Raw genomic sequence first — 72,089 nt, forward strand, 5'->3', positions numbered from 1 at the left:
TAACAACATTATTTCACGACAACATTAGACATTGTTTTGGAACGCTTTCCCTTTTATACTACCACATGTTTCCTCTACGAAACCTCTCCAACCTCACATGTCAGCAATGAAACAACATTTTTTTGCATATCTAATAAGCAAGATCAATGTAACTTCAAAAAGAAGCGGGCTAAAAAGAAACACCTTGCCAATAAAATATAAAATATACTATTGTTGTCAACTGAGAAGTAAGAAAATATGAAACATTAACATGGAGTAAAGTTTTCACTCCTATTAGTGAAGGAGTCCTGGGTATTAGAAGACTAGAAGTGATCAACAAAGCATATTGATGAGAATGATGTGGAGAATGATAACTTCAGAATATGATTGCTCAAAATTGTTTGCTGCAAAAGTTTAAGGATAAAACTGGTCAGTGGATTACAAAGTGGAAGTTGTCTTCAGTTTGGCATTGATTGAAGTGGGCTTGGCAAGCACTCAAAATCTGATGTAAGATGGTGCATTGGTGATGGAGAACATATATCAATGCGGTTTGATATTTGGATAGGTGATGGTCCATTTATAGATGTAGTAGGGTACTCATATTATGTTAAGAGTCACCTCAACCTGAAAGTGAAGGAATTATTACTTCATAATAACTGGCTATTCCCACTGAATTACATAGTAGTTTGCCTTTCTACTTGCCAGTTGTGTCTGGTAGTAAAGATAAAATGATATGGAGTGGAGATTTGAAAGGGAATATTTTTCAACAACAACAGCAGCTAATAAAATTTGAAACAGAGAACCTATTTTACATTGGCCTTCAAAAATTTAGAAACCATCTTATATCCTGGGATTGCAAGCATTGTATGAAAGATACAACAAGGAGTTTATGTTGATGATGAAAAGATGCTGAGTAAAGGTCTCAATATGGTTTCAAGATGTTGCATCTACAAACAACATCAAGACAGTATGTCCCACCTATTATGGTTCTGCAGTTTCAACACAAGAATCTGGCAATGGTATAATGTTTTCAATTTCTTAAGTCCATTTTCCTTTGGTGATGTTTTATGATCTTCAAAGCAGAGAGCCCCATCATTAAAGAAATTTGATTAAAAACAACTTGTTTTACAATCACAGAGTTATGATTTCAGAAAAATAGGATGTTGTTTGAGAAAATACAACCTAATCAAAACTGCTTTAAGAGTAGAATCACGAGTTTAGTCCATTATGGTAGTTATATATAGAATGAAAGACACTAGGTGCAATCAAGATTATATATGACTCAAACATTTTAAACTTCTTTAATATTGTTCAGAGAAGCACTAAGAACAATTCAATCAAGGACTGTTATTGTCTTATAAAATATGTGTTATTTTGTTGTGATGGTATTCTAGTTAGGACTTCAGGAAATGCAGGTTTTGTTTTGTTGCAAGAAGCCATGACCGTCAGGTTCTTAGTACAATCTCTGGAGGTCTTGTAATTGTTATTAATTACATAGCAGAAGTCACGACTGTAGTGTGGGATATAGAACTGATGTATGATTACCAAAATTTATACTTGGTCTTGGTCGGTGGCTAAAACTGATGTATGATTACCGAAAATCTACCTTGACCATGGTCGGCTCTGAAGCACTCTTGTTAAAATTAGCCGCCGATACTTTTGTCAGGAGCTAGGGTTTCTCTTTGTCTTCGAACTCCATGGAGAAACCAGAGTTGGCATCTTCAAATCAAAGAAGTAAACGCAAATCTCCCCCATCACCAAATCCAGCACCTTGGCTAGTAATCCCATATGGAAAAGGTGAGAAATTTCAAGCTTTTTATAATATTTCTGAACCAAATGACACAAGTTGTAGAAAATTCATACCAGAATTGGCAGAAGAATTCTCATCAAGGTTGGTCAATTATTCTTTGTGATGATGATGAATTTGATTACACACCATGGACTTATGGGGATTGCTTTTTATGGAACCCATTGTCTATGAAGACTATCAATTTACCTTCTTTTCTCTATTAGTATACATTAGATGGGTATTCTTTTAAAGATTCTGTATTGTCTTCACCTCCTAGTTCAGTTATGTCACACAAAGTTCGGTTACGTCACAAAAACTTCAGTTCGTCACAAAAAAAGTTCGGGTTCGTCACAAAAAAAGTTCGATTATGTCGCAAAAAAGTTCGGTTTCATCACAAAAAAGTTCGGTTACGTCGCAATTTTTTTCTCCTAACCGAACTTTTCTCTGAAAGAAAAACTCCATTAAAGCTGAGTTCGACTATCTATGTTTTCTGAAACACTAGCCGAAGTACACCTACAGATGAGTTCGACTACCTGTTCTTCAGATGTCGTAGTCGAACTTTTTTAACCAAACCGAAATCAATTTGTAAATTGTTCATTTTTAGGAATGTTTTGGCCAATTCAAGCATCGTTAACTAAATTTGAAGTATCCGTGAATATCCAAAACATCATACTCTTGTTGTGGCTCTTAAACAAAAGATCTAACTTTTTTTATTCCCAAACCCTCATCTTCATCTCAATAATTCTTCTTTTGAAAAAAATCAACTTATTAATTTAATCTCACTAATCATTATACTAACTTAATTAGAAAGGGTAAAGGGGTAATTTTGATACTAAAATAAATATATGGGTAAGGAGTGTTTCACTTTACTTCCAAATATCCACCCAAAAAAAAAAATAGTAGTCCGAACAAAACGGGGTAGTGCCTAAAAAATCGTTCTTCAACTTCCCATGTAAGTGGGCTTGATAAGAAACGAAAACCCAAATTTATACTTCGTCTTGGTCGGTGGCTAAAACTGATGTATGATTACCGAAAATCTACCTTGACCGTGGTCGGCTCTGAAACACTCTTGTTAAGATTAGCCGCCGATACTTCTGTCAGGAGCTAGGGTTTCTCTTTGTCTTCAACCTCCATGGAGAAACCAGAGTTAGCATCTTCAAATCAAAGAAGTAAACGCAAATCTCCCCCATCTCCAAATCCAGCACCTTGGCTAGTAATCCCATATGGAAAAGGTGAGAAATTTCAAGCTTTTTACAATATTTCTGAACCAAACGACACAAGCTGTAGAAAATTCATACCAGAATTGAAAGGGAAATCTTCTTGGCAGAAGAATTCTCATCAAGGTTGGTCAATTATACTTTGTGATGATGATGAATTTGATTACACACCATGGAAGTATGGGGATTGCTTTTTGTGGAATCCATTGTCAATGGAGACTATCAATTTACCTTCTTTTCTGTATTGGTATACATTAGATGGATATTCTTTTAATGATTGTGTGTTGTCTTCACCTCTTAAGACTGATGATGATGCTGGGAATGGAAATTCCATGGTTTTTATGCTCTTTGGTGGAGAAAAAGTTGGGAAGGATATACTTGTGTATTGTAATTCAGGTGACAAAGAATGGAGAACGTATATGATCGGCGGCGTATACGAGCTTCTATCGATGTGTTACTTTAAAGGTAAATTGTATATAATGTGCAATGGGGATGATCATTTAGAGATAGATATAGAACATGGGTCTCAGCCTAGAATTCTCTGTGTGAATAAATTCGCTGTTAGTTTCGATTTCAGACATGCAGCAATAGGGGCAATCTGTGGTTCTCAACATATTACATATTATGTGGAGTCTTGGGACGGAATTTTCAAGATTGATCAAGTTTTTATTAGTAGAGGTGTTTATGAATATTGTGTTACCAATATGGTGATATCAAAGTTGGATTTCGATTCAATGGCTTGGGTGGAAGTTAAGAGTTTGGATGATCATGTCTTTTTTCTAAACCGAACTACTAGACTGTCTTGCTCGGCCAAGGAGTTGGGTTTTACACGGGGTTATGTGTATTTTACACAACCTGATGAGATGAGCTTCTATAAGTATGACTTGGAAGATAAAAGTATTATGCTTTCACTGCCATGTCCAGATCTACCAAATCCATGGTTCTCGCCCAACTGGCTCATGATTCCTACAACACTCAGGTAAGTTAAAGAACTTTATTTGCATTTGTATCTATTCTCATTTGTATGGAGAACATATGGACTTTGCTAACCGATGCATATTGGAGATCCGTAACTCTTGCTTTCTTCGATTTGTAGGGTCGGTGGTAGAAGAAGAGTAACAAAAGATATGTTATGTAACAAGGATGATGGAAGTCATGTCTTGAGGGCAGTGGAAAACAGAATAGATTTAAAGTACGGTGATAAGAAACTGGATTATCAAGATGCAAGACATTGGGTTTTACAGAATGATCACATGGTGCAGTTGATATCTGATTATCTAACTCCGTTAGATTACATACATTTCCGTGCAGTTTGTAGAAACTACCGATCGATAATTCCATTGGTGAATCGCGGTAGATCCTGTTCTACTAAGTGTTTAGATGCCACCAGTCTGTCCCCGTGGATGGTTTTCTCCAAGGATAATGAAGCGGTCTACAGTTTCATAAACCCAATGCATAATAATGAGAATTACCTCGTGAGCATCCCTGAACTGTTACAAGGTTCAACAATTCGCTATTCGAAAGGAAGTTGGTTACTGATGTCAAAAGGTCTCACTGGTGTGTTATTCTACAATCCCTTCACGAAATACACCATTAAACTTCCAGACTTACCAGATGTTGATACTGGTTATTTGTTCCAAGGTATCTGTTTCTCGTCCTTGCCGACATCTTCAGATTGCACTGTTTTTGCCATTAGTAGTAACACGATGGATACAGTTTATGTTAGTTGTATTAAACGAGGAGACGAAATGTGGACATATTCTATCGTTGCTAGTGTTTATTCACCTCCCAATAGAATAAACGTGAAATTCGAGCCGGCTCTTAACAGTCCAATTTTCTACAATGGAAATTTTTATTGCTTGGATATGAATGGAACTTTAGGAGTATTCACATTAGAGAATGGCACAGAATGGGAAGTTTTGTCAATGATACCTCGGCCTAACCTTGATTTGATATATACGAGTTACTTGGTGGAGTTCGAAGGACAACTTTTATCTGTTCTTCTAGGGCATTACGGAAAATGGGTTCGGCTACTTAAATTGGATTTGGATGAAATGGTTTGGATTGAAGTTGAACATTTGGGACGGCATATGCTGTTTATTAGCAGCACATCTTGTATCGCAACAATTGCTCCGACTAGTGAAATGGAGAACAAAATCTACTTTCCTAGGTTGCAGAACGAAGGAATTCTATATTACTCTCTCGATTCCGGTAAATATCATTCTCTTGGGAGTGAACATTATAGTAAAGATTATTGCAACTCGACTGAGAACTTAAGGTGCAGCTGGATAGAACCTAATTGGTCTGTGATTACGCAGCCAAATTTTGACTGGTCCTAGCATTTAGAAATACATTGGGTAGATTATTTGCTTACTTCTGAGAGACAGTTTGAATTCTTTATTGTGTTTGTCTTTTCACTGGAGAGGGATTTACTTTCAGTAATTTTTTCATGCCATTTTATTAGTTTGGCCTGTTTAATCCACTTTTCTGCACTTCCACTGTCACTATCTGAGCTAGCAGCCATGTCTGACACCTCCAATAATATTGTATTCCATAATAATATACTGCACAGCCAAGCAGCCATATGTAACAAATATACAGTTAATTATGTCTGTGTTTGATGCTAGTAAAGAATGTGTGACGCGATGATCTGACAACCCCAGTGTTCTATCCGGTTTAAAGAAATTGTCTGTGTCTGTGGTAACCCCCAGGACTGGGTTACCACAGAGAAGAAGCATAAACATGATTTATGTCAAAGCGAGTCATAACTGAGCATTAAGCAGAGTCGGCAAATCAGTTGTCAGGCCATTGCATAGAAGTAAGAACTCCTTTTTGCGATTATTTGGGAGGATGGAGCCTGAGTACATGCTACCTTGAAGAAATAGGGGTGTTGGCTGATTCATCCCTCACTCATTATGTGGTTGCGCTACATTTCTCCATAATGCATCCCTCTCCACTTAGCTTTCAAAGCTCTGCTTGTACATCTCAGGTTTTTAACACCCAATCCTCCCATCTTCTCCGGTTTACAGATCTTGCTCCAAGCTACCAAACACGTCTTTTTCTTGTTCTCATTCATTTGAGTCCTAAAAAAAATTTCTCATCAACCTAGTAAGTTTCAATTCAACGCTAGCAGCCATATGATTGAGAGCAAGGTAATAAGTTGGCCAACTAGACCGACAACTTTTAATAAGTACCAACCTCCCTGTCTTGGATAAAAATCTCGTTTTCCATGTTGCTAACTTCACCTCCATTCTCTGAATTATCTCATCCCACACATGTACACTTCTTAAATTGGCTCCCAAAGGAAGACCAAGATATTAATAATCCACTTTACATCCCAGCTCCAAATTTGAGAGGTTCTCGTGGAGAAAAGGAGTACCACCAAAGGTGAGTTTTGAGGTTTGGGTATATTTTGCGAAGGCTTTCAAGGTGATATTTTAAGTTTTTTCATGCCCGGAAGGGGAATAATCTAAGAGGACGGTCTAGAGAAATATGGTGGAAGAGGAGTAAAAGATCCTTTGGTGGCCAAGGAAAGGAAGTGGACGAGCTTTGCTTACTAGTTAAATAAACCATTTTAATCTGGCTTTATGAGTCATAAATATATTTTTAACAAAAAAAATAACAACAAAATAAACCGACAGAAACAAAACGGCTGGGCCCCTGCTAAACTCCTGAGAGGCAGGACCCATTGGTGACCACAAATCCCAAAAATACGTGAAGGGTGTTTTTTTTTGCGGCTCGTGTAGAATCACTGTATTTTTAAAGGTTATGACGTAAGCTTACTAGTTAAATAAACCATTTTAATCCGACTTTATGACCAAGATATTTTTAAAGGTTATTATGCAAGTCAAAATTTGTTCTATTGGGAAAAGCATTCTAATGTGTCTGGTTTTCTTGTGTTTTCTTTTAAGTTATGAAGATTTATCTGCTTAAATATACTAGCTCGATTCTTATTAATTATCCAGCATTTAATTTGGTGAATGTATTACCCCATCCATTTTATTGATTATTATTCAAAATTCATTTCTGATTTTACTATTCTACTTAGACTGTGTTTTAATTCTTAGAAATTTGTGTTCTTAATTAAAAGTTGATCTCATTTATTCTTACCTAATTTTAGAATTTAGAAATGAAGATAATAGCTTGGAATGTGCAGGGTTGTGGTAACCTTTTCACTCAGAATCATCTAAGAAAGATTATTAACATAGATAAACCAGAAACCTTATTCCTGTCTGAAACCAAATCACACTTCTGAGTGAATACCCTAAGATACATATTGTAGACCCTATATGATTAGCAGGGGGTCTAGCCTTAGCCTGGGTGGATGGTTTCTATTTTGAAATTGTCCAATGGAACATTAATATGATAAAATATCCTAGTACAAACAAACTCATAATCAAAAAATGGTTATTAACTTGTTTTTATGGTAACCCCTATCCTTCCTCTAGAAACATAGCTTGGGACTTCATCACATAAATTTCAGAACATGTAGATAAAAATTCACTTCCTTAGATTATTCTAGGAGATACGAATATGATTTTTGATCAAAATGAAAAACTAGGAGGTCTACCTTTTAAGAAATCAGATTGTGCTTATTATCAAAACATTTTATATAGTGCATGCAATTATGATATGGGCTTCATAGGTTATGAATTCACATGCAACAATCATAGGAAAGATGGGGCTAATACACAGGAAAGATTAGATAGGGCAGTTGCCAATGCTGATTGGAACCTACAATTTCCCAATGCAGAAGTTAAATATTTAGTGGCAGTAGGCACTGATCATAGCCCCATTGTCTTAACTATGGAGAACAGTTATGTAAAATTTGAAGTAACCTGGCAGAAAGAAGCATCCTGTGTTCAAACTATAAAGAACACATGGAATCATGTTATTACTGATAATTCTGTTGCTTCCTTAGTGTCTAACTTATATACTTTAAGTACAAATTTAGACTTTTAGAAGAAAAAAAATATATTTGGGCTTCCCTCTAAATAGATAAAAAAGATTCTAACACAAATAAATAAAATTAATATTTCCAATTTTGTCTATAAGAAGGAAGAGAAGATTCATGAAAAACTAGTTCAATTAGAAAAGCTTTTATGATGCTCAAGAAGTGATAGCAAAACAACAATCAAAAGATAACTTGGTACAATTAGGGGAGAACAATACAAAATATTTTCATACGAAAACTTTACAAGGAAGAAAATGAAATACCATATAATGTTTGAAGAAAAATAATAATGAATTAACCTTTAAAAAAACGGAGATGAAAACAGTTTTATCTGATTATTACATTAATCTTTTTTCTAAAGAACTTGATCCTCAACGTCTTGACCCAATACTTTTTCAGCATATTCAATCATGTACCTTCATCAGAAGAAATCTTAAATGTGTTAAAAGAACCTAAAACCAAATAAATCCTCTGGATCTGATGGTTTTCCTGCTACCTTCTTTAAATAAAATTGGGGTATTGTAAGGGAACATGTAATTTTTACTATCCAATATTTTTTTTAGAACAAGTGAATTACATCCTAATTTAAATAAAACTTTCTCTTTATGATTCCTAAATGTAGGCACTAGAGACCCTAAGGACCCTAAGTTACGCGGGTCATGCGAAATCAATGTTGGAAATTTATATCAGGGTACATACACCCATGGTTAAAAAAATCTTGCGTCAGCTTCTGCTGGTAACATTCTCTCAGTCGCTAAACAGTGTACACACGTCTATTCCGATATTTCTTTTAGCTCGAGAAGGGATAGGTATTTGCCTAGCCATTTGCGATGTACATCGACGCCAGCGCTGGCTCTAGGCAATCCCGGGTGTCATGTGGTGTATTCTCTCCCTCTCTCTCCCTCTCGCTTTCTTCTTGAAACCATCGACCGCAAAATAGAAAACCTCTTTCTCTTTCCCAATCAAGAATTTCTGCATCTCTTTGAATCCTGTAGAAACTTCATCATTCATTATACCTCTTCTTTAGGGTTTTCATTTTAGGAATATGTTTAAGGTTTCATTTTCTATTTGTTTTTTGCTCTTTAAGAAAACAAATCACTCACACTCTCTGCAAGTAACAGCCATGGGACCTCGAATCAGAGGTAAAAAACACATTTCTTACTCTTCTTTCTTCATGTTGATTATCTATTTACTGTCTAGTAGTTCTAATCCAGTGTATTTTTGGGATTCTTTTTTATTGGTTTTGACCTAATTTCAATATTTGGGTCACCGATAATAGGTTGGACTGGTCGATTATGATTCTCAAGTTCCAATTGGTGCTACTCCAGCTCCAGACTGGTTACTAAATGGTAATTATTTTCAAGTTGCAATTAGCCCATGGCAATGTTGCAACATTGTTCAGCTGTAGCTTGTAGGATGCTTATGATTTTCTACATTTTGTTCATATGCAGCTGCAAAGGGCAACCTTTTTTTCTTACCAGTTATGGCCCTTGCTTCTCAATAAAATGAAAAGGGTGGTAGATATGCCCTAAGTACAGCACATTGTTCATGGGTGCTTTCTTAGTTTATTGCGATTTTTAATATTAAACTGATTCACCATTGAGTAACACTAAACATAATTAGCGTGGTTAAGCATACTTTTCTAATTTGGACTTCAAATGTGCTTGATATTCCTTTAGTTAATAATAACGTGTTTATTCAAATTCCCAATGTTTAGTTCTCTAAAAAAAATAGTCTCACGTCTCCTAGAACTTTTCACATCATGTACATCACTTGCTGTTCTACCACCAATTTGCTGTCTACATGTGGTGCCATATCTCTTTTTTATTTCTTTTTGTACAGTGTTATGCGCTTGTCACTCATTATTCCAGTAAAATACCTGTCTTTCGGAATATTTTAGCTAGATACAGTTTTATTAAATGGTTTACATTCACTATGAATGAAATGAACTAGCACCAAATTGTTTTTTGTTTTTTAATTTACTTTTAGGGTTTTTGTTCCCTTACCTATTTAGGTTTCCATTGTCACATGAAACATGCTAATACACTAAATCTAATCTTTAATGATAAAGATTAGTGATAAAATTGAATTTACCAATGGGCAATTATTGATGTTTTTCCAGTCTGTCTTACCATTTGTCAAAAATTCACATGTCGACTAGTCGAAAACTAGTTCCGATTGTCTACTCTGCTACTTACTAATTGGCTGATTTTGTCTACCCTGCTACTTACTAATGGGCTGTTTGTGACACGATAGATGGACAATACCATAAGTTGAGAGTAGATGACTGCATAGTAATTGGATTCTGTACAACGTGAAAACATTTTTAATCTAGTTACAGTTTATGAGGTGTGCATATACAATTATCGCATGCATTTTTTATAGAGCCACCCTTTACTTTGTGTGCTGTATGCATCAGAATCCACATGCCTGTCTTTGGTTTTATTTATTCCCTCTTCAGATGCATGTCTCCTCCAAATTTACTTGTAATGTTTTTCTTACTATTTTTTTTTTCTTTTTCTTAAGGAATTGTTTATGCAAATGGGATAAAGGAATCTAGACTCAAGTCATGTACCGCAAATTTGCAACGGATGGGAGGGACTAAACTATTGTCTACGTGGGAAGGAGGTTAGTTTGGTTTTCCTTATCATTACATACCAAAATTTATTTATTGAGGTATCTAATTATTGAATATTGAGTTACCAGAATAGGATTATTGAGTTAAACAAGTTTAATAATTATAGAACATTGCGAATCTATGTTTACTTTGTTTAGACATTCAAAATGGCTTTCACAAATACACATTTGCCATACTACGTTGCAGGATCCCACTTTATGTGTTTTAGTGATGGAATATAAAAAAATCTTTCTATTCAGTGGGAGTAGTATTATTTTTCAGATTAGTAGGTTCTTATCCTGTAAATAATATTGTATATCACATATAACTTCATTGCATACGTCATTTCTCATGTTAATGTTGGGACATAATATGGTACATGTTCACAAGGAGGAGGAGTAAGTTTGATCTCATGGATGCTTTGTCCAAATTATTCCAATGTCACTCTACAACAAAGGGTTGCAGTTAACAAATGTCCATTTTGGTGATATTCTTTTTAAAGATCTGCTCAAAATTGAAATCATTGACCCATCTTGGAACCTTGTAATTGTTAATTTAGCTCCCTAAGGTTGGGGATGAACACCATCTATCAGGTGTTACTGGATGCACCTTTCAGTGAGAATAAGTGACCTTGGCTTTTGCATTGCCACCTTTCTCTCGTGGAGCTGTTCCTGTTATATGCTTGTCATTATATAGGAGCTTACTGAGTCTGGTTAGTTAAAGCACAAAAAGTATGGAAGATATACAAAATTTTTTGTTCTTGCAGAAGGTAGATTCTTCCTTTCTGTTAGCGCAAGAAGTTGCTGTAACATCCAGGTTATGATCCAATTGGCCGTTTTTGAAAGTGGTGATTGCTCTCCGTTTTAGAGTCATATAAGCTCAAACATGGATATCAATTTCCTATCTTTCAATAAATGTGCTGATGACAGCAGAACTCAAAAATTAAGTTTTCCCGGTTGATGAACCCTTCTTCTATCATGTCATCTTGATTGGCATCCCTGTTCCCCTCCTAATTTGCTCGTTCCTATATACATTTCAATCATTTGTGTTATCTGAATCACCCTTTCCTTACAGTGTATGAACCTGATAAATTGTTAATTCATGGTTCTGTTGCAGCAACTGATTCTTGCAGCTATCAGAATGGTTGATGCTAGTTCCAAACCTGGCGGATACATAGTTTACTCAACTTGCTCTATAACGATTCCGAAGGTTTTTGCAATTCCCTAGTTAAAGTCGTAACCAATATGTTAATTCTTTTTTACGCAACAGTCTAAACTTACTGCTTGCAGAATGAAGCGATTATAGATTGTGCTCTCAAGAAGAGGGATGAACAATTCGTGCCATGTGGGCAAGATTTTGGACGCCCTGCCCCTGGGTAAGTTTCAATAGTTCACTGTTCGCATGAATCCCTGATGAATATAATATATTATCCCACTTCTTTAACCTTCTTGGTTACTTCCAGATTTACTCGCTTTAGAAAGCACCGGTTTCACTCTTCATTGGACAACACTAGGCGTTTTTACCCTCATGTTCCAAGCGTGGATGGTTTTTTCATGGCCAAGGTATTGTTGCACTTTATCTCGTAATTTACACAATAATGTGCGCAAGCATTCATGCATATTGGTTGGAGTTTGTTTGAAAATAATAGAAAAGATACGTGATTATTAGAAAAACCTAGCCCTTTTCCTAACTTCTTTTTAAACAAAGTTGTATATAGACGCTACGTTGATGTCTAGGAACAAGTCAAATTAGGTATGTGTCAAAGTTAATTACCATTCTTCCTCTGGATGCCTAGTAAAGTTTTGGGAGTGTTATGAAACATACCGCATCTAAGTCACTAACACTAACTGTTTATATTTAAGTGGTGAACATTTTGGGATGGTGTTGTTCTCAGAACTCGTTTTCAGGATATCTGTATCAATTCCCACGCCTGTAGTCAGAAAATTTATGTACATTTTGTGGCAACACTGAAGTATCCGAAAACCACATGCACACTACAAATGTGCTAGTACCAAATAGCATTAGATGGTACTTGGATACACTTTGAAAAGTTGCTTTATGATCAGTCAAAAAGTAACTTTTCAAAGTGTATCCAAACACCCTCTAGTGCTATTTGGTATTAGCGAAAAGCCAGAAGTTAATTATTGGAACACAATTATAGAATGTCCTTTTCAAGCAAATTGTTTTTGCTTCTAACTTCCGGGATCGACTTCTGCTATTGGAGAAGCAGAGCACTTCTGGTATCCAAACACACTCTTAGTGCCTTACCTAAGTGCTCTCATCTCTCTCTCCTATTCTCCTGCTGGGTCACAAAATAGAAAACCTCTATCTTTCCCAATCATGGGTGCTTTCTTAGTTTATTGCGATTTTTAATATTAAACTGATTCACCGTTGAGCAACACTAAACATAATTAGCGTGGTTAAGCATACTTTTCTAATTTGGACTTCAAATGTGCTTGATATTCCTTTAGTTTATAATAATCTGTTTATTCAAATTTCCAATGTTGGTTCTGAGAAAAAGTAGGCTTCCTGAACTGTTCACATTTCCTAGAACTTTTCACATCATGTACATCACATGCTGTTCTACCACCAATTTGCTGTCTAAATGTGATGCCATATCTCTTTTTTATTTCTTTTTGTACAGTGTTATGCGCTTGTCACTCATCATTCCAGTAAAATACCTGTCTTTTGGAATATTTTAGCTAGATATAGTTTTATTAAATGGCTTACTTTCACTATGAATGAAATGAACTAGCAACAAATTGCTTTTTTTTTATTATTCAACATTTACTTTTAGGGTTTTCGTTCCCTCACCTATTTAGGCTTCCATTGTCACATGAAACATGCTAATATACTAAATCTAATCTTTAATGGTAAAGATTAGTGATAGAAATTAAATTTACCAATGGGCAATTAGTGATGTTTTTCCAGTCTGTCTTACCATTTGTATTAAATTCACATGTCGACTAGTCGAAAACTAGTTTTCGATTGTCTACTCTGCTACTTGCTAATTGGCTGATTTTGTCTACTCTGCTACTTATTAATGGGCTGCTCATGACAATACCTTAAGTTTAGAGTGGGTGACTATACAATAATCTACTTATTAATCTAGTTATAGTTTATGTGGTGTGCATATACAATAATGGCATGCGTTTTTTATAGAGCCACCCTTTACTTTGTGTGCTGTATGCATCGAAGTTAATTACCAGTTTTCCTCTGGATGCCTAGTAAAGTTTTGGGAGTGTTATGAAATATACCACATCTAAGTGTTTAACACTAACTGTTTATTTTCAAGTGGTGAACATTTTGGGAGGGTGTTGATCGCAGAACTCGTTTTCAGGATATCTTTATCAATTCCCATGCCTGTAGTCAGAAAAATCATGTACGTTTTGTGGCAACACTGAAGTATCAGAAAACCACATGCACTCGTTTTCAGGAATCTGTATCAATTCCCATGCCTGTAGTCAGAAAAATCATGTACGTTTTGTGGCAATACCAAATAGCATTAAAGGGTGTTTGGATACACTTTGAAAAGTTGCTTTTCGATCAGTCAAAAAGTAACTTTTCAAAGTGTATCCAAACACCCTCTAATGCTATTTGGTATTAGCGAAAAGCCAGAAGTTAGTTTTGGGAACACAATTATAGAATGTCCTTTTCAAGCAAATTGTTTTTGCTTCTAACTTCCGGGATTGACTTCGGCTATTGGAGAAGCAGAGCACTTCTGGTATCTAAACACAGTCTTAGTGCCTTACCTAAGTGCTCTCGTCTCTCGCTCTATTCTGCATCTCATCTTATTCCGTAGAAACTTCATCATCCGCCATATTTCTTGTCTTGATCAGTTATTAGGGTTTTCATTTGAGGAATATGCTAATATTTCATATTTTCTCTGTTTTTCGCTCTCTAAGAAAAACAAATCACACATACTCTACAAGTAGCAGCTATGGGACCTTCAATCAGAGGTGTAACACATTTCTTACTCCTTTGTTCATGTTTATTTACTGTCTATTCTTACTCCTTTGTTCATGTTTATTTACTGTCTATACGTTGTTGGATTTGACCTAATTTGAGTATTGGCCTCACATGATGTAATCATTAACAGGTTGGATTGGTCGTATATGATTCTCAAATTCCAGTTGGTGTTACTCCAAAATACATGGCTGGTGATTTGCAACTAGACATGTCAGTGTTGCAACATTGTTTGGCAGAGGCTTTTGGATGCTTATGATTTTTTACATTTTGTTCATATGCAGCTGCAAGGTGCAAGCAGCAAGCTCCATTTTACCTGCTACGTCCCTTGCTCCTCGAGATAATGAAAGGGTGGTAGATATGGCGTAAGTACCGCGTTCATAGGTACTTTTTTTAGCTTATTTCGATTTTTATTTTCGTACTGATTCACCATTTGAGTAATATGAAACATGATGTAGTGCGGTTGAGCATACTTCTCAAGTTTGGACTTCTAGTGTCTGCTTTGAACTGTTCAAGTCTCCTAGAACTTTTCATATACGAACATTTCATGCTGTTCAACCACCATTTTGCTTTTTGAATTTGATGCCATATCTCCTTCTATTTCTATTCTCTCTTTCAGGGCTGCACCTGGTGGTAAGACAACCTATATTGCAACTCATATGAAGAACTGTGGTATGCTCCTCTCACTCACTATTCCTGTCATTCCAAATATTTTAGCTTGATACATTCTTATTAAAGGGCTTACTCTCACTATGGCTTACTAGTACTAAATTGTGTTTTATTATTCACATTATCTTTCAAGGTTTTCATTTCCTTACCTATTTAGGTTTCCTCTGTCACATCAAACATGCTAATTATAACTTTAAATGGTAAAGATTAGTGATAAAATCGAACATACCTATGGGCAAGGATTGAGGTTTTTCTGGCGTGTCTTACCATTTGTCAAAAATCCACATGTCTACTAGTCGAGAACTAGCTCCCAGATTCTGTCTACATACTGTGCTGCTTACAGGATAGAGGGATGATAAAATAAGTTAAGATAATTACATTTTATAAGGTGTTATATACTGTTTTGGCATGCACCCTTTTTATAGAATTTTTGTGAAGCCACCCTTTACTTTGTAATTTGTATGCTGTATGCATCAGAATTTGCATGTCTGTTTGTTATTTTGTTTGTTCCCTTCAGATGCATGTTTTCCCAGAATTTTACTTGTAATTCTCAGTTGCTTACTCTGTTTAATCAGGAATTATTTATGCAATGAGATAAAGAAATCTAGACTCAAGTCACTTACTGCAAATTTGCAATGGATGGGAGTGATTAACACTATTCTCTATAGCTACGGTGGGAAGAAGGTTAGTTTGATTTTTCTTATTATTTCTTGCCAAAATTAGATTATTGAGTTATCTAATTATTGACTATTGAGTTACCAAAATAAGATTATTGAGTTAAAGAAGTCTTCTTGATAGGGAACATTGTGAATCTATGTCTAGACGTTCGAAATCGCTTTCACAAGTGCCCATTTCCCTTAATATTTTAGGTTAATATTGCAGAGTCCCACTTCACGTGTTTTAGTGATGAAGTATAAAAAAATCTCTCTGTTCAGTGGGAACAATATATTACTTCAGATTAATAGGTTCTTATCCTGTTAAGAATTTAATTTATCCCGTATAAATTCATCGCGTACATCATTTCTCGTGATGGAACATAATATGGTACTTGTCCACGAGGGTTCATTGATGGATATGACCAAAATATTTCAATGTCACTCTAGAACAAAGGTTGCAGCTAGTGAATGTTGTATTATTAAACATGCGTTTTGGTGATATTCTTGTTAAAGGTCTGCTTAAAATTGAAATCATTGACCCATCTCGGAACCTTGTATAACTCGATCATGTTTTGGAGCGAGACAATTAAGTTTCATCTACAAGGTATTTAATAACATTTAAATGTTAATTTCAGCTCCCTAATGGTAGTTATTGCTAGAAACAGATTTGGTTCTAGTTTCTAGGCATCATATGGTTCAGCCTTCCTGGTAGTGCTGGTAAAGGTCCGGCAATGTATGTGGTTGTTATGGTTTCTGTTTCGATTGCCTAGTCATTGTCGTGATTTTAAACTCGTCAAGGTTTTGCTGTTTGTATTGTTTAGAGATATACAAAGTTTGTCTGCAAGAGGTTCATTGATTTCATTGCACTGCTGAGTTGATATTTTGTTGCTCAAATGAAGCTTGGAAGTTGGAGCAGAGAAAGGAGGAGGAGAAGAAGTCCCTGACAATGCTCGGAGAGGATGGGGACATCGACACTGGAGTAGGTTCAAGACCTAAAACTTTTGGTCTCTTTCCTAGTGGTTCTTTGAATAGCAAAACTAACAGTTGGTCTACTCGCTTAGACATTGATGTGTAAGATGATCAGAGACTGAACTAGCTAATTTCAGAATGAATTGTTACTCCTTTTAGAGTCTCCTAGTAGTTTTCTATAGGTCTTAAATTTGGTAATTTTTCTAGACCCATAAAAAGAATCATAGGGCTATTTAACCAATTTATTGTATTTTTAATGAACCCCCACCGAGTTCCTGTACCCAAGTAATCGTGAACTTTCACGACATATGATTTGCTCTTATGAGATTATGAACGAAGGAAATTCATTACAGATTATACGCACCAAGACTTAGCAATGACCTTAAGTTATTCCTCTTTAGTGCATAATAAACCATACAATTTAAGCATAACTAAACCATACAATTTAATAATATGGATTACTAATCGGATGCAACTTTAAGAAAACAGTCATTAACTTAACTAAATCAAGATTTGATGCTAAATCATAGAAAAAGCTAAGATATCATACACTAGCAAGTGATTCCATATAAGCAGATCTCAAAGCCATTTTTCTCAAGTGACAATACTCATTTTACAACCAAAAACAGTGCACAATGCATGAAAGTTTAAAACCCATGCCTGCCATCATGATTCCATTAATGAAAAAACTCGTGAGTACTATACTAGATCACCTAATTGATGTTTAGCATTATTTCCTTATAAACAAAGGTTTGGTTGAACTAGGTGCCTACACCGGGAAACTTAGGAAATAGATGATACACCTAAGATTGATCTGATGATATTTGTATAAGATTATCATGTTTAAAAAAAAAAAAAAAAAAAAAAAAAAAAAAAAAAAAAAAAAAAAAAAAAAAAAAAAAAAAAAAAAAAAAATCTATTAGAGAGGAGTGTGAGACACTGAAGAAAACTAGAATTTATTGGAAGTTTAGGATTGTGTCTCAAATGATTTGAGAATGCTAGGGAGAATTGCTAAAAATAAGGAGACTCGGAGACATTCAAATGATGATAAGGACTGGGAGAGACATTCAAATGAGAGAAATGCTTAAGAGACATTCAATGTTAAAACATTATGATGATTCAAAGCATTGATCTCAAACATTGTAATGGTTCATTGAAAGTACATTAAATAATGAAACATTGTATTGTTTTAAAGCAATTCTCTTAAACATTGTGATGATTCAACATTGCTCTTCAAACTGATTTACGAATGGACACTTCTATATCCATCTATATATATATATACCCCTTACCATACCTACTCCTTCATAACTTGTTTTAGGACTCGGTTTATTTGTAGTAGTCTCACGGTCCACTACAAAACAGAAGGCCTCTTGGGACGGCCAAAAAACGTCCCAAGAGGACAAAAAACCGTCTCAAGAGGTATTAGGGACGGTTTATGTACCGTTCCCTGTTCCACCGTCACTAATACTATTTGGCCATGTTTTCTTTTTGGGACGGACATATTTTAGCCTTGATTTAAATATTTTATGACTATTAGGGACGGTCAGGCCATCACCATCCCAAATATCCTTCTTTAGGGACGGTTTTTTCAAAACAGCCGTCCCTAGAAGCTACTTGTTTTGTAGTGGTCTGTCAGCACTAGCTACTCTCGCAGAACTAAATTTTAAGATCGGAACTCATTTTGTTTTAAAGTTGTCTCGCGCGCCTTCTCAACAATATTTTAAAATCAGGAGCGAAAAAATGGCTGCAAAAAACACTGACATATACTCATCATCGATAACAAAGAAACTGCGCAGCATCGATACGTTGGTTCAATTCTTACGGGAGCAAAACTCGAGCGATTCTCCAACAGTAAGTCAATTTTGATTCTAGTCTCAAGCTATTAGGGTTTTATTTCGATTCTAAGGTTTCTAGTCATAATTCTTGAAACCTACTTTTCTGTTTTCAATTTTGATTTTATTTCTCTGAAACCTTCTCTCTTTCAATTTGTGTTGTTCCAGTTGGATCAGGAATCACAACTAGGGATAATGAAGTTAATAGACAATGGCGTCAAGGTATACACATTGATTCAAAAATCAACATTTAATCAAAATTTCTTCTTTTTTTGTTATAAATGATAAATTCTGGTGATCAAACAGGCACTCGAGGAACAATATTCTAAACCTCATCTAAGAAAATGCCCTTGATAAACATGAGCATAGAGAAAGACAACAACTCTGAATGAGATAAAATCTCTCAGTATATTGCAATGGGTAAAAGCACCCATCTTATAAAGGATTACAACAGATAAAATAAGAAGAAAATATACAAAGATATATGACCATAATTGATCGTATAACACCTAGATAACAAGGATATATACTCTATAACTGTGTATATACATGCCAGGCTGTCAAGATATTATGATATCTCTATATGCTTGAAGTGATGCCTTGTGAAGTGACAGTCAATCTCTATATGCTTAGTTCTTTCATGAAAAACATCATTGTGAGTAATCTGTATAGCAGCCTTGTTATCACAAAACAATGGTGTAGGTTTACGAAGACAAATTCCCATGTCAGTAAGAAGCCACCATAACCATATAATTTCAGATGTGGTACGAGCAAGAGCTCGATATTCTGCTCCAGCACTAGAACGAGAAACTATAGATTGTTTCTTACTTCTCCAAGATATGAGAGAATCTCCCAAAAACACACAATATCTTGTAATTGAGCGTCGATCAGTGACATCTCCTTCCCAGTCAGAATATGAATAAGCTCTTAGGGTGAGATCAGACTTAGATGAAAACTGAAGACCTTGATATAAAGTCCCTTTTAAGTGCGTAGAAATCGTAAAACAACAGCGTAATGAGTAGAGCGGGGAGAAGAAATAAATTGACTTACTATATATACTGCATGACTAATATCAGGCCTAGTAATAGTCAAGTAGTTGAGACTTCCAACCAGTTGCCGATACAATGTTGGATTGGATAATAGAGTTCCATATGTTGGACTATGTCTCACATTGACTTCATGAGGAGTATCTACAACCTTAGTGTCTGTGATGCTTGCACGTTGAATGATTTCAGATGCATACTTAACCTGAGATACAAAGTATCCATTGTTGAATTTGCTCACTTCAATCCCCAGAAAGTAACTTAAGAAACCAAGATCTTTTATCTGAAAACAAGAACTGAAATATGTTTTGAGATTATTAATTCCTTCAAGATCACTGCTAGTGATAACCATGTCATCCACATATAGAAGAAGGATTACTATCCCTTTGGAAGATGATCGAGTAAACATTGCAGAGTCATAAAAGCTTTGTGTAAAACCATATTCAAGAATGGCACTGCTAAACTTTTCAAACCATGCACGAGGTGCTTGTTTAAGTCCATAAATAGCTTTACGAAGTTTACACACCTGATTTGGAGCATGAGGTAGACCATGAGGAGGTTGCATATATACCTCTTCTTGTAATGCTCCATTAAGAAAAGCATTTTTCACGTCCATCTGATGAAGATTCCACTGTTGAACAGCAGCAACAACAATGAGTGTACGAAGTGACCATGGGAGAAACATGAGTAAAAGTCTCCTCATAGTCAATCCCATACTCATGAGTATAGCCTTGAGCAACTACACGATATTTACACCTTTCTATACTGCCATATGACTTGGTTTTAACTTTGAAAACCCATCTACTGCCTACAACTGACTTTCCAGGTGGGAGATCTACCATGTCCCATGTACAAGCTTCTCTGTGTGATGTCAATTCTTCTTTCATTGAATCTTGCCAATCAGGTATAGCTGGGCTTCTCTGTAAGTTCTTGGTTCATAAAATGACATAATAGATGATAAGGAACAATGATAATCTGAGTACTTAGCTGGTGGTCTTCGGTTTCGAGGTGGCAAAACATCATCTTTAGGATCTCTTGCCAAGTCTGCATTTTTGGGCCAAGTCATAGAGTGGTCTTGATCTTCAGTATTTGGTGGATCAGCAACTAGAGGAGATGGGCTCTCAGAAGTAGATATAAAGGAAGTGCTAGGATTGGATTCACTAGAAAATGGATCAGAGTAAGTGAAAGACTCAAAAGATGAACATTTGCTGCTTGGAAGTGACTAGAAAGGAACTTTCTCCCAGAATGTAACATGACGAGAAACACGAAGCTTTCTACTAACTGGATCATAACAACGATACCCTTTTTGTTCAATACCATAGCCAAGAAAGACACACAAGACTTTGTTTTGACCAAGTTTATGACGTTCACGTTCTGGAAGGAGCAAAAAACAAGTTGAACCAAAGACTCGAAGCTCAGAATAGTTTGGTTTTTCACCATAAAGATGCTCATAAGGAGATATACCTCCAATAACGGTTGTTGGGACTCTATTGATAGTGTAAACTGTGGTAAGAACTGATTCTCCCAAAAATTGGAAGGGACAGAACCAGAGATCAACTGAGTTCTAGTTGTCTCTATAATATGACGGTGTTTACGTTTTGCAACTCCATTTTGTTCTGGAGTTTGAGTATAAGACAATTGAAGAATGGTACCTTGAGTTTTAAGAAACTCTTTGAATGGGTTAGAAATGTATTCCCCACCCTGATCAGCACGAAAGACTTTGATTACTTTACCAAACTGAGTTTTTATCATGGTTGAGAAATCAATATATAACTTTAGAAAATCAGCTCTAGAGCTGAATAAAGATACCCATGTATAACGCGAATAATCATCAATAAAACTGACATAATATAAAGCACCTCCCTTTGACATAATTGGAGATTTACCCCAGACATCAGAGTGTATAAGAGAAAATGGTTCAGTTGAGGTAGAAGTGCTAAGATTAAAGGAAAGAGCTGGTTGTTTTGCCAGTTTACAAGAGATGCAATTTGGTTCTTTATCTAACTGAGTATCTCCTAGTAAACCCTTATTGATCATATATGAAAGACGAGAAAAGGAAACATGACCTAACCTAGAATGCCAATACATGAACTGAGATGTAGTGGTGTGAGATGGAGTAGTAGTTGCAGCAACGACATGATTCTGCACTTTTGAGGGAATGATTAGAGACTAGAGTAGATATAATCGACCAACTATACGGCCTATCCCAACTAGCTTCCCAGTTTTGAGATCCTGGATAGCACAACTAATAGGATAGAAAATGATGTTAAAACCTTGATCACACAATTGTCCAATGGAAATAAGATTCATTGTGATCTTAGGAACAAGCAAAACATCTGGTACACATATGTTATTCGAGACTTTTATCACACCAATATGACTTGCTGTAACAACAGTCCCATCAACAGTATGTATCTTAGGAGCTACAATGGGATGAAAATTATCAAAGACTTTTGAGTCATAAGTCATGTGATTTTAAGCTCCAGAGTCTAGATACCAACCATTTGAGAAAATACCTGATGGAGCTGAGAAAAGAGATGCAGCATCGGAGTTGTTACCAATTGAGAGTGTCCGCTTGATCATTTCTTGTATCTCAGCAAGATTTGGCACTGAAGTTGATAAGTCACAGCTTGTAGATGTTGGTTATGCAGTTTGAGTTGATACAGACGAGGATGATGTAACATATGAGACTGGTGCAGCAATGTATCTGGTTTTCCCACCAAATCTTGTTTGTCCACCATATGAATTCTGCCTTCTCATGTTCCTGGATGATGAAGATGTGCAATTCCTTGTGGAGTGTCCCATTTCCTTGCAGTAGTTTCATTGAGTTGTAGGTGTATCTGGTGGCTCTGTTACTGGCGGAAGAGTACAATTTCTTGCCATGTGACCAAATTTCTTACAGTTATTACATTGAACCTGAGACAAGTCACGCTGTGTTGAATTATTTGTTGTATTACTTTTCTGGAAGTTGAAAGTTGGTCGCGACGAAGGCATAGCAAACACTCCTGAAGGTTCTGGCTTGATACGTTTCCGTGTTTCCTCAGTAATAAGCTCTGACAAAGGAGACTCAACAGATGAAAGAGGTGAGGGATGAAGAATAACACCTCTAACTGACTCATAATCATCTTGTATTGCCATTAAAAGTTGCACCACTCTTGTTTCTTCTCTATACTTTTCCCACAATTCTAGGTCAGTTGTCCATTTTGGCTCCATAAGAGCCAATTGATTCCAGAATACAGACATTTCAGAATGAAAATCAGAGATAGACTGATCATTTGCTTGTTTCATGGAACGTATATCTTGTTCAAGTTTATATCTTTGAGCAAAGTTTATTTGTGTGTACCTTTTTGAAATAAAATCCCATGCATCTTTTGCAACATCAAAACTGGTGAGCTGCATACTTATTGAAGTGATAACAGTGTTGCCGATCCAAGTTAAAATCTTGTGATTGTTGATTTCCCATGTTTCATTGAGATCAGTTGTTGAATCCTTGTCTTTGCTGGTGGAGCTGCTTGTTTTAGGACACTTCTATGTTCCATCAATATATTTCCACATACCTTTTCCTTTGAGAAAACTCCTCATAAGAAAAGACCAATGAGTATAGTTTGTTCCAGCGAAAACGGCTCCTGAAATTGTGCAAAAACGATGAGACAACCCATCGCCATCACGTATATTGGCGTTACCTGTTTCTTCACAAATTTTTTGAAAAATCTTATCATAAAAAGTTTTTTTTTCTTGATAAATACAATTGATTTCATCTAATGTATATAATATATAATTTCTGCAAAGTGACTCGTCTTCATCCATCGTATACTTGACACAGCGGACTCTTGTGTTTCTTAGTTGTTGTGTTTCTTGTTGTGATTGTTTTGGTGTCTGTTGTTGTTGTATTTGTTGTGGTGTTTGTTGTTGTGATCGTTGTTGTGCTCGTCGTCGTGATCGATGTTGTGAGGATGCCATATTTGTTAGAAATGAAATGTGGAGAGATGAGATTTTTTCTAGTAGATTGAGTTGATATTAATAGTTTTGTTTGAAGAAAAAAAAATTAGAGATGATATGAAATTGTGTAATTTTCAGTCCATAGTGGGAGCAAAATGAACAAACTAGTTTGTTCCTTAGGAACTGCTCTAAAAACAAACTTGAGCGGCAGATAATTAGCGGGGCCGAAACATTTTTCTCTTTCTAAATATTCCATGTGTCCCATTATATGTGAACATTTCATATTAAATTTTTGTCCCCAAAGTTGATCCGTATTTTTTTATTTGTAACTTAAGTGCATTCAAAAGATTAATTTAGGGAGTTAGTAACCCTTACATCAAGATGAGTAGAGCCATCGAATGTTGGGATATTAGTCTCAACCCTAACATTTGATTTATCTACTTCTAAAACAGAATTAATACAAGATGGAGGTTTATTCCTCCAATTGAGGATGTTTCCAAAAGATTTGGCTTCCTTTACCAATACGTCGGCTACATTGTTTGCTATTCTTGGCATAAAATAAAAACCTAAAAAATTATGACAAAGATTAAACTCTCTTTTTACTTCATCCATTATAGTCTGGTTCTGCCAGGAAATTTGAGACACTTCCCATTCAGATAATCAAAAAGGTTCTTGCAATCACCTTCCACAGTAAAGTTGGACCATCCTCTTTCTACCTCCCATTTAGCTCCCTGCAATAGTCCTAAGGCTTCTGCTTCTTCAGAGGTAGAAGCTGTGAATGGTCCTGATCTGACTTGTTCAAAGTCTCCTGCATCATTCATAAGAATTAAAGAGAAACCTGCAGGCGTATCCGCAGAAGTCCAAGCAGCATCTATATTGAGTTTCAGCTAGGTTCTTCTAGGAGGAGACCATTTATGGGTCTCATATTTGTCAGTTGATAGTTGCCTAATTGAGATATTATCCTTATACCAGGAACCTAAAAATCTTTGTATTTCTAGACCTAATTGAGCACTAGTTTGTTGTTTTTTTTTTCAAAAACTCTGTTACATCTTTCCTTCCATATGAACCAGGCTTTTGTCAAGATTATTTCTATGGATATAGTTGGGTATTTTTTTCCCTATCCATTCCTTAAAAATATCTAAGAAGGTTATGGATCTGTCAAAGTTAGGCTCTACAGGAGATGGCTCTGCAACCCAGACAGACTTGGCAAAAGGACAAATAAGCAATACATGTTCTATGGATTCTACTACATTGCAGCCAAAAGAGTAGTTAGGATGAATATCCTCCATAAATTTAGACAATTTTAGATTTGTAGAAATGGAATTATGTAAACACTTCCAAGCAAGAATTTTAATTCTTTGAGACACATTTAGATTCCATAAATTGTTCCAAAAGGAATCTGGCTGTCCTAAGTTGTAATCATTCACAGTTCTTTCAGTAAGATTTTTATACATGGACTTCACAGTAAAAACACCATATTTTGTAAGAAGCCATCTAAGAGTATCTGGTTTGTGTCTAGCTATTCTAGTATTGTTGATCTTCCTAGCAACATGTTCAGGAAACATTTCAAAAATTAAGGATGAGTTTCACTTCTTAGTGATTGGATCAATCAAATCCTTCACAAGTGTTAAGTGAGAATTAGTAACTACTAACGTTATTTTCCATTTTGGGTATCCATCTATCATCCCAAATATTAGTACTGTTACCATCACCTATTCCCCATATGTTGTTTTGTTCAACAAGTTGTATACCCCTACTTATGCATTTCCAAATCCAAGAACTAGTTGTTGGGGTTTTAGCCTTGAAAACAGAGGAGTTTCTGAAGTATCTAGGTTTTAATTGTGATACCCATAAGGATTTTGACTCAGTTATTAGTCTCCAGGCTAATTTATTTATCACTGCTAAATTAAATTTTTGAGCATTTCTGAATCCTAGCCCTCCTTTATTTTAGGTTTACAAAGACAATAATAGGATTTAGGGTAATATCCCATATAATCAGTTTCCTTGCCCCCACCAAAAATCTCTTTGTAGAGCATCTATTTTAATTGTGATTTTCTTTGGTAAAATGAAACAACTCATTTGATACCTGGCCATGCTTGCCAAAGTTGCCTTATTAAGTACCAATTTACTAGTCAGAGCTAGGATTTTGCCCATCCGATTTTGTATTTTTTGTTCCATCTTTTCAACTAGTCCATCAAAAAGTTTTATTTTTTCCTTACTAATGAAAAAGGGAGTTCTTGAGGGTTTATTTTTTCTCAGTAATTTGCTAATCATTCTCTGATGTTTTGGTTGAACTTTTTTACTAAAGAATACCCATGATTTATCAAAGTTTATTAACTGTACTGAAGCTTTGCCAAAGGATTCAATTAAAGCAAGAATATTGTGACACTCTCTGAGATCAGCTCTAATGAAAAGGGGGCAGTCATCAGCAAAAAAAGGTGAGAAATGGGACTGGTCTTAGGGGTAATTTTGATACCATTTATTAACTTCTCTTCTTCACTAGTTAAAAGCAGTCTGGAGAATATCTCCATGCAAATGATGAACAAATAAGGGGAGAGAGGATCCCCTTTCCTAAGTCCCCTAGATGGTTTGAAATACCCACTGGGCTACCATTGAGCAAAAATGCTATGGAGGAAGTTGATATGCATTGATGGATGGGTTTGCAAAAATTATTGTCAAACCCAAATGCTTTCATTGCAGTGATCAAGAATTCCCAATCTACTCTATCAAAAGCCTTGGACATATCAATCTTGGTTCCCATTCCAGCATGTTTCACTTTCTTTTTCTTAAAGGAGTGAATTATCTCTTGAGCAATAATGATATTTTCAGCGATAAGGAAAATCGCTGATATTGTAGCATAAAGGTTTTCTAATTGAGAGAGCTTATCCTTAATTTTATCTTCTTTTTTGCACACAAAATTGGAATTATTTAGGTTATCTATTTGGGACAAGATTCTTTTGATTTGTTTAGAAGGGAGACCAAAAATGTGTTTCTTCCAAAATTCTAAGTTGGTTTGCAAAGATTGATGGTTCAAAATTACAGAATTAGTAGGGTTCTCCCTAATGACATGGTCTCAATGCTCTTTAATAGTTTGGACACAAGAGCTTTCCTTTTGCCAAGTGTCATAGAATTGAAAAGTGTAAGAAATTTTGGAACAAGTAGTATCTAAGTTTAAGGCTATAGGGCAGTGGTCAGATCCAGCTGCCACAAGATGAGAGAGTTCAACATTTGGGAAATTAGAATTCCATTCTATGTTAGCTACAACTCTGTCAAGTCTCTCTTGAATATTAGCCGCATCCTCTCTGTGGTTATTCCAAGTAAAGTCATAAACTTGAAACCTAAATTTGAAAGGCCAACTTTAGACAATATATTTTGATAATATTCACTATTAGTTTTCTTAAAGGGTAATCCCCCAATTTTATCTTCATGAATGAAAATCATGTTAAGGTCCCCTAGTAAAACCCATGGCATATAGTGTTTATCTACTTGTTCTGAGATGTCAGTAAAGAAATCCCATGCAAGGTTTATATTAGAAGGTTAAGGCATACCATAAAATCAAGTTAACAACCATTTCTTAGATTCAGTATTAGTTTGAACAAGGATATTAATCATAATTAAGTTCCATTGAACTATTTCAAAGGAGAATCCATCTACCCATCATAATGCTAAACCACCAGCTAATCATATAGGATCTACAATATGTGTATTAGGATAATCTTTTAAAAGATTCTTAACTAATTGTTTCTTAGATTTGGTTTCTGAAAGAAATAGGATTTCAGGTTTATCACCATTAATCAATTGATTTAGATGATTTTGGGTAAAAGGGTTTCCACACCCCTGCACATTCCATGCTATAATTTTCATGTTGATTATTAGATCATCAAAACTACCTAAATTATGAAAAAAAGTTCAATCTTAGATGTGAGACTAGGTAAGTAATAAAATTATCAAGTTAGATTGAATTAGGTAGTAAATATATCTAATAGAAAGGAGATAAATGCATAAGTATACGGTTACCTGAATTTCGACCATTTGCTCAGATGGGGAATCTAGAATGAAAGGAACTGGTAAATAAACATCTGTTGCCTGGTTCTTCTCTTTGAGATTAGATCCATATTGATCAATATTAAGCAAGTCATCTTAATGCGTAACCAAAATTCGGAGCCCTTCAGATGAAGAAGAAGATGGAAAATCCGAGACTGACAATTTGAATGCAGATTTAGGTTGAGTTTTAGGGGATGCAGATGATGTATGCAATGGATGCAAGCTAGGATCAATAGAGCTATCATGAGATGCAAAAATGGACGACTCAATTGATTCAGAAGAGATTGGAGAAGCTAAATTTTCCTATGCATCTTCAAAAGGGGGAGTTGAGAAAGACAATCTTCGATTAACTAAGAGAGGTTCTGGTTCTAGCCTAAGACTATAAGGATTGGAAAGAACCTGTTCTAGCTCATTATCTTGTTCTGGGATGATTTCATTCTGTGTCATTGAGTTGATAACTCGGTGAATCTCCGAGTTACCCAATCCAGCAGACTCAGTACTTGAACCATGTAGAGGGATAAAGTTTTCAGGTAGGTTAAATGGGAATGTTCTCTTTCCTAGGATGGAGCTTGAGGCTATCGGCATCTCTTCATCATAAGTTACCGGTCCCAACACCTCATGGTTACGACCAAAACTGCTGGCAAAATACTAGCTAGTTTGCTCAATAATGGGATGCTCTTCTCTAAATAACTCATACAATGTTTCCCCATTTCCTGGGATAGCCAAAAAATGTTCTACAGACTCCATGTTTCCATGAGCATCAGTGTTGTCTTGAGGATTCCAAATCTGGATAGGTGTATTATGTATCCAAAATATGTCGTCCGTTGGAACCGGAGAATGCATAGAGATGTCATAGATATCCTCCAAAGGCCTATACTGAAGAACGACACAATATTGATTGATCTTATGTCCAAAACGGTGGCAATGCGAACAAAATTCGGATGGGAGATTTGAAAATTAGCTCTCTTTCAGGGTAATGTTCCACCTTAACTAGAAGCTTCATAACTAGCGGTTTTTCAATGTTAACCCAAACCAAGACTATTGGTTCACAATCAAAGCTTCCCTTTTCTACTCGACTAACATCCCCTACCCTACTAGCAATTAAACCAATGCGTTCTCCTACTATGTGTTCATGACTTGTGTTCGAGATACTATCCCATAATAGGGTTTCTTTAACAGCTTCAGTTGATATTCGCATACATGGGAAAGCAGATCTAGCTGATAGAACATTATCATACAGGTACCATGGACCATTTAAAGCTATCCATTTTAGATCATCAGCCGTACGAAAAGTAATGATGAACAAATTTGGATCGATTTCACGGATTTGAAAACCTATATTAAGACCCCAAAAGTGACGCAGTACTCCTCTTATATCTTCAATTTTATAAACTTCGGTCGAGAAAATTCTAGCCAGAATGTTGTTGTCTTTAATACCAAATTCTCTCATTAAAGTTGGGGGAGTTGGTGGTAGAATATCAATATTCGTATAATTTGCATATCTCTGAGCTACAGAAAGACCACTAAGGTGCTTATATAAGTTATAACTACTTATAATGAATAAGAACGAGGTATCCAAGAATTAACTGAAGAGAGTAGAGAAAAACCGCAAGAGAGGAGGAAGAAAAGATAGTTGGGGCATTGAAGAAGAAGAGGATTAATGGAACTATAAATTAAATAGACTGTCTGCTTTATTCCAGCAGCTTAGATTTCTCGAAATACTCAACTTAAACAAATGAAAGAAATAATTTAGATTAAACTTCAGCCAATCAAAAAACGACAACAAAGGATAGAATAAATCAAGCAGAGATGATGCAGGGCTCATTAAATTCCTAGGATTAGACAAAAGAGAGACACTTTAATCAAAGACAATGAAATACATGATAGAAATCAGAAGCAGCAGGAATTAGATGCTAATATTGTTTGACTAATTTTATACGCTTACTAAGATTGAGAAAAATAAAGGCTATAAGGTAGGATAAAGGTACCCTAGAAGAGTTTGAAAATCGTGATGTTCCAAGAAGAAGAGACTAAACAGATAGGAGTCTAAATCAATAGGATTGCTATGTATTGTCTAGGTTAGCCTGCATCTTATTAATGCAGAAAAACCATGCATTGTCTAGGTTAGATTGCATCTTATTAATGCATAAAAGCCACTAATCAAATATTTTCTGATAGGTCGAAGAACAAAATAAGATAAGGCGTCTGAGATTATCTAAACAAAATGTAGATAGTTTTAAACGATATAAATACAATGAGAAACCCAAGGGGCGGCCTAGGTTATAAAATCCGCAATCCGGCACCGATAAGGACCAAAGCAGAGACGATAGATAGAGGAGCAAAAGAAAGTAGAAAAAATGGCTTGTAATCACTCTAAAATTCCATTAGGGGCACCAATTTCATCGACTAAGGTAATACGATGTCAGGAAGGAAAACTACATCGAATGCAGTATTATCGTTGTGCAGTCTGCCAACAAGAAGCCTCGTTGTATCCTGCACAAGCACATAGATTGGCACTATGCAATTTAATCATAGCAGAGAAAGAAAGGTTGGGAAATCAAGTTATCAAGGACCTTCAGACTAGGTTGGCCACCGGAGTTCCGGTAACTTCCAATTATATCCTTTCTGAATATCCTCTTGGAATGGATTATGCCTATGTGCACGAGAAGTCGGAAATCTATCAGAAAGAACAAAGAGGAGGCTTAATAATGGTGGATGAATCAGAAGATGAAGACTGAGAGAGCCGAGAAAGATAGAATCACCATGGGGTAGAAGCCAGTAACCGTTATCGTTTTATATTTCCATGTTTTATATTTTTAGAAATTAAGTTGAAAATCGATTATGTTTTCTTTTAAATTCCTAGGTATCTTACTTCCTTTATTTGGATTATTGCTTCCGTTCTATTTCAAGGTATTAAAAGTAATTTAAAGAAGGGCTATTTTGAGTTTCCTCCCCTCTAAAGATCTATAATTAGCGTTTCCTCCCCAAATAGATTAAAATTAGTGCTTACTCCCATCGTTAGTTTTTCCATCCATGGCTCGGTTAGTTGAGTCAGCATTAATTTACACATGGAAAACAGGTACACGTGTCGTGTAGACTACCTAAAATACCCTTTTTTTATTATTTTTGTTAGATTAATCATCTCTAAATATAGTTACCGTCGTTGTAATCTCCCTACATATGCAGGTCGAGCTATTCTCCCAAATTCAGAAGATTCAACCAGCTGTTGCTCATGTCCTTTTGACTTTCTTTCACATCGATGGAAGCAGTGATGGTGGTTTAACAATAACAAATCTGGGGGTTCTTACATGGATCTGTTTTGGGGTTTTCATGTGGTACGAAATTGAATTTTTGAAGATAAATTCTACAGAAAAAAGACCAAGAAAAAAATTGACCGATTCAGAGTTGGGTTGCTTGTTTTACGGTTGTAGCATCGGTAACAATGGTGGATTTGATTTCTGGGGTTAATTTAAGTTTTGGTGTTGATTAATGGTGATGTTGGTGTTAGATTGATTGGTGTTTTTAGATTCAAGAAACAACAACATAAGGATATGGGGAAAATTTCTAATCGGTGAGGATTTGGTCGTATTTGACTTGAATTGTATGTCGGAAAATTAGATCTGAGTTATATGCAGTTAAAACAAATGATGAATGGATGGGTTTGGAGATGGTCTATGTGTTCGGTTAATTTGCATCTGGTGAGGGTTCTAGTTCAGTTATGTGTGAGATTGGGTTTTACCCAAATATGGTGTTCGATATCATTTGGCATGGTTTTGAATGTGGATGGATGATGATTCAATTGATCCGGGTAGGCAGTACCGGTGTTAAATAGTGGTGGTGGCTAGAAGTTTATGTGATCCGAAATAGGAGGTTCTTGATCGAGAAGAACACCCAAGAACACGAGAAGAAGTTGGGGATATCTTTAATGGACTGAAAGTGAGTTGAATTGAAAGTCAGGTAGAAGATAACATGTGTCATTGATTTTTTCTTTGGTGTTGGTAGAGGGTATTTTAGGAATATCATGGAAAAAATGTACAATCTACGCCACGCGTGCACAGGTGCTGACTAAGCTAACCGAGCAATGGATGGAAAAACTAATGATAGGAGGAAACAATAGTTTTAATCTATTTGGGGAGGAAACGCTAATTAGGGATCTTTAGAGGGGAGGAATCTCAAAATAGACATTTAGAGAATTGCTCCTATTCTACTGTCTTTCATCCCCTTTCCAACTACAGAACGATTCGTCTAACTAGATCAATGGGTCGAATGCAAACTTTGAACTAGAAAGCCTGCAGAGAATACACAAAGAACTTGGACAATATACGAGAAATCCACAAAGCGGGAGAAGAAATGATCAAGGTATAGAGATGAGAAAAAAATCGAAAGTATGGAGAATGCTTTATGAATTAAAGGACAAAAAGAACAAGCCTATGAATGCAACACATTAATTAAACAGATGCATACGATGAATTGAAAGACTATTTAGAACTCAGAACCCGGATTTCCTGGCTTAATAGCAATATTGAACAAAACCATGACAATATTTGATGTTATTTACCTCTTTCCTAGATCCCCATCTGGCTTGGGATCGAAATCCAGATGAGGAAATTACTCAGCACTCATAAGAACAGAAAAAGGATAGACTAAGAAGAGAAAAACTAGATAAGAAAAAGAGACGTTAAAAGGAGAGAGGGCAGAGCATTTTGTTTATCCTGGTCTAAAATCAAAGGACATGTGAATTAAATTGAATAATATAAAAGTTAGGGGTTGTTGATCCGTATTCATAATCATTAAACTAGGTAGTATTTCTATTATTGGGCTTAAAAGGCTTGGCTTTTTGGGGGCTATATGGGGTCAAGAAATAGTGATAGTGAACCCCCCATCCAAATATTTACATAATGACTAATATGATCCCATATGATTTGAGATAATAAACTTGATTAACATCACTAATCATGATTAGATAATTAATCAACACTAATTCATTTCTTTAAGTTAAGTGTTGAAGATGAAATCAAAACAAAAAAAATCAAAGGGAAGAGAAGAAGAAGAGAAAAAAAATTGGGGAAGAAATGAAAACGAGTGATTCAAGCAAAACTTTTGATGTAGGTGAACCCGCATCTTCAAAATACGATAACATATTAATACCCATCAACAACGATCAGCTCTTTGCTGATTTTTCAGAAAATCATGAATTTTTTTCTCAAACTCAAAATAATCCTTATGAACCTCACTATGATTTCGAAGGACCAACCCGAGAAGAAGAAGAAATCGAAGAAACAAATGCTCAAGATTACCAGGTATACCTCTATTTTAACTCCAATTTCATTTTTAAACTCAGAGTTGCACGAAGTTTCGATTTTTTCCTTCCGAAAACCCTAGGTTTCCGGCCGTAAACGGCTCACTATTGATGAACTCCCAGCCGTTATCCAAATGTTACGGATGGAACGATGAATACTCCTGGCCGTAACTGAAAACTTACAACCAAGTTTTTTTACGTGCATGGGAAGCATTTAATATCGTCGGCGGCGGTTAGGTTTCCTGGACGAAAATATTAAATGTTATTTAATATTGTCGGCGCCGGTTGGGTTATCCAGCCGTAACTTGTTTTACGGCTCGTTTTCTAGGTCGTAAGCTGACTCATCCAGTTACAGGCCAATTTATGGCCCGGAATTCCTGGACGTAAATAATTTACGGCCTGGAATATCATTTTTCGACCCAGCCGTATACGTTTTCACGGCTGGAATATCCCTGGTAGACCCAGCCGTGTAGGTTATTGCGGCTGAATATTTACTTTTCGACCCAGCCGTTGCTGTGTTTTTAAAAAATATTTTTGACATATGTCATTCTATTATAGATTGTACCGTAAATTCCGGTGGAAGACCAAGAGGTGGTTATGGAAGATCAAGAGGTGGTTATTAAAGAGCAAGAGGTTGTTATGGAAGATCAACCCCCACCTGTGCAAGTTCTGAGGACACAAGTGCTCACTACGCAAATAACTATGAGTGAAAACATACAGAAGATGCAAAGAAGTGGGCTCGAAAACAAAGGTTGAAAAAGATGTGCATCATAGTCCAGAATAAACAAGTTACATACCCCACCTTTCAAATGGTTTACGAGTTTAGTTGAAAGTATGAGAGCCATTGGAAAAAATGTAGTGAGTATAAACGAAAAACCACAAGGAAGAAGATACGTTATAATACAAAGAAATACAGATGCCCTTTTAAGCTTCAATTTAAATATAACATTGATAAGAAAGTGTGGTTTATGGTGAAAGTCGTCTCAGGTTATCATAATCATCCTATTCCGGAGACTTTGATCAACCATCCTTATTCGGCAAGGCTCAACCCTTTAGAAAAGGAGTTAGTACACGTGTTGAGTAAAAGACGCACAATACCTATTGATATTCTTAGTGGCGTGAAGGTGTTAAACCCCCAAAACTAATCCTCGTTGGAAATTACCTATAACGAAATAGAAAAATTTAGAAAACAGACATGGCAAGAGAGAATGATTATACAACAATTATTTTTTTTATTTGAGGAGGAAAAGCACTCTACCGCCTATGAAAACGAATTAATAAAAGGAAGTGAAATATCTTTTCATCGCAAATCCGGAATGTGTACAATTGGCAAGATGCTTTCATCAAATTCTCTTTATGGATTACACGTATAAAACTAACAAGTATAACATGTTAGAGCATTGCTCGGTCGAACTCGCATGCATTGCTATCTCAAGCATGTTTGTCAATGTTAGTGACCAAAACTATAAGTCTTGATTTCTAGCCTACATAGCTAAAGGTCTCGGAATAGGATAGAAAGTGTAGTTGAGCTCAAGAACTCCATGGCAATCATCATTCAAGACGAAGGACTACTCAAGGAACTGGTGGATCTTCATCGACTAAAAGGTATGTGGAGACTTGAACTTATCTGTCACTCAGAATTCTATCTATTATATCTCCTACTCTTGAGACAAAAGTCGTTTTCATATATACTTTCATTATGCACATTTGCTATTTCGATCTGAGTTTATCTCGCCTATCTATTTCTCGAAATATGTGTTGGTAAGCTTTCGCTTTAGCCGAATTCATCTTTACCTAGTGACGAAAGTCATGTTATGTTTCAATCACTTTGAAAATTGCTTTGACGAAAAATGGTCTGTGAATAACGGTTATATCCGTCCTCTGAGAATGTTTCAATGATTGAAATGAGAGTTTAGATTACATAAACATTGGTAAGATATAAGTATTGTTATGGAAACACATATATGTATAAGTCCTTATTCCTTGAACCAAAGTTTGCGAACTTTGTTGATCAAGAGAAATGGAAATGGCGTGAGCCAAGTCCGCGAACTGGCGGAAGTTCTCGACCCGAGAATTTCTGCTGTTATGAACTCCTTCCATGAGATTAAGTTCGCGAACTTGAGCAGGTTATATCTAAAACCGGTTGTTCTTGAACTCATGTTTATTTAAACTAAGGAATACTTTTGCAAACCGTGGCTAAAATCATGAACCGATTCGAGTGAATCAAACCGTTTTTGCTTCGATTATGTCTTGTGTAGTTACATAATATCTAAGCAATTGAACAACTCTCTAACTAGTTCATTTGAGTCATTTGAACTAGTTATGGTAAAGAAGAATATGGTTGATATGAAAGTAATCATATGGCTAACCATTTGGTTAACTATTGTTGAACCAACAAATGTTAATGTTTGGGAACGGTTCGTAAACCCAAAATTGGACATTCCATTTGTGTGTAACAAGCTAAGTTTTCGATCCAACGGTTGAGAAATATTAGCTTGAATCTAATCAGTTTTTCATCTAATGGTGAATACTACTTGCTTTGTTACCAAGCTAACATTGATTGCAAATCCTGATTTGAAAACTATACAAGGAAGAACTCTAGCAACTGGGAAATCTAATCCCCACACCTTACGTGTGATACTAGTTGCATAGCTAGAGTCGATTCTCCTTTAACCTTTGGTTTCTTCTTCTAAAACCAGGTTAACGACTTAAAGACTTCATTGGATTGTGAAACCAGACCGATACTACTTTTCTTGTAAGTTGTGTGATCTGATCTTGTTGTTTCTATCGTTCGAGTACAATTGAAATAATTGGCTTGAGATTTTATATCTCCGATAGGCAAGATAGAAAAGTAATCACAAACACTTCGTCTCATCGTTTGTAATTCCACAATATCTTTTTTCGCTGCGTCGATTAAGATTATTGTGAGGTGATCAATAATTCTAGGCTGTTCTTCGGGAATATAAGACCAGTTTATTGATTCGTTTCTGTTCACCTTGATTTATCAAAATACGGAAAAAAAACTTGTAGGTATATTCGTGGGAGACATATTTATCTATTACCGTAGACTTTTCTGTGTGATACATATTTGTTTATTAAAGTCTTCGACTTTGGGTCGTAGCAACTCTTAGTTGTGAGTGAGATCAACTAAGGGAATCAAGTACGTAGCATCCTGCTGGGATCATAGGCGTAGGAGCATAACTGTACCTTTGATCAGTGTGAGATTGATTGGGGTTCAACTGCAGTCCAGACCGAAGTTAATTTGGAGTAGGCTAGTGTCTGTAGCGGCTTAATACAGTGTGTTCAATATGGACTAGGTCCCGGGGTTTTTCTGCATTTGCGGTTTCCTCGTTAACAAAACTTCTGGTGTCTGTGTTATTTCCTTTCCGCATTATATTTTGTTATATAATTGAAATATCACAGGTTGTGCGTTGTTCAATCAATTAGAATATCCGACATTTTGGTTGTTGATTTAAATTGGTTGACACTTGGATATTGGTCTTTGGTACCATCCAAGTTATCTCTCTAGTATTTGATAAAGACTCGCAGATGTCTATTTGCTTATGTATATATCAAATCGAGAGATTGAGATATAAACTCATTGATATACTTTTTATCTAGATTGAGTCTGATTGTCTAGTTGATTGTCTAGAAAGTATATTGGAGTTTTTCCATACACATTGTTAATCGAATTGTTGGGTGTGCTTGTTGTACCCACACTTTTTCACAACATGCCTGTTAGAGCACTGTTCGGTCGAACTCGCATGCGTTGCTATCTCAAGCATGTTTGTCAATGTTAGTAATCAAAACTATAAGTCTTGATTTCTAGTATACTATAGCTAAGTCTCGGACTAGGATATAAAGTGTAGTTGAGGTCAAGAACTCCATGGCGATCATCATACAAGACGAAGAGCTACTCAAGGAACTGGTGTGTAGCGTACCAAAAGCTAGCAGCTGACGAATCCAAGAGATTAACTAAATAAAGAGGCACTAAGAATCTAAATCGTTTACTTAAACAATCAATTAAGAAATTCTTCTATAAATTTAACCCAAAAACTAGCCCCGCTCTGAAATATATATACACAAGAAACTTCTCTCAAATGATACATATACAATAGTCATTTGGTTTACAAATAAAATATACAACATAATAAACATAGCAGAAGTTAACCAACTAACGAAATCAACCCTTGAAACTTTTGCTGCGCAACTCTGATATGTCTCTAAAACTGAAAGTGGGAATGGGTGCACATCATCCTTAAAAGGGGTGCCCAATAGGAATATAACATTTAACTTTCAAGTAATCATAAGCAAGAGTTGGAAAACAATAGATGTTTTCTGAAACATTAAATAGTGACCAAGTCACTGAATTAAACAAACATGTATATGGACAAACTCCTTCTTCAAACAATATACTATATTGAGTGTCTACCAATTCCTTACACACCCTATTAGTTTATACTGGTGTCGACCAATTCCTTACACACCTAATACGCATAAAAGCTCGAATTCATGTAGATACAAGTGAAGGAGCATATCCTATATACCACACGTGGTAATTCTCATTTCCCATAACATTTCATATTGACAACAAAACATTATAGGTCCTTTCCAAACCATGGAAAGATTAACAGAATCAATAGAATTATCGTAACACAAGTTAAACAATGCATAGAATGCACAAACAAAAATGCATGAGTTTGTTAAACATAAACTTTTGTAAAAGAAACAACAATGGTTACCAAAGAGTCAAATATATTCCCACCTCTTTTGATGACAAGCCACGCCTACCTCGAGATCCACGATCCACCGATTCATCCTTTGAATCGATCGTCGTTAATAAGTAACTGCTAATCACACAAGGCTCATAACAATATTTCGTACAAGTCTCTAATTATAAGCTAAGTGAACTATCTAATGGTTCTAAGCTCATTTATTGTTTTACCCATTTTATTATCTATCTCTAGCATATTTAACGATTACTAATTCAATTAGGATGGTTATATTATCCATTAGCTAAGTCTTATGAGTATTTACAACTTTGTAGAAGAAGCCAAATGCTAATTCAGACCACAAAGGTCCAATACATGTTCATTAAGAAAACTGACTATAATCCCAAGTTCACTAAACATGCCCATTAAGTTAAGGTCCAGAACACCTGAGTCAACTAACGGTCACTAACAATCAACGTCTGGTCAGAGGGAGTCGACTAACAGTCTATAACGGTCAACGTCAATAGTCAAGGTCAAGTCAGGTCAACTGTCTAACTCGGACAACTGAGTCTACTCGGGTCAAAACTGGGAATTCGGTGAGTCAACTCCGACTCAGTCAGATTAACTGAGTCAGCTATGCCAAACTAAATGAGACTGAATAAGTTCAGTCAGACAGGCTAAAGGTTCTTCTCACACAACTACAACTCTGACTCTAGTTTAATTTCAATCTATTCACTACATTAAATAAGTCATTCAAATAACTTTAAACTTCAATTACAATACAAACTAAGATTACCTGCAATTGCATCTTTTCCAAGCTTTCACAGAAATTACCATGAAAAACTCTGAATAACTATTCTAACTTTCTTCTTAACCTAAGCCACTAACAACTTCACCTGCACCACCATTCCAGTACCAACGATACCCCTAAATTCACATCCTTGCAATATCAGTTCAACATTCACCAACAATTTCATCTCTAACTCATACATAAGACTCACAACTATTCTTGAATCTTACAAACCATTATTAATAGCTCAACTCAACACAACATTCACTACCGGTTCAAACTAAACAACACTATTTCCACCAGCAATTCTTAGTTCATTCATAACACCACCAGACGCACACATACACACACACAACTCAATAACTCTGCACCTCAGCTCAACACAATCAAATAAAATACAGCAACACCCTCACCATATCAGTTTATCACTACCAACTTTGGTTCTACTCCAAACTGACTCACTGCTAATCAACTTCAACCACCACATACACTGCAAAAACCATATCACCAGACTCCATTTTTGTGCAACAACACCAGCAACACAAACATGTTCTTCACCAAAAGCTAATAAATATTCTCCCCAGTCACTCATTCAATTACTCATTCTAATACAGAACTCATTTCCTGTATCATCTTCATTCTCTGAAATTTTCACGATAAACTCTAAACATACACAATTATCTCTCTTGGTCATCATACCATCTCAAATCTCTGTCTACAGATAATCCAAAACTCAACAACAGAAATTGCAGGACTTAAACTAAAATCGCAGAGAAGAACAATTACCTAATTTTACCAAATTTGAAGTCTTCTTATTCCATTCAACAACAATCTCGTCTTTTCATCTGCAACCCAAACTCAAGAACCCTAAATACCCAATTCTATTTAAGAACCCTAATTTATAATTCTTTGATTCTTCATCCAAACAATCCAGAAATATCAATTCATCACCAACCCTTTTATTCTCTGACTATCACTATCTTGACTTACAGATCAATTCCAAACAACTTCGAAAATAAATCTACAAACCCTAATTCTCAAATTAAACACTTGTTATTCAAACCGTCTTCTCTAACCTCGGATCAAACCTATCTCCGATTAGTCTTCCAAAGTATCAATTCCATCTTTTGAATCCTCTCTGCAATTCCGGTGAAACCCTAACTCTTCACAGATCTATCTCTCTTCAACTAAATCGAAACTTCTGATCAAATCCAGTTTATGAACTCAACAACACCTTATTTGATCCAACGATTTCACTAATTTTATGTAAGGTTTTCTTACCAGAGATTTCCTCTCTGAATCGCCGGGGAAGAAGAAGAAGAAGAAGAAGAGAGAAGAAAGAAGAAGAATGAAGAATAAGAAGAAAAGAAGAGAGATCGAGTTTATCTTCTCGATCCGGTCTAGATAAGACCAAAGGAAGCTTATGGAACACCCGTTGAATTGATAAGGGAAGTCCCAGACATTCAAATGGCAAAAAAATTATTTTGCCCTTCTCACTATTCGGATGATTCCTTCTTCTGCTGGTATCCGAATGACACACTCTAGTAGCCTATTTCCTATAACTTTTCGATATCTATTCAATGGTACTAGTTTCATATCTAGATCGTTATTATATTAATTTACATTAATTAACATTCATGTTCATCTAATCGAGTTATTATCGACTGAAACGTCTCTTGACTGGTCTAATATCGTGAACGAGCTTGAGGGTCTTTACATTCTCCCCACCTTATTCATTTTCGCCCTCGAAAACCAAACCATTCTTCTGGTCTTCAAAAACTTCCCACTTTATAGAATAACCCAATTTGTTATCTAAGCGCAAACAACATAACACAAACCACAAACCTATATGACTCTACAACTAAATCTAAAATTTGTAGCTCTACGTTCAATTACGCTGATTTAAGTTCTATCAAACAGGGAAGTCTAAGTCTCTTATACTAATTTGTTTTAGTCTCTAAGCTCCTTACACTATTTTTTTTTTTACAATATCCGTCTCTAATTTCAAGGAAGAATCCTACGAATTTTTCTAAGTGAAATTATATCTATCGGTTTCCTAAAGAGTTATACCAAACTTCTATGGTCGGTCATCTCTGAATGCAGTTGCCCTATTAAGGTTAGCCAAGCCCAACAATACCTTCCTACGAACAGAGAAAACACAACCTTCACTATTCCTCAGTGCTGGACTAACTAAGTATTAATTTATTAAGATTAATTAGTCTCTAAACTTTTATTGTAACTGGTGTAAGTCTGATAAATTTACTACGTAAAATATATAAATAATTCACGTCATGTTTATTTAACGTTATTATTATTTATTAAATTTATCATTATAAGAAATCCAAATTCGATTCACGTTAATTTATAATATCTGACATCATATATATAAATTTTTCAAGTATTATCTATTATAAATTTCCTACTAATTTAATTCCTCAAATACTATTATCAACTGTGTTTTTATTCTCATTGTTCTTAAGTTGATAGTCCAGTTCGTACACTTGATGAGTGCTAAAAAGTGTATATTTCTATATATTTTTCTTGACATTTAACTCATCTTTTGTGCATTAATTCTATATTTTATCCCATATTCTGTGTTTTCGTTGTTTTCAAGAATAAATACTTTTCTTAATTAATTTTGCATTTTTAGGTACTAAATAATGCCTGGTTAACTCACAGAGCGAAAAGAGCAAAGGAACGGCAAAGACTCTCGCTAGGAGGAAGGGAAGAATGATGTTTGCAAGAGCCGGATCAACGAGAACTGGGCTTGAAGAGGAAGAATTGTTCTTAAAGAAGATATGGGCTTGGCATACCCAAGGCCCAAAACCCTCACCCAAATCCATTTCCATTATCCATACCCATTTCCATGAGAGCCGTCAGATTGGATCCATCTTGTCATCCAACGGTCGCCTCATCATTGTGCATCAAAATCCGAAGCTCCTGTCAAACACCATAGTACCTAACTCCATCTGGAGCCGTCAGCTTCGTTGTATCACTTAATCCAACGGTCGCTCAGAGCTTGTTTACATCGTGCCGTTCGATTCAATTAGTAAGTGATTATCCAACGGATTTCCTCGCTGCGCATCAATTTCAGATGATTCCGCTCAACACCCTAGCAACCGAACCCTTATACCCCAAAACAAACAGCCCCTAACCCATTCTTCTCTCGAGCTCTTCTTCCCCTTCTTCCCAAAATTTGCAGAGCCTGCAAATCCCTTTCCCCGACCATGGCAGAGCTGCTCTCTTCCTCCACCTCGAGCTTCACCACTTCCACCTTCACCCGACATCCCAGAAACCAAAACCCATCACTCTAAACTCTATCTCTCTCACCTCTATCTCATTCACCCTATGAGATAAATCTAAGAGAGCTAGGGTTTGAGTATCAGTCGACAGGAGCATCAGAGAGTATGGGAAAAGAAGGAGAGGACGAAAAGGAAGCATGGGTCGAGCACAGGGGAGACAAATTCAGAGAATCAGTGAGTTTAATTTCGAATTTAAAAATTATGGTTTGCAAATTTTAGGGTTGGGTGTAAAAACCCTAATTGGGTGTTCTGATTATAAATAGAAAGGGGGGGTGTAATGTTTTGGATATGCTGGGTTAGCCAGCTTCACTCTTGTAGAGAACTGGACTAGCCAGTTTCTCATAAGTTTCATGTTTACACTGTTGGTTCATTTGTTTTGTAAATTTTCAGTCATGTTTTGTTTGAATTTGCTCTTATTATCATATGTGATGAATGTTAATGTTGTTTATATGATGAGCATGAGCTAAATGGTTGCAGCTGAGGTTTAGATGAAACCTCAGTGCACTCTCTGATAGTGGAATGCTAGGTTAGAGCCTTAGTGCATTGTTTTGATTGAGCAGTGGGAAGAGACTAATGCTCATAGTGCCTGTGATTGATTGTTCTGTCAAAAGACAGTCAATGCTAGGGGCAAACTAGTGAGCAAATTAGTTTTCCTCCCATTCTAGATGTATGCATAGGATATTCAACTCAACCTAGGATCACATTGTTTGGCTAGGACACAAAGGTGGACTCTAAGCCTTAGCTTAGACCACAATTCCTTATTTCAGTCACTTACAATTTCAGTCTTATTTTGCTCCCTGCTCAACTAAATTTCTTAGCTATCTTGCTGTTTTTTTTTTCTTGCATTTTGAAGCTGTTGTGCACTGAAATCAGTGCACAAACTCACCCCTGCCCTTGGCTCACATCCTTGGTTCCATGCTGTTTTGTCATCCTTGCTTTGTTAACTGTTTTGGTTCTTTGCAATTGCCATATTACTTTGCCCTGCTCACTGCCATAGTGCCTTGTCTCCATTGCTAGCTTAGGAAAATTTCTTGTATGCTCCCACTCCCTGTGGACTAATCCCTTGCTTACTCTCTATAATAAAACTTGGCCTTGTATACTTGCAAGAGTTTTTGTGTGTTTTCCATTACACACCAAGTTTTTGGCGCCGCTGCCGGGGAGTGGTGCTTGCTGCTGCTAATTTCCTTTGCTGTCCTGACCTGCAATCATTTCACTGAGTTGTCTGAGCTTCATCACTATCATTGCAGGTGCCACTGAGTTGTTGCAGAGCTGTGTTGCTGGCCACCTGAGCTGCTGTTGCTGCTGGAACCTTGGCTGCTGCTGTTGCTGTTGCTGGAGCTGGTGAACCAAGCCTGCTGCTGCCAAGCCAAAGCAACTGGGCTGCCAACTGAAGCCACCTGCTACTGCTGGGCTTCACTGGTGGTGGTCTGCTGGGCTTCGCCAAACTTTCAACTGGGCTTAGCCACCTGCTGCTGCTGGGCTCTGCCTTTTTTTTGTTGCTGGGCTCGTGATCTTCTGCTCCTGGGCTTCGCAGCTGATCCTCCTGGGCTCGTGTTGCTGAACCAACTCCAACTGTTGCTGGGCTTGGGCGTGAGCTGCTTAGGACGATCCTAAAGCCCAACTGGGCTAGTGCAACCAAAGGGAACAAAAGCCTAACTAGGCTTCCCTCCTTAACCAAGTAAGCCTAAACCATGAGTAACCCACTTGGGCCCCATTAAATATTCAATTTGGGTATGTAATAATTAATTTATTTTTAATTTGGGCTTGTAATAATTATTTTTATTTTTATTTTCTTTTTCTTTTATTTTCTTTTATTTTTCTTTTATGGGCTTGTAATTATTTATTGTTGTTTTTATTTTCTTTTGTGGGGTGTGATAATTTATGCTAGGCTAAGTTCAAAAAAAAAAAAATAATAATAATAATAATAATAATAATAAAAAAAAAAAAAAATTTGCTCCTTATTTCAAAAACCAAAAATTTTCCCAAAAATCCAAACCCATTAAAACCAAATATTTTTCCCAAAAATCCAAACCCATTAAAACCAAATAGTGGGCTTTGTGTATTTTCAATATGGGCCAACCTCGTGCTCTCCATGAATACATGTATCCGACAATAAAAATTCCATTATCATGTATTGTATTACCTCAAACCAATAACCCTTTTAAAATAAATGCAAGCATGATACAAATACTTCCTATATTTCGAGGGTTCGATTCTGAGAACCCCTATACTCATGTAAGAGAGTTTGAACAAATTTGTCGGAATATGCAACCTGATCATATGTCCGAAGACTCTCTGAAATTGCGTTTGTTTACATTTTCTCTAAAGGAAAGGGCCAAAACATGGTTTTACGGTTTGAGACCACAATCAATCACCACTTGGGAACAACTCACTAATCAATTTTTCCAAAGATTTTTTCCACATCATAGGACCATCGCTATTCGTCAAAATATCAATTGTTTTGTCCAGTTGGATGAGGAAACTGTTTTTGACTATTTTGAACGTTTTAATGATTTGTTGAGCGAATGTCCACACCATGGATTTGAGAAGTGGAGACTTGTCGCTATCCTCTATGAGGGACTAGACTTTAAATCTCGAGCCATGGTTGAGTGTATGTGTAATGGTGAATTTCTTGATAAAACTGTGGATGATGCATGGAAATTTTTAGCTGAGATTGCGGAGAAAACCCGTCAATAGGAATCCATTAGGGAAACTGAGACACTGTCACATGATATTGGTGGTAATGAATTGAACTTGGAAATAGCATGTCTAGTCCTTCTCATGTGTATGATATTGAATATGAACCTAATCTAGAGGAACATGAGTTGACTAATGACACCACAACTGCTAATAGGGACAAGTATGCATATTACTATGATGATGATGATGATAATGTTATGTTGGAAGAACATGTCTATGCTGAAAATGTTGTGAAACCTTTGGTTTCAAATACATTAGGCTTTTCTTCCCCGACCTTCATGAATGATATTTCTTCTAGTATTTCATATGCATGTGATGTTGATACTGATTTAGATATTGTGCAATTATCCTGTGAAGAGCATGACTTAGGTAAATCTTCTGTTGACACTAATGATCCTATGCATGAAAACATAGTTGATGTGTCTGATTCCATACTTAAGCCACAATATATTGCTTCTGTTGATGATAATTTGAATATATCGGATAACCACGATTCTGAATTAGGACTTGTGCAAATTTTTTGTGATGATGAGCATGCTACACATCTTGAGTGTGACTTAGATAATGCTGATGTGACTGATAATATTGATACTCTTGATCTCATGCATGTGAGACGCTTAGATGTCACTTTCTTGCCTAAGTCACAATCTGATACCCTTGCATCCTACCTAGAGTTGGTTTGTACCCATATTGTCAAACCAATTTTTCCGAGAGTCCCTAATCTAGGTTTGGAACTGTGCGCTTCCCAAGTCCTTTTGGACTATTATGCATCTAAATACAATACTTTTGAGGAGCCACAGTTAGGATATGCATGTTTGCCCGTCCCTAGCAAAGTTCACTTTGAGTTAGACCTTGTGCATGATGAACCCCCAAAACTGCGAGATTTTGTATCCAAAATTTTATCTATTGAAAAATCCAGGTTTGGGGGTAGCTCATTTTGTTTCACAGCTTCACTTGCATGCCTATCATATTATTATTGTGTGAAGCTGTTGAAACCTCTACACTTTGTCTTTTGGGTTGATCCTCAACTCTTTAGATTGTTAGTGTATGGTGAATTTTTGTATATAATCCGGTAGATAAAATTTCTTAAAACCCTTTTGTTCCTTTTTGTATATATTTTGCTAATCCAATATGATCTCGGCTGACATATGTTGGATTCTTGCCTTGAATAACGGAGTTCTAATATTGCTTTCGCCGAAATCGGGTATTCTCTTTCCTTTTTCTCTACTCAACATGATCCTCTTCATATGTTGTATTATAATTTTGTTCATATTTTGAAACATTGAGGACAATGTTTAGTTTAGGTTTGGGGGTGAAAAGTAGATACTTTGATAATATGCCATAATTGAAAACAAGAACTCCTTCTTTTTGAAAAAAAATGAAAAATCAAAATAAAAAATGAAAAATTGAAAAAAAAAATATAAAAAATGGAGCTCATTTACCTTGAAATGTTGACTCTTGTGCAAATATGTAATTATTAGGAGTCTTAGTCTAGATATTTAGGCACCCTGATTCTAGCACAATTCACATAGTGATAAGAAATTTGCACGCGCACGATCTACCAATACATGTATAGCCTCGATCTTCAAGGTGTTTGATAGGAAGTCACGATTGCCAATCACTTTAGAATACTGAACGAAACTTGACTAGCTTGTTCTTTGGTTGGTTGGGATAGAAGGTGGAGGTTACATTAAGAAAAACAACCATCGAATTTAACTGGGTGCATCAAAAAGGGCTACCTCTTGCAAAGTGTCATGTAATCTTTTGTTTCCTTTTGTATATGTATCAAAAGTGTTTCTTTATCAAAAAAAAAAAATAAAAAAAAATCAAGTATTTATCAATTCCATCATCTCTTGTTCCAAAAATAAAAGAGAGTAGTCAATGTAAATAAGAGTCATGTAAAGAGTCATCTTTTGTGTTTTATTGTAATAAGCAAGGAAGGGTGTATGCCATTGATGTACAACGCGAGTAATTGTGAAATACCTCCAACTCATTCACAATTCTCGTAAAGTCCGGACAGCTAGCTAGATTTCGACCTTGGTTCTTAGCCTGAGAAACTATCTCTTGGTGATTAGTAGTCATAACATCCGATCTTTCTTTACACATGTGTAGATACACTTTACACTCTTATCACATGTCTTTTTTTTGTTATCAGTGCTAGGATTGTGCCTTTGATAGCTAGATTGACATCTCCATTTTGCTGTGAGCTTAAACTGACTTGCACATGTCACATTTGATGGAATCTGAGCTTATATTTTGACCTAGAACTTTGTAGGTACGTTCTAAGCAAACCTTCACGAGACTTAACTCGTCCACTAGGGACACTTAGTGGTTTAAAAGGCTTAGTGCATACACTAAATGCATTCGAGAGACCAACGACAGTGGTATAGGTAGGATTTCCTTAGTTTTGTTTTACTTGAGGACAAGTAAAATTCAGGTTTGGGGGTATTTGATGAGTGCTAAAAAGTGCATATTTCTATATATTTTTCTTGGCATTTAACTCATCTTTTGTGCATTAATTCTATATTTTATCCCATATTCTGTGTTTTCGTTGTTTTCAAGAATAAATACTTTTCTTAATTAATTTTGCATTTTTAGGTACTAAATAAAGCCTGGTTAACTCACGGAGCGAAAAGAGCAAAGGAACGACAAAGACTCTCGCTAGGAGGAAGGGAAGAATGATGTTTGCATGAGCCGGATCAACGAGAACTGGGCTTGAAGAGGAAGAATTGTTCTTAAAGAAGATATGTGCTTGGCATACCCAAGGCCCAAAACCCTCACCCAAATCCATTTCCATTATCCATACCCATTTCCATGAGAGCCGTCAGATTGGATCCATCTTGTCATCCAACGGTCGCCTCATCATTGTGCATCAAAATCCGAAGCTCCTGTCAAACACCATAGTACCTAACTCCATATGGAGCCGTCAGCTTCGTTGTATCACTTAATCCAACGGTCGCTCAGAGCTTGTTTACATCGTGCCGTTCGATTCAATTTTTAAGTGATTATCCAACGGATTTCCTCGCTGCGCATCAATTTCAGATGATTCCGCTCAACACCCTAGCAACCGAACCCTTATACCCCAAAAAAAACAGCCCCTAACCCATTCTTCTCTCGAGCTCTTCTTCCCCTTCTTCCCAAAATTTGCAGAGCCTGCAAATCCCTTTCCCCTACCATGGCAGAGATGCTCTCTTCCTCCACCTCGAGCTTCACCACTTCCACCTTCACCCGACATCCCAGAAACCAAAACCCATCACTCTAAACTCTATCTCTCTCACCTCTATCTCATTCACCCTATGAGATAAATCTAAGAGAGCTAGGGTTTGAGTATCAGTCGACAGGAGCATCAGAGAGTATGGGAAAAGAAGGAGAGGACGAAAAGGAAGCATGGGTCGAGCACAGGGGAGACAAATTCAGAGAATCGGTGAGTTTAATTTCGAATTTAAAAATTAGGGTTTGCAAATTTTAGGGTTGGGTGTAAAAACCCTAATTGGGTGTTCTGATTATAAATATAAAGGGAGGGTGTAATGTTTTGGATATGCTGGGTTAGCCAGCTTCACTCTTGTAGAGAACTGGACTAGCCAGTTTCTCATAAGTTTCATGTTTACACTGTTGGTTCATTTGTTTTGTAAATTTTCAGTCATGTTTTGTTTGAATTTGCTCTTATTATCATATGTGATGAATGTTAATGTTGTTTATATGATGAGCATGAGCTAAATTGTTGCAGCTGAGGTTTAGATGAAACCTCAGTGCACTGTCTGATAGTGGAATGCTAGGTTAGAGCCTTAGTGCATTGTTTTGATTGAGAAGTGGGAAGAGACTAATGCTCATAGTGCCTGTGATTGATTGTTCTGTCAAAAGACAGTCAATGCTAGGGGCAAACTAGTGAGCAAATTAGTTTTCCTTCCATTCTAGATGTATGCATAGGATATTCAACTCAACCTAGGATCACATTGTTTGGCTAGGACACAAAGGTGGACTCTAAGCCTTAGCTTAGACCACAATTCCTTATTTCAGTCACTTACAATTTCAGTCTTATTTTGCTCCCTGCTCAACTAAATTTCTTAGCTATCTTGCTGTTTTTTTTTCTTGCATTTTGAAGCTGTTGTGCACTGAAATCAGTGCACAAACTCACCCCTGCCCTTGGCTCACAGCCTTGGTTCCATGCTGTTTTGTCATCCTTGCTTTGTTAACTGTTTTGGTTCTTTGCAATTGCCATATTACTTTGCCCTGCTCACTGCCATAGTGCCTTGTCTCCATTGCTAGCTTAGGAAAATTTCTTGTATGCTCCCACTCCCTGTGGACTAATCCCTTGCTTACTCTCTATACTAAAACTTGGCCTTGTATACTTGCAAGAGTTTTTGTGTGTTTTCCATTACACACCAACACTAAGCCTTAATCTTGTAAATATAATTTTACATTCACGTAAAGATTGATATAATAGATCTTATTTATTCATATTGAATCCGTATACTATATCTTGTTAAATATTGACGTTGGTAATTTAATATGATCTAAATTTGAGTCTTCAAATTTTAATATGTCTTAATAATCTTTAGATTTTGGTATTAACGTAACGTATCCTATTAATATACGGATTTATTTTTCTTTTAATTCAATATTACACTAAGTGTCCGAATGCCATTGTTACTACTTCTTGTATATTTATCCCATTTTAAAGATTTACCGGGTCATTTGTTAGACTAAACATAATTTTGGTGCAAGATTACTAACAAGTTGAAACTTTTATTTTGTATATTCTATACTCGCTTTCTTAAGTCTAATACCTAAAAGTATTATATTAACTATCTAGTTTAATCGCAAAACATATTCTCTAATTTGTAATTAGTTTACGTTAAAAAACTTAACCATAGATAAGCGCTAATAATTTTTCTATAATTATTTAAACGTAATTATTATTTTTACCGTTATATATCCTTATTAAAATTTTGGTTAAATTAAATTTAATATGATACTAATTGATATATGCTAACATTACTTTACTAAAACTATTATTACTAGTATTATCATCTATAATTACTATAATATAAAGATGCCACTTAAGGCTTTTATTAAAACAAACAGAGTACTATAATTACTATAATTACCTAATAATTTTTCTATAATAATAATATTTTTATTATTAACGTGGATGATCTAACTATTATTCTAACTACTCTTACAAATATTATTAAGTCCCAACGATATTATTAACATGTATGTGATCATAAATTGTTGACCCTAAGTATAAGTCAAGGTACTCAAATAGTTTATACGTGACTTTCAAAATTCATCAATAATACTAATCTCACTATTTATCTAATATTGAACTGTGTACGTGTTCATAATTTTAAGCTAACTATTCCCTAATCTTTATTAGCTAAAGTTATTGGTTTACCCTATAATTTTTACTTCATTACATAAACAAACAACCAAACAAACAAATCAAATCAATCAAATAAATATTTTAATTATTGATAGCTTTTAGTTATCTCACAACCCAACCCAGTTTTAAGCTAATCTAATTCACCAACTAGCACTGGTTATTCCTATATTTTCCCATTTAAGATCTAATAGTGAGCTCTGATACCAGCACTGTAGCGCCTCAAAAGATAGCAACTGACTAATCCAAGAGATTAACTAAATAAAGAGGCACTAAGAATCTAAATCATTTACTTAAACAATCAAATAAGAAATTTTGCTATAAATTTAACCCAAAAACTATCCCGCTCTGAAATATATATATACAAGAAACTTCTCTCAAATGATACATATACAATAGTCATTTGGTTTACAAATAAAATATACAACATAATAAACATAACAGAAGTTAACCAACTAACGAAATCAACCCTTGAAGCTTTTGATGCGCAACTCTGATCTGTCTCTGAAACTGAAAGTGGGAATGGGTAAGCACATCATCCCTAAAAGGGGTGCCCATTAGGAATATAACATTTAACTTTCTAGTAATCATAATCAAGAGTTGGAAAACATGTAACATTAAATAGTGACCAAGTCACTGAATTAAACAAACATGTATATGGACAAACTCCTTCTTCAAACATTATACTATATTGAGTGTCGACCAATTCCCTATTAGTTTATACTGGTGTCGACCAATTCCTTACACACTTAATACACATAAAAGCTCGAATTCATGTAGATATAAATGAAGGAGCGTATTCTATCTACCACACGTGGAAATTCTCATTTCCCATAACATTTCATATTGACAACAAAACATTATAGGTCCTTTCCAAACCATGGAAAGATTAACAGAATCAACAGAATTATCGTAACACAAGTTAAACAATGCATAAAATGCACAAACAGAAATGCATGAGTTTGTTAAACATAAACTTTTGTAAAAGAAACAACAATGGTTACCAAAGAGTCAAATATATTCCCACCTCTTTTGATGACAAGCCACGCCTACCTCGAGAGCCACGATCCACCGGTTCATCCTATGAATCGATCGTCGTTAATAAGTAACTGCTAATCACACAAGGCTCATAACAATATTTCGTACAAGTCTCTAATTATAAGCTAAGTGAACTATCTAATGGTTCTAAGCTCATTTATGGTTTTACCCATTTTATTATCTATCTCTAGCATATTTAACGATTACTAATTCAATTAGGATGGTTATATTATCCATTAGCTAAGTCTTATGAGTATTTACAACTTTGTAGAAGAAGCCAAATGCTAATTCAGACCACAAAGGTCCAATACGTGTTCATTAAGAAAACTGAATATAATCCCAAGTTCACTAAACATGCCCATTAAGTTAAGGTCCAGAACACCTGAGTCAACTAACTGTCACTAACAATCAACGTCTGGTCAGAGGGAGTCGACTAACAGTCTATAACGGTCAACGTCAATAGTCAAGGTCAAGTCAGGTCAACTGTCTAACTCGGACAATTGAGTCTACTCGGGTCAAAACTGGGAATTCGGTGAGTCAACAGATCCGACTCAGTCAGATTAACTGAGTCAGCTATGCCAAACTAAATGAGACTGAATAAGTTCAGTCAGACAGGCTAAAGGTTCTTCTCACACAACTACAACTCTGACTCTAGTTTAATTTCAATCTATTCACTACATTAAATAATTCATTCAAATAACTTTAAACTTCAATTACAATACAAACTAAGATTACCTGCAATTGCATCTTTTCCAAGCTTTCACAGAAATTACCATGAACAACTCTGAATAACTATTCTAACTTTCTTCTTAACCTAAGCCACTAACAACTTCACCTGCACCACCATTCCAGTACCAACGATACCCCTAAATTCACATCCTTGCAATATCAGTTCAACATTCACCAACAATTTCATCTCTAACTCATACATAAGACTCACAACTATTCTTGAATCTTACAAACCATTATTAATAGCTCAACTCAACACAACATTCACTACCGGTTCAAACTAAACAACACTATTTCCACCAGCAATTCTTAGTTCATTCATAACACCACAAGACGCACACATACACACACACAACTCAATAACTCTGCACCTCAGCTCAACACAATCAAATAAAATACAACAACACCCTCACCATATCAGTTTATCACTACCAACTTTGGTTCTACTCCAAACTGACTCACTGCTAATCAACTTCAACCACCACATACACTGCAAAAACCATATCACCAGACTCCATTTTTGTGCAACAACACCAGCAACACAAACATGTTCTTCACCAAAAGCTAATAAATATTCTTCCCAGTCACTCATTCAATTACTCATTCTAATACCAAACTCATTTCTTGTATCATCTCCATTCTCTGAAATTTTCAAGATAAACTCTGAACATAAACAATTATCTCTCTTGGTCATCATACCATCTCAAATCTCTGTCTACAGATAATCCTAAACTCAACAACAGAAATTGCAGGACTTAAACTAAAATCGCAGAGAAGAACAATTACCTTACTTTACCAAATCTGAAGTCTTCTTATTCCATTCAAAAACAATCTCGTCTTTTCATCTGCAACCCAAACTCAAGAACCCTAAATACCCAATTCTATTTAAGAACCCTAATTTATAATTCTTTGATTCTTCATCCAAACAATCCAGAAATATCAATTCATCACCAACCCTTTTATTCTCTGACTATCACTATCTTGACTTACAGATCAATTCCAAACAACTTCGAAAATAAATCCACAAACCCTAATTCTCAAATTAAACACTTGTTATTCAAACCTTCTACTCTAACTCGGATCAAACCATCTCCAATTAGTCTTCCAAAATATCAATTCCATCTTTTGAATCCTCTCTGCAATTTCGGTGAAACCCTAACTCTTCACAGATCTATCTCTCTTCAACTAAATCAAAACTTCTGATCAAATCCAGTTTATGAACTCAACAATACCTCATTTGATCCAACGATTTCACTAATTTTCTGTAAGGTTTTCTCACCAGAGATTTCCTCTCTGAATCGCCGGGGAAGAACAACAAAAAGAGAGAAGAAAGAAGAAGAATGAAGAATAAGAAGAAAAGAAGAGAGATCGAGTTTATCTTCTCGATCCGGTCTAGATAAGACCAAAGGAAGTTTATGGAACACCCGTTGAATTGATAAGGGAAGTCCCAGACATTCAAATAGCAAGAAGACTATTTTGCCTTTCTCATTATTCCGATGATTCCTTCTTCTTATGGTATCCGAATGACACGCTCGAGTAGTCTATTTCGGATAACTTTTCGATATATATTCAACGGTAGTAGTTTCATATATAGATCATTGTTATATTAATTTACATTAATTAATGTTCGTGTTCATCTAATCGAGTTATTATCGACTGAAACGTCTCTTGACTGGTCTAATATTGTTGACGAGCTTGAGGGTCTTTACATGGTGGAACTTCATTGAATAAAAGGTATGTGGATACTTGAACTTATCTATCACTCAAAAGTCTATCTATGCTATCTCCTATCTTGAGACAAAAGTCGTTTTGCTATATCGACTTTGATTATACACATTTGCTATTTCGTTTCGAGTTTATCTCGCCTATCTATTTCTCGAAATATGTGTTGGTAAGCTTTCGCTTTGACCAAGTTTATCTTTACCTAGTGACGAAAGTCATGTTATGTTTCAATCACTTGAAAATGGCTTTGACGAAAGATGGTTTGTGAATAACAACTATATAACGTTCTCTAAGAATGTCTCAATGATTGAAATGAGAGTTTAGATTATATAACCATTGTTGGATATAAGTAAGGCTGCACAAATAACCCGGTGTACCGGACTAGAACCGGACAAAAAAACCTGGTACCGGACCGGAACTGGGAGAGGAGGTACAGGGATTGGGAATCAAATATGAGAACCGGTGTATACCGGTACAAGTACTAGGTTCTCTGGGAGTACCGTCTAGTGCCGGCCTGAATGTCCCGATCAATAAGAGTCGTTGATTAGAAGTTTATGGATTAATCTTAACCATCCGTTCTAGGTTTGGTATGAAAGTTTATAACAAAGTTTCATTGTTTCGCATCAGTCTCCATTTCTTCTTCTTCTTTTTTTCTATGGAAAGCATCTGAGTCCCATCTCTCTATCACCATCTTAGGTTCGCTTCTTCTTCACCATGTCTAATCGCATGTTAGGAAAAGAAGGAAGAGAAGGTGTTGTTATTGTTGTTCATCTAAAGCAGTAGATAATAGGAAATAACTTCCAAATGGGAGATCTGTGTTGTTAGTTTCCAAATTTGTGTCTGGTATTTGCTTCTGTTGTACTTCAGTTTTGTCTACATAGAACATGTGACATGATTGCTTGTATTGTTGCCCTTATGAGAGTTTGATTATGTTGGTGGACATAATCCAGTGAACAAACTGAAAGTTTGGTGGGTGAACTAAATTTTGAAGATTTCTATTTGAAAAATGAAATTAGGTTTAATTCGTGATTTAGTTAGGATTTGAATTAATTAATTATTTATAATTTTTCTAATTCATGGTAAGCCCCTTTTCTTCTGTTCATGTGATTTTTCTAATTCAATTAATTATTTGTGTTTGATGTTGTTCTTGAATGTAATCAGATGGATTTTTTTATTTTTTTCTTATTGATGGAAATAATCATTTTGATTGTGATTTAGGATGCTTGAAATGTTTAATTTGAATCTTTTATGAATTAATTAGAATAATCTCATAAATTCTGTTATCTCTTTGTTGAATACACATAAAAGGGTGGATTTCATTGCGATTCATGCGATTCAATAATGTAAAGGATTTGAAGTTTTGGACATCTTTTGAGTATCAATGGGTTCAGACTTTAGAGGAAGATAATTACATCATGTAGTGGGTAAAAACCCGGTATCGGAACTCCAGGTACAACTCCAGGTATAAGTACAGGTATCGGTCCTCAAAATGAGGTACCGGTCAACTCCAGGTATAATTACAGGTATCGGTCCTCAAAATGAGGTACCGGTCAACACCAAGTACAAGGACCGGTTCTATAAGAAAACCGGCCGTATCGAACCATATGCAGCCTTAGATATAAGCATTGTGTGGAAACCCATACATGTATAAGTCCTTATTCCTTGAAACAAAGTATGCGTACTTTGTTGATCAGGAAAACCGGAACAAGAGTCCGCGAACCCAGTCCGCGTACTGTCGGAGGTTCTCTTCCCGAGAAAATCTGCTGGAGTTTGTAAACTTGTTACAAGTTTATTCCGGGTAATTAAGTTCGCGTACTTAGGTTGGTTATATCTAAAAACGATTATTCGTGAACTTATACTTATATTAACTAAGGAACGCAAGATTGCAAACCGTGGCTATAAAGTTCATGAATCGATTCGAGTGAATCAAATCGTTTTTGCTTCGATTGTGTCTTGTATACTTCTATAAGATCTAAGCAATTGAACAACTCTCTAACTAGTTCATTTGAGTCATTTGAACTAGTTATGGTGAAGAAGAATATGGTTGATATGAAAGTGCTCATATGGCTAACCATTTGGTTAACTATTGTTGAACCAACAAATGTACATGTTTGGGTACGGTTAAACAAACCTAGAAGCATGCATTTAATTTTTGTGTAACAAGATAAGTTTTCGATCCAACGGTTGAAAGATATTAGCTTGAATTTAATCAGGTTTTCATCTAACAATGAATATTGAATGCTTTGTTACTAAGCTAACATTGATTCCAAACCCTGTTTTGAAAGATTATATAAGGGAGAACTCTAGCAAATGGGAAACCTAATCCCCACACCTCCTGTGTGATACTAGTTGTATTACCTAGAGTCGATTCTCCTTTAACCTTAGGTTTCTACCGAGACCCTGTAGGTTAACGACTTGAAGACTTCATTGGGATTGTGAAGCCATACCGATACTACTTTCTTGTACAATCATAACGATTGGCTTGAGATTGATATCTCCGATAGGCAAGATATAAAAGTAATCACTAACATCTTCGTCTCATCGTTTGTGATTCCACAATATTTTCTTTCGCAGCGTCGATTAAGATTATTGTGAGGTGATTCATAATACTAGGTTGCTCTTCGGGAATATAAGTCTGTGGTATCAATTGGTTCTTGTTCATCTTGATTTATCAAAAGATGGAACAAAACTCGTAGGTATTTCTGTGGGAGACAAATTTATCTATTACCGTAGACTTTTCTGTGTGATATAGATTTGTTTATTAAAGTCTTCGACTTTGGGTCGTAGCAACTCTTAGTTGTGGGTGAGATCAGCTAAGGGAATCAAGTGCGTAGTATCTTGCTAGGATCAGAGACTTAAGGAGTGCAACTGTACCTTGGATCTGTGTGAGATTGATTGGGGTTCAACTACAGTCCAGACCGAAGTTAGTTTGTAGTAGGCTAGTGTCTGTAGCGGCTTAATACAATGTTTGTTCAATCTGGACTAGGTCCCGGGGTTTTCCTGCATTTGCGGTTTTCTCGTTAACAAAACTTCTGGTTTCTGTGTTATTTCTTTTACGCATTATATTTTGTTATATAATTGAAATATCACAGGTTGTGCGTTAAGTTCAATCAATTAGAATATCCAACCTTTGGTTGTTGATTGACATTGATTGACACTTGGATATTGGTCTTTGATACCATCTAAGTTATCTCTCTTGTATTTAATTAGACTCGCAGATTTCTATTTTCTTGAGAAAGAATTAAATCAAGAGATCGAGATATTATAACTCTTTGATATACTTTATTAATATTGAGTCTAGTTGATTCTCTTGAAAGTATATTGGAGTTAGTCCATAGAGATTGCTAATCGAAATATTGGGTGTGGTTGTTGTACCCCGCTTTTTCAATGCCGATATTGAACTTTGTTGGGAAAACATCTACCAAGTCGACATTTACCGTTGCGTTTGGTTTCTTGAAAGACGAGACAAAGGAAAGTTATATGTGGGCATTGCAAAAGGTGAATTTATTGTATCAAGAAGGTTATACTCCACAGGTGTTGATTACGGATAAGGAGCAAGCATTGATGTGGGCCATACCACGTGTTTTCCCCTACGCGCGTCATCATCTTTGTACGTTTCATCGATGGAACAATGTGCAAACTAATTGCAAGAGGGATATATGGCCAACAAAGAAGACCGAGATGGAGAGGATTAAAAATCTACCGTTGGAGAAACAACAAGAAGAGAAAGATAAGTTTGAGATCAATGAAAAATAGCTGAGGTGCTTTGGGAGGATTTTCAAATTGATTGGGAACAACTAATATGATCGCTCACAGAACCATTATATTTCCTAAGGGAGCGTTTTGTAATGGAAAAATGGTCAACCTACCTGGATGTTATAACATATTTGAAGAACGAGTTATTAGATCCCCACAAATAAAAGTTTGTTAGTGCATGGGTAAACTGTTATAGACATTATGACAATCAAGCCACAAGCACGGTGGATTCGGCTCACTATCGGTTCAAGAGTAAGTTAAATGGTTGTGATGGTGGATTCCTTGTTGTTTTTGAAGCTATGATCGAGTATTTCAACCGTGATATCGATAGATTTAAAGGGGATTTTGAAAAGAGCCGATCTAGAAAGCTTGTCGACTACCGGGATAGCCCTTGGCTCCGGGGAATAAGTTTATATGTTTTCAATGGGAAATACTAAAAATTATAACGGAAGTGGAGGCTTGGGAGGAACACAATTCTCCACCGGGAATGAGATGTAATTGTCCCATCAAGTCGACTTTGGGGCTCCCATGTAGGCATGTGGTAGCAAATTATCCCACAAGTATGACTTCGATCGAAGATATAGATTCATTTTGGAAACAACTAACATTTAGCGATCCATTACCAAATCAAGGTCTTGGGGACGTGTTTTGCGACACGGAGGCACAAAGGGAACTTTTTGAAAAGTATGCTTATTTACTACTGGCGAAAGACAACTTTGGTTGTATAAATTGCGAAAATTCAACCGTCCATTCACTAGAGAAGATATTTTAGAACCTAACAAGGGTCAGGGCAAGGGTAGGCGTTCGACCAAAATAACAAAGAAACATGAAAGGGCAGAAGATAAGAGAAAGGTTCAAGAGGGTCCACAATTGACTCCTTCAATGCGAAGAGATCTTTCGGGTTTTGAGAAGTTGAACGATTTTTACAAACTTAAACGAAAGGAAATGAAAAAAGGCGGACCAAGCCAAGCTAGTGAAATGAAGGTAAAAGGCCCCAAGAAGAATGTGGTTGTTGCATCCCAAGAAAGTTCAGAAAGAAAATTTGATAGTGGAGTCAAAATTAAAGACCCGGTTGTTCCATCCCAACAAGGTTCAACAACAAAAGAATCTAGTAGTGTCCAAAGAAAAGTTGGTGGTGCGGTTGGTATTAAGCAATTAGCGAGAAGCCGAGGTAATGATGTCAAAGGAAAAGCACAGATGGTCGAACCATCGCAAATCACCCTACTAAGAGTTGTTAGTGGTGAGAAGGAGACGTTTTTTTTATGTAGGTCCGATGAAATCACCCCCTATAGATGAGGAAGGTAGTTATATCCGACCTACTTACACGATATACAAAAATTACATGCACTTTTTACCACATTTTACTAATGAGTACGTCAAGTCCACCGACGATGTTTAGGGCGACGGAAATTCTGGTTAATTACCATGTGTTCGCAGATCAACTTGGAACTTTTGATGAGGCAAAATAATGGGGTGACGACCAAATTACTTATGTAAGGAAAAAGTATTTGCTTGAACTACGTGGTTTCCCCGATTTTTACAAGCCAATGATGAGATTCAAAAGAAATGGCACGAAGGCGGTGCTAAACGAGGAGTTCAAAGCATTTGAACGACGTTTAATGGGAAACACCACATTGACAAGTGAATATTGGATGAGAATGCCAATATGTGGCTATCTACTCGCCAACTCATTCCATGAGTAAATGTGGTGTGAAGGTTAGTGATAATATGATAACAATGTTTTTATTGTAGGTTGGTGATTAAAATGATAATATGATAACAATATGGTGTGAACCTATGTATTTTGAATCACTCATTATAGATGAACAATATAATTTTACTCTTATCAGGTGTTTACAATGATAATATGATAAAAATGTGTTTATTTAGAGGTGCTTACGGCCAGGTTATACGCTGACACGATCTAGTCGTAATGATCCAAGTGAGATTTTCGTAGAAATACGACTGAAACACCAAACTATGAAAATGTTTACGGCTAGGAATCCTAGCCGTATTTCTGGGTACTGTCAGAATTATGACTGGTAATTCGAGCCGTGCGTCCAATTTACGGCTGGTAATCCTGGTCGTAACTCTCCCTAGAATGTCAGTATCAGATTTTACTCCGTTACGGCTGAAACACCTAACCGTTAATCCCATTTCGGCTATAAATCTTAGACGTAACTCTCTCTGGATTGTCAATATCAAATTTTACTCCGTTACAGCTGAAACACCTAACTGTTAATCACATTTAGGCTATAAATGTTAGCCATAACTCTCCCTGGAGTCAGTATCAAATTTCACTTCGTTATACTTAAACAAGAATCTGATAAATTAATAATCAAAACACTAGTATCCATTCATTCAATGTAAATTAATATCCCATTACTTTAAACAAACAAAATCACACGAATCCATAACCTAAAACATGATAAAAGTAAGTCTACGTAATAAAAAGATGGAATGACTTAAACAAGTACATAAAATAATCATCCACTATGAAAAACAATCTTGGGAACATCCTCAGAAGATGATGAAGAACTGTAGGGAGTTTGGGAACCACTCATCCAATCATCCTCGTCGTTAGTATAGAGATCATCTTTCGCTGGATTATGTAACTCCTGAAGCCTGAGAAACAGTGTTTTTTTGTTGGTAGCAATCCAAATATAAAACCTCCTCAATGTTACGGATCTGTCCCCTGGAAATCCACTTAGCTCGCTTGACCTATTTACACATCATTCAATTAATAGTGGTACATAATTTGAGAAACGAATACAAAAAAAAAGTCATATACTTAGCCAACGTACCATCATTGTAGCAATATCACACATTGGTAGTTCATGAGGTTCTTTCTCCTTTTCATGGTTCCTAAATATGATGAAAACCATATCATAAGATATGACCAATTCACACGGAATGATAAAATTACGGTTAGGAAACAACATACGACCCATCTGTTTTACAAACCATCAGCTGGGAAAAGTGAGACTTCCTAACCGTAAATATATTCTCGGCTAAGAAACATGCAGACTACCCTTCCGTTTGACACAATTGAGTCCAGGAAGTGTGACACCACCTAACCGTACACATAGTATCGGCTGGGAAATTCAAATAACAGTTAGGAAAATTTAATTACGGTGAGGAAACTCCCAGCCGAAACACTCATCACCCAATTTTACTCTGCAAACAAAGGACAAAATACGGCTGGGAAAGTCCCATCTGTAAAAGTATTTCACAGTTGGGATCTCAAATTTTCCTAACCGCGTGAGACATTAACGGATAGGAGTTCTGGTGTCCCAACCGTTAGGTACACATAACGACCAGGATGATATGATATCCCAACCATGAAGGCTTCAGAAAACCATTTTTGAAAACCCTAAAACCATCAATCGAACCTATTTTTTCAATCTAATGGTAAAGTAATTGGTGGGTTTTTCAATTCTTACCTAGTAGGAGTCATTTGTGGAGGATTCGCAGGTGTTTGAACAGATTGGTTCACCACATCTCCATTAAAAGGAACATCAATAACTTTCCGAGTTTCAGAATCAGGGTTCGATTGCCCGGATCTTGTCACTCTTGTTCTTGCTGCTACCTTGAGAATCAACTTTAGAATCAAATCACGTTGAGCTGCTTCAGAAATCAATGGAGAATAGAGGGAGATATTGTTAGGTTTTGGAGAGTGTTTTTGAGAGGTTTTGGAGAGTCTTTTTGAGAAGAAGAAGAGAGAAAATGAAAGGGTTTTGTTTTTTGGGGATTGAATTAGGAATAGGTTGATTTGATTTTAAAATTGATTTATTAGGGAAGGGTAAATCTGACTTTTCAATCACTTAAGATCTCCCCTATCCATATTTTGGCTAGCCAAAGGACAACCCCAAAATCCTTAAGGTATCAAGCCCCAATAATAGGATTCTTTCTAAAATTATTATATTATATTAATTTTGGCACAAAAAATTTGTGCAATTTAGTAGTCATGTTTATGGTTGTTAAGTGAGTTTTAAAATATTTTTCAACGGTAAAATATTTACAATTATCCCTTTCATAAGTTGAGGGACATGTTGTTTTTAAATTTTATGATTTGCTATTCGTAAGGAAATAATTTGGAAAAACACCTAAAATTATCGCTCTTCTCCTTATTTTAAGAATTCCACAAACTTGATATAGGTCAACTTTTAATGGGATGGGAGAAGTAGTTTTTAACCACTTTAATACGGGTCCCATTGTCTCAAATAATATTATACACCAAAAAAATATACTCAAGCGGCCGAAGATTAGCCTTTGAATCTGTTATACTTCCTTTCCCATGGTCCAAAAATCAATTATTTAATCTGAAAGTGAGATGGTATTTTTCACATTCATTCCATAACTCTTGCTCTAAAGCATTGGGTTGCATCCTTTCCTACTTGAATCTCCTCTGCATATAATTCCAATATGAAACGAAATGAGACGAACCTATTTATTTTCAGGAGTGAAAAATATTTTGTCACAAGTTATATCATGGAAATTACATGCTAGAAATATGAATAATTTATAAATTCGAAAGATAACTAGATGACTGCTGCATCAGTGGATGGCCGACCAAAAAGGGAAAATGTATTTTGCAATGAAAACACGATATTGAATCTTAATTAGTGGCGTTAATTTGTGTGATCAATTTAATAACGCTTGTACGAGTTACTGACGGGGAACGGGTTCAATATTTGTTCTTCGCCCGGTTAACCTGCATGTAACCCGTTTTACAGGGTTAATTTTCAAAGGAAAAAAACTGTTAGTTAAGCAAGTGGTCAAGGTTGGAGTTACGGTAAACTTCTACCTTAAGTAAACTTGTTCATAAAGTTTAGGAACTTAAGATCCAAGTTAAGAAAACTTGTTCCTAAAATTAGGGTTTTTTGAGAGTTAAGTTTGTATTCTCTATATAATGGATAAGAATTAGAGGTATAATGATAATCCAACCTAGAAGAGTGGTAAAACCTTGTGCTTAAAGTCTTTGGTCTCTTTGTTGGGAGGATCCAGTGCTACCGTGAAGGTCAATATCGGTATGAGAAAAAAACTTGTATAGAGAGAATTTTGGTTTAGAGAAAAAAACAAGTTTCTAGTTTTTTTCATGTTTCTCCTCTGTTACTAGCAGCCGTGAACAAGGTATAGAAGACAAGACATGAGGTTGGTTTGAAGAATGGTTTTGAGAGTCGGTTTCTATGATTTTTCAATGGTCTTCTCGTGTATGTATTGTTAACTCTATGGATCTTGTCTTGGGCTGTGAAAGAGCATGCAATAGTCTTTGATTAATGGAAGTTTTTCAAGTGGTCTTGGACGTGGATGTAGCATGTAAAGGCCACATATATCTTTCTTGTGGTTGTTTGCTTCTTTATCTTCTGTCTCTCGTTCTTATTATTTCTCCCATGTTTGGTTCAAATCACCAATTTTCTTTTGTGAACATGTGTTCCAATGCGTTCGGGGTGCCAATTTCCCCAACAATTGGTATCAGAGAAAGGACAGGTTGGAGTAATTGAATTTGGTATTGAAGGATAGTTTATTGTTCGACTGGAGAAATATGTGTTTTGAAGATAATGTTTCAACTGATGCTTACACAAAGATGGATTTGTGATGTGATTTATGAATCAGATGTTCAACTTAATGGAAGTGTATGTTCTTCTTTTAGTTTTCATGATGTACTATGGGATGCAAAATAAGGCTGAATGAGGTAGAATACATATTTACTTCTTGAAGAGTGTTAGTAATCATACACTATAAAGAATGGGTTACACAACTTTATGAAAGGATGAAATCAAGAATGTGAAAGCAATCCAGCAAAGCTTCGAATTAGTTATGCACGAGATGTTATATATTAATGTTGATAAATATATGTTAAAGTATTCTTGATGGCTTTCATGTAATATCAAGAATGTGCTCGGTCTTTGAAGCATGTACCACAACAATAAGGGCATTCATACAGATTGGTGATGTCTTTAGCAATCTCTCAAAGGATTAATCTTGTTAATCACAATGAAAATATCTGATGGTTTGTTTCTAATACACGGTAATCATAAGATTTGCTAGATTATGATATTGAAGCTAAATATTCCTTTCTAGGTTAGAGTTTAATATGTTGTTAGCTTACTGGTTACGTGGATCTAGCGTTGATTCTTATGGATGGTTCTCTTGGTGATCAATGGTGGAGTCTTTGCAAGGGTTTAATTGATGGCGTTTGAAAATTTTCATGGTTCTTGTGAAAGATGGTCAATTTCACAAGTATTCTTCAAGTAGAACATGGTTTGAAGAATTTTATCAACATCATGATGTTTTGGTCGAACAAATGGTTATGTGAAGATAGAAGTTCAGATATGAGCTTCAGAGTAATTTTACGGGTATATAGAGATGGTTTGCATCAGGATAAAGGCGATTCTTTGTTTGCTCGTTTCATGCATGATCCAATGTGGAAAATTGTTGGTTTAAGCCGGTGGTGAAGGTCGGAGTTATGGTAAACTTATACCTTAAGGAAACTTGTTCCCAAAGTTTAGGAACTTAAGAGCCAAGTTAAGAAAATTTGTTCCTAAAGTTAAGGTTTCTTAAGGGCTAAGTTTGTAGTTTCTATATAAAGGACTAAAATTTGAGGTGTAGTGATAATCCAACCTAGAAGAGTAGTAAAACCTTGTGCATAAGTCTTTGGTATCTTTGTTGGGAGGGTCGAGTGCTACCGTGAAGGTGAATATCTATGTGAAAAAAAAAACTTGTAGAGAGAGAATTTTGGTGCTTTAGTGCTTCAAGTTTAAGGATTTGCTCTAAACTAAGTTTCTAGTGCTTTCATATTTCTCCCATGTTACTAGAAGCTATGAGAAAAAGGTGTAGAAGAGAAGACATGAGGCTGGTTTGAAGAATAGTTTAGAGAGTCGGTTTCTATGGTTTCTTCAATGGTGTTCTCAGGTATGTCTGGTCAACTCGTGGATCTTGTCTTGCATTGTGAAAAGAGCATGTAAAGGTCTTTGATTAATGGAAGTTTTTCTGGTGGCGTTGGTTGTGGATGTAGCTCGTAAAGGTGAACCACCTATATTTTGTGTTGTGGTTATTTGCTTCTTTATCTTCTATCTCTCTTTCTTATTATTTCTCCCATGTTTTGTTCAAATCACCAATTTCCTTTTATGATCATGTGTTCCCCTGCACTCAAGTGCCAATTTCTCCATAGAATAAAAACAACCTACATTTGATCCAAATTGGAAGAATCAATTTTTTGTGCGGGTAAATTATTTTGAAATTCTTCGTCTGTAGATCCAAAAACTCAAAATTCCTTTCAATCTAGAGAGATGCCCCTCTTGGTAGCTATGGAACTTAAAAAGTCTGAAAAACTATGAAAACGTTTTTAAATTTGCCGTTTCTTTTCCCAGAACAATTGTTGTTTTGCATGCCCGTTTGTGACAAACAGAATAACAATTTTTCATCCCTAAAGGATTCCTTTCAGCCATCCCGATGATAGACTATTCCCTTGCTCTCCGAAATATGGTAAAATTGTTACTAATTCACTATTAAAGAAAAAGAGATCTTTATTTTCTAACCTAATAAAGACTATCGATACCATAAAAAACTCTTTTCTTTTCTTTTCCTTCATTTCCATTTTTTCTTTTGCTAGATTTTGTAGTGAGATGCTATCGAACCTACATTAATGCTTTGTTAAAGAAGCAACCCAACATTAAGTTTAATTTTATCAATTTTAAGTAGAAACAACGGAAGGATAGAAAAGTAGCCCCATTGGACTCTACGTGGTCTTCTTGTACCAACCACACTAAATACGAAGGAATAAACACTATTTATATCCCTCTTTTTTCTGTTATAGTTTACTCCAATCTCTCATGCTATACTTGAATTACTCTGGTTTTGCTTACTTCCATTATTCTACCACACATATTCCGGGTATAAAGCGAAATGAGAAGAACTTATTTATTTCGTGGAATGGAAAGTGTTCTTTTACACATCAAATCATGGAAATTACATGGTCAATGTAAATGAACCCAACAACTCCAAAACATGGAGAGTGAAATTACTATGAAACTAAAACATGGAGAGTGAAATTAACATGAAACCCACCAACTCCAAAAAATGGAGAGTGAACTATAAATTTTCGAAAATGCTGGAAATGGCACAATTGTTATGGGCCAAATCTGGTATAATAAATTTAGGCCCTTGGTCAGTCTCCTTCTCATCCAGCTACTAATTCCAATGCCAAAGTCATTTTCCTCTCACTCATTTAGATTGTGCCACATTTCGCTTCAGATTTGGACCAAACACTGTTGTCTGAACTATTGGAGTGTCCATAAATTTTATATATGTGCATCAAACATAAACAAATACGTGATTATGTACGGGACAATACTTTTCTAAAAGTACATTAGAGACAATAAGTTGTTATCATTCACATTCTTTGTACATTAAGCTCAATAGGTTGCAACTTGCATGTGGATCTATACAAATCCATATCGATTCGATGCATTGTAAAGCTCGTCTTTATAGCCAAGGATTATTCTCAAGAAGAAGTATAGATTATCAGGACGGTTTCGTACTTGGCATGAGGCTTGTCAATGTTCAGACTTTTTTACATGGTGGTCACTTCGCCAAGAGAAGAAATCTGTATTAAAATACTTCCGGATGTCCTTGTAACCGTGAGAACTCTGTTTGCAAATTAAACAAATCACTGCGGAGGTAGGGGTTCGAATCCTGTAATTGTGAAAAATCCACTCCAATTTAAGGAGTTTGGATGTAGTTTAGGGACCACTAGTCTAGGGTATCAAAAAAAAAAAACAAATCACTGAAAATGACTTTAGACAAGCTTCTTGACAGTGGTTTGATTTTAAAATTCTTTAAACCTTTATACAAGAGGAATTGAAGTATGCCAACGGAAAAAAAAAATGCAGGACCAATAAATCTCTCTATGAAGCGACAACTTCGATTAGATGATCAATCTATGTTTTCTAGGTTAATTAGTAGATTAGTTTGGTTTTTATCATGTTTTCTACTTATCTACACCATTTTGGTGGTTCTATCTACTCTTTTGAGGTTTATCTTCGTTTTAATGGCGATTCTTGGTTATTGAGTTGGGTTTTAAGATCAATAGTGATGCTCCTCATGTTCTCCAACGACGAAATCTTCATCTTGGTTGTCTCCGGCGACAAAATCTTCATCGGAATCTTCATCATCAACTTATCCGGCGACGGAATCTCCATAGGTGATATTTTTGACAACGGAAGCTTCATCACTAGTTATAAGAGATTTGAGCAAATCACTCCTACTTTGGGAGCTTTTCTTTCTAAAGAAGAAAAACAAACTAAATGGATGAAATTTAATTCCGAGAAAAATCATCCTTCTTCCGATTTAATCGGATCTTATTTATACTTGTATTTGTCTTACTCCGGTAATCCTTCTCTTTCTCTTATCGGATTTCTCGGTATTGTACTCTTACGGTATGTTGTTCTCAGTTTGTACTCTCTTATTTTCGATCTTAAACTCATTGTAACCTTGAAATCCCATTAATGAAAAGGTTCCTTGTTTATCAAAAAAAAAAAATCAATCTATGTCCATATTCTGAGTCATGTTACGAGTAGATCTAGAAAATGAAGAAAAATTAAACTAATGTTACGTTCTACTTGGGATTTAGGCTATCGATACCATAAAAAAATAATTCAGACACAAGTATTTCATTTGCACATTCACTGTGCTATATACAGTTGCGGAAACCTTGTTATTTATAATGAAGAACAAATAGCATTTTGGATTTACAATGGAAAATAAACCTGATTTATTTAACAATCAGACTGATAAAAATGCATTTATATTTGAAAATTACATCAATAGCTAATAATATTTGAAAACTTGTTATGCAATGCATTTCAACAACCTCTTTTTCAATCCTTCTAAATGGTTCCCTGTGACCATCTTTCAATACTTCTAGGGGCCTATGACAAGATGATCCTTTATCACCGTATCTTTTCCTAATATGCATGGAAATACTTTCTAGACTCCTTGAAAAGGAAATTGAAGACAAGAGATTATCTGGTCTCCAAATAAACAAAGATGCTCCAAATATCTCTCACCTCTTTTTTGCGGACGACTGCTTTTTATTTACAAAAGAGGACACAGGGGAATCAAAAAGTCTCTTAGAGATATTACAACTATTTGGGAACATCACGGGATAAATGGTTAATCTTCAAAAATCTAGTGTCTATTTCAGCCCAAAAATACATCCAAGACATGAAAAGATTTTAGCAAAAATATTAAAGGTGCCGCTGATGACGAAAAATGATAGATATTTGGGTACACCACTTTTCTTCGATAAAAACAGAAAAGCCAACTTTGAGCCCTTATTAGAACGGTACTACTCTACGCTAGGTTGGAAATCAAAATTGTTATCTCAAGCGGGGAGGACGGTTTTGATAAAATCTATTCTTCAATCCTACCCAACATATCAAATGCAAGTCTTTGCTCTGCCGAAGGAAACTCTTGATCAGCTCGACCGCATTCAGAGAAATTTCTGGTGGAAGAATGATGGCCAAAAAAGACAAGAAGGATTTATAAGGGCTTGGAAAAGTATATGCAAACCCATTTCTCAAGGTGGTCTAGGAATTAAAAATCCCCATCATTTCAACTTGACTCTCCTCACTAAACTTGCCAGTAGGCTGGTAACAGATTAACACCAATTATGGGTCAAACTCTTAAAAGCAAAATATTTCTCAAATTCCCACCCTCTTGAGAAATCCATAACTTCGAATCTATCGTGGATTTGGACCAGCATAAAAAAAGGATTAGAGTTAATAAAAGGTAACTTTATTTGGCAAGTCAAAAATGGAGCCTCAGTGAAAATCTGGGAAGACAGATGGGTCCCTAATGCGGATATAATCCAAAGAATCCCTAACATTCAAGAACAGGCGCCAACAAGAGTTCAAGAGCTAATAACCGATCAAAATAGATGGGATCAGGAAAAGCTAAACCAATTCTTCTACCCAGAGGACGAGGAAAAAATTTAAGCTTTGAATCCAAGGAACCATGAACAAGACATTATTAGATGGAGACACCATCAATCGGGAAATTTCTCAGCCAAAAACGCCTATACTTTTTTAGCCAAACAGGATATTGATAATAATGATTTCCTAGATTTCCCATGGAACACGATCCGGAGAACTCAAGCCATCCCAAGAATCATACTGTTAATCTGGAAACTAGCTCAAAAAGTGCTACCAACATTGGCTAGACTAGGTGCTCACAATAAGGAAATCGACCCGTTTTGCCAATTATGTAACAACCAAGTGCAAGAAACAGAAGCTCATCTCTTCTGCGAGTGTCCTTTTACAAGAGTCGTCTGGTTTGGTCTCTCCCTTCACAACATTATACCCAGAAACTCTCACAACACCATTATTGATTGGATTGAATGGTGGATTACGGAAGATGATTTGAGCCATAATCAGGTTAAAATATCCACCACAATTTGGTTCATCTGGAAATATAGATGCTCGGTAGTTTTTGAGAAAATCCACCAAAACCCAATCAGCATAATAGGACAAATCAACAGTTTCTTAAATTCCTCCACGTCAAATACTCCTCAGAGCAATAAGATGTATCAAAATAAAATATCAACCAACACTGATTGGTCCAACATAAATTCGGATTGGATAATATTCATTGATGCCTCCTATAAAAAAGAGGACTTTTCGATGGGATAAGCGTTCATCCTTTATTCTACTAATGAGGAGCCTTTCATGCATTTTTCTGCAGGTTCGGAGTGGGAAACGTCAGCTTTCCACGCGGAAACAAAGGTCTTGCTAAAGGCTCTTACGTGGCTAAAAGAAAATATTTTATCAAGTGTGGCCATCGTAACAGACTGCAAAGCTTTGGCAGACAATATTAACAGGGTTACTACTGATTCTTCGTGGTCAGCAGAAAATACTTTGCAGGAAATAAGAAACTTATTGGACGATCTACCTCAAGCGAAAGTGAAATATATAAAGAGAAAAAACAACAAAGCAGCGGACTACATCGCAAAGGAGGCAAGGATTAAAGCAGCACATGTCGGAGTACCTAAATCAAAAAGTTCATAAATCTAACATTGATTCTAATACCTTAGAGAAAAATGATTTTGTAAATATTTTGTATTACATTTGCTAGTTTTTAATATATAAATTTTTTTCCATAAAAAAGAATAAAAAAAAAAAGACAAGGAAGAAATCTAGAAAATTAAAGCAAGGCATTTCAATTTTCAACTAGGACCAGCTAATACTGATATTTCTTTGACTCAGTCAACATGTATTCACATACACACATTGTATAGTTTGAATTTACAATAATATACAACTCAGTTAACATCCACCTCCACCTCCACCTCCACCACCACATCCTCCGCCTCCTCCTCCACCAGCACCTCATCCTCCACCTCCACCACCACATCCACCACCACATCTGCCAGCAACGCCACCTGTATCACAAGGGGCGGCTCCACCAACCATGATAACTATACCTCCATCGGTGTTATAATTTCCATGATGATTTCGTGCTTTTCCCATATTCGTGGTTGTGCTCTGTCCCTGGTTGTTTATGCTGGTACATATACCAATTATCAAGGCTGATACTAAGATGGAACCAAAAACTATAAAAGCAATGAGAATCGGCTCCATATGATTTTGTGTACTTATAATTCTTTGTAATTGTATACCCAATCAATCCTCTCTCTCTATATATATAGATATAGATGAGGCTATATACTGTCCCCGTATTATCTTCTCCATTCATGTGAGTTGCAAAAATTTATTGACTTGGTGGTACATGGTACCTTGAATATCATGAATACGCAACTAATCAGTGTCTGAAATTAAGTAAGACGACCACATTGAAGGCTTGAAATGATAAGTTGTTTGGTCGAAAATTATCAACAGAACTCCATAAGAAACTTCCCTGTAACATTACTCGGTCGGGGAATGATTTCAAACGGGAGAAAGGGGCCGAGAGGCAAATTTCCTCCCTCTTTTCATCTTAAAAAAAACTCTAAAATCTTTTCATCTTTCTTCCTCAGATTTGGTTCTTTTGGACCGGATGTGAATTATCAGAAAGCTAAAGAGAAGAAAAATTTTGTATTAAAGTTTTGTTTTTCTCGATACACAGACAGACTCTTTTTAGACACAATAAAGAGCATTTATTACAGACTTAAGTCATCCAAACTATGACTTGACTTGACATTAATATTGACCAAGACTCAGACAGACTTTGTCTAATATTCCTAATAGCCCCCTCAAGTTTATACTGGCAGACACAGTAATGAACTTCAAACAACAAAAAGGCAAGAAAAAGTATTTAAGATATAACAAAAGACTGAGAAGCAAAGCCTGTAAAATGAGTATCATCTTCAATATTGGATAAAATATCCTCTGCAGCAGCACCAGCAATAGAAATTTGAGAGAGTGAAATATCCAATAATTGTTGTAGCAAAGTAGAGAATGCAAGAAAACAGAGCCCTTTAGTGAATAAATCTGCTAGTTGATTTTTAGAAGCAACATGCTGAACCATCAAGAATCCAGAGAGCACCAAATACCTAACCACATGATATTGAACTTCTATGTATTTTTCCCTGGCATGAAACACTGGATTAGATGCTAAGCAAATGGTAGAAGTATTGTCATAATTTACAGTTATTGGATAAGTAACTGAAATATGCAATTCTTTAAACAAATTTAATAACGATTCTAACTCAGAAGCCACAACTGACAAAGACTTATATTCTGCTTCTGCAGATGATCTTGACACTGTAGGTTGCTTTTTGCTAGACCATGATATTAATGAATTTCCCATAAAAACTGTATAACATGGAGTAGACCTTCTTGTATCAGGGAAACCAACCCAATCAGAATCAGTAAAAGCTGAAATTGAACTTGTATCCCCTTTTCTTAAAACAAGTCCTAAAGCAATAGAGCCTTTTAAATACCTCGGAATCCTTTTAACTAAAAGTAGATGAATATCTGTGGGAGCATGCATGAACTGAGATACATAATTGACACCATAAGATATATCAGGTCTTGTAATAGTGAGATACTGTAAACTACCAACTATAGTTCTGTATTCTGCTGCGTTGTCTAATAAAACTTAATCATGAATAGAAGGTCTGGATTCTTTTACTACAGGTGTGTTGCAGGGGCTTACAATGAAGCATATTAGCTTTAGTTAGTAACTCTAAAGTATACTTTTTCTGTGTTAGAAGTATATAATCCTCAGTTCTAGTGGCCTTTATTCCCAGAAAAAAATGCAAGTCACCCAACTGCTTCGTTGCAAACTCAGCACTTAATTTTTGAACCAAAGTACTCATAAGAGCATCAGAATTACCAGCGAGTATAATGTCATCCAAATAAAGAAAAAGAATCATCACAGCAGAAGAAGAAGTATAAACAAACATTGAATAATCACACACCGAACTTTTGAAACCAAATTGAACCAAAAAAGTACCAAATCTCTCAAACCAAGCTCTTGGTGCCTGTTTTAAACCATATAGAATCTTTTTCAATTTACAAATATGATTTGGAAAGTTTGGATCAACAAAACCTTGAGGTTGAACCATATAAACATCTTCGTTCAAATATCCAAGAAAAAAAGCATTTGAAACATTCAATTGCTTAATACTCCAATTATTTGTAACAGCTAACACCAAAACTACTCTTGCAGTGGTTGACTTCACTACTGGACTAAGTGTTTCAGTGTGATCAACTCCATCTTGTTGATTGTAGCCCAAAGTAACTAACCTTGACTTGAATCTGCCAATAGTACCATCTGCTTTTAACTTAATCCTATACACCCACTTACATCCAAGGATATTCATATTTGGTTCTGGTTTTACTAAGTCCCATGTGTCATTATCTTTTAGAGCTTGATTTTCTTCTTTCATGGAGACCTTCCACTTAGGATGTTGTATAGCAGTTCTAAAAGTTTTTGGCTCAAAGGGTATGTCCAACAAAGAAGAGAAAGCAACTGGA

General features: G+C 35.9%; 2 protein-coding genes and 1 non-coding gene across 6 annotated transcripts; 2 read left to right on the plus strand and 1 right to left on the minus strand.

The window, feature by feature from the left end:
• Window positions 1–2,781: 2,781 nt before the first annotated feature.
• LOC113319358 lies at window positions 2,782–5,593 on the plus strand. Its single transcript, XM_026567627.1, has 2 exons — window positions 2,782–3,964; window positions 4,082–5,593. The coding sequence occupies exons 1-2, from the start codon at window positions 2,901–2,903 to the stop codon at window positions 5,322–5,324; spliced, it is 2,307 nt and encodes a 768-aa protein (XP_026423412.1). The 5' UTR covers window positions 2,782–2,900; the 3' UTR covers window positions 5,325–5,593.
• Window positions 5,594–8,771: 3,178 nt separating this feature from the next.
• LOC113317631 (25S rRNA (cytosine-C(5))-methyltransferase nop2-like) lies at window positions 8,772–17,077 on the plus strand. Of its 4 annotated transcripts, none has more exons than XM_026565784.1 (11): window positions 8,772–9,081; window positions 9,219–9,288; window positions 10,466–10,567; window positions 11,673–11,765; window positions 11,846–11,931; window positions 12,019–12,118; window positions 14,656–14,735; window positions 14,807–14,887; window positions 15,142–15,194; window positions 15,767–15,875; window positions 16,669–17,077. In XM_026565784.1, the coding sequence occupies exons 4-10, from the start codon at window positions 11,697–11,699 to the stop codon at window positions 15,787–15,789; spliced, it is 492 nt and encodes a 163-aa protein (XP_026421569.1). In that variant the 5' UTR covers window positions 8,772–9,081; window positions 9,219–9,288; window positions 10,466–10,567; window positions 11,673–11,696; the 3' UTR covers window positions 15,790–15,875; window positions 16,669–17,077. The 4 variants fall into 4 exon arrangements, 3 of the variants coding, with proteins under 3 accessions (XP_026421569.1, XP_026421568.1, XP_026421570.1); XM_026565783.1 differs by having other exon boundaries at window positions 16,747–17,077; XM_026565785.1 differs by lacking the exon at window positions 14,656–14,735 and adding an exon at window positions 14,462–14,515 and having other exon boundaries at window positions 11,862–11,931; window positions 16,747–17,077.
• A 27,142-nt stretch (window positions 17,078–44,219) lies between these two features.
• On the minus strand, window positions 44,220–44,323 carry LOC113319802. Its single transcript, XR_003345792.1, has one exon. It is a non-coding gene; the product is annotated as a small nucleolar RNA R71 (small nucleolar RNA).
• Between the last annotated feature and the right edge of the window lie 27,766 nt (window positions 44,324–72,089).

Source organism: Papaver somniferum, chromosome 10, assembly GCF_003573695.1.
Source record: "Papaver somniferum cultivar HN1 chromosome 10, ASM357369v1, whole genome shotgun sequence".
NCBI lineage: Eukaryota > Viridiplantae > Streptophyta > Magnoliopsida > Ranunculales > Papaveraceae > Papaver > Papaver somniferum.

What these genes read in the sequence shown, in the direction of transcription:
- LOC113319358 (XM_026567627.1), top strand. Translation starts at nt 2,901, where the DNA reads ATGGAGAAACCAGAGTTAGCATCTTCAAATCAAAGAAGTAAACGCAAA. An exon ending in ATGATTCCTACAACACTCAG is followed by an intron (nt 3,965 to 4,081) that starts GTAAGTTAAAGA and finishes TTCGATTTGTAG; the next exon opens with GGTCGGTGGTAGAAGAAGAG.
- LOC113317631 (XM_026565784.1), top strand. Translation starts at nt 11,697, where the DNA reads ATGGTTGATGCTAGTTCCAAACCTGGCGGATACATAGTTTACTCAACT. An exon ending in TTTGGACGCCCTGCCCCTGG is followed by an intron (nt 11,932 to 12,018) that starts GTAAGTTTCAAT and finishes GGTTACTTCCAG; the next exon opens with ATTTACTCGCTTTAGAAAGC. An exon ending in AACTCATATGAAGAACTGTG is followed by an intron (nt 15,195 to 15,766) that starts GTATGCTCCTCT and finishes CTGTTTAATCAG; the next exon opens with GAATTATTTATGCAATGAGA.